Genomic DNA, 61,405 nt, shown 5'->3' with positions numbered 1-61,405 from the left:
AACAATGATAAAACCAATCATCAAGGTGTATCCTCCTTTCCGAACAACGGGAAAAGAAATTGATAAATTGATTGATTGTTGTTTTATAAAGTTCCGTGACAAATGTTTACTCGGAGAATGGACATGTGTAAAGTGTACAAAAAGACAGAACGTCCAGCGGCATATATTTTATGAATATTCATTCTGGACGCATAGAAAGAAAACAAGTACACCCTGTTAACAAAGATCGACCGGAAGGAAACCAATTTTCCCGATGAAGTTATGGTTTTTCGTCGAATAGGGTAAAAATAATGGAGGGTCAAGGATGGCCTGGTTTTTATACGACCAATTTTTGCGATCGTATATTGGTATCACGTCGTCGTTGTCGTCGGCGTCAGCTTCAGCGTCGTCCGAAGACATTTGGTTACCGGACAATAACTTAAGTTTAAGTGTATCGATCTCTATGAAATTCAACCAAAAGGTTTAATACCACAAAAGGAAGGTTGGGATTATTATTGGGGGTGATGGTCCCAACCGTTTAGGAATAAGGGGCCAAAAAGGGGCCAAAACAAGCATTTTTTTCTAGTTTCAGGACAATAACTTGTGTATAAGTATTTTGATTTCTCTGAAATTGTACCACAAGGTTCAATACCACAAGAAGAAGGTTGGGATTCATTTTGGGGGTAAATACCCAAATCGTGCAGGAATTAGGGGCCAAAAAGGGTCTAAAACAAGCATTTTTCTAGTTTTCAGACAATAACTTGTGTTTAAGTGTATGTATGTCTCTTAATTTGTACCACATTTAACATTTCTTCAAAATTATTTTTTTTTAAAAGGGGGGGGGGGGGGTATTTTTTTTTTAAGGGGGGCAATTCTTTTTCCTCCCCCTTTTGGGGGCGGTAAAATATTCAATTACAATCCAAATTCAGACCTGTATCAAACTTGAATATTGTGTCCATTTTTGCCCCAACTGTTCAGGGTTAGACCTCTGCGGTCGTATCCAGCTGCGCTCGGCGAAGCAGTTTATTCTAAAATATTTTGTTTTCCCTTCAGATATGACACGATGCAATTTTTGTCGAGCCTGCGACTTTTGTCGCAGAAAGCTCGACATAGGGACAGTGATCCGGCGGCGGCGGCGGCGTTAGCTAACTTCTTAAAAGCTTTATATTTTAGAAGGTGGAAGATCTGGATGCTTCATACTTTGTATGTGGATGCCTCATGTTACGAAGTTTCCGTCAGTCACATGTCCAATGTCCTTGACCTCATTTTCATGGTTCAGTAACTACTTGAAAAAAAGTTAAGATTTTTTGTAATGTTAAATTCTCTCTTATTATAAGTAATAGGATAACTATATTTGGTATGTGCGTACCTTGCAAGGTTCACATGCCCGTCAGACACACTTGACCTCGACCTCATTTCATGGATCAGTGAACAAGGTTAAGTTTTGGTGGTCAAGTCCATATCTCAGATACTATAAGCAATAGGTCTAGTATATTCGGTGTATGGCAGGACTGTAAGGTGTACATGTCTAACTGGCAGGTGTCATCTGACCTTGACCTCATTTTCATGGTTCAGTGGTTATAGTTAAGTTTTTGTGTTTTGGTCTGTTTTTCTTATACTGTATGCAATAGGTCTACTTTATTTAGTGTATGGAATGATTGTAAGGTGTACATGTCTAGCTGGCAGGTGTCATCTGACCTTGACCTCATTTTCATGGTTCAGTGGTCAAAGTTAAGTTTTTGAGTTTTGGTCTTTTTTTCTAATACTATATGCAATAGTTCAACTATATTTGGTGTATGGAAATATTTTATGATCTATATGTCAGTCACGCAGGTTTTATTTGACCTTGACCTCATTTTCAAGGTTCATTGCTCAGTGTTAAGTTTTTGTGTTTTGGTCTGTTTTTCTTAAACTATAAGCAATAGGTCAACTATATTTGTTGTATGGAAGAATTGTTAGCTGTAAATGCCTGCCTAGCATGGTTCATCTGACCTTGACCTCATTTTCATGGTTTATTGGTCAATGTCTAGTTTACTTGGTTAATGTTAAGTATATGTGACAGTTGTAATAAAGCTTTATATTTTGGACTATCAACACAATATCAATGATTAGTAAAGAAGGCGAGACATTTCAGCGTGTGCACTGTTGTTTAAGTTGTATGTGAAAACTGTTATTTCTAGGAAAATGATTATGCAGGCGTCACACTGTCCCGAAATTGACACCAGATGGTCATACGAATATGGAATTTTGAATTTCGTGCAGAGATGGTCCCGAGCTTGGTCATCGGCCAATATTCAGCCGAAGCAGGTACGATGCCTACAGGAGGTCACACTATTTCACCCGAACAACACACGAAGATGTGAATTTTCATTACGATGTTTATACGCAGGACACACGAAGGCAACACAATGGCTATACGATGCCGTATTGAGAGTACGATGCGTTCGAACTTGGTCGGGACCTCCCAATGGTATAAAACCTTCTGTTGACCGTGGGAAATTTAATTTAATTACCTAATTTTTTGGAACTTTATCCTTGCTTACAAGTTATTTTAATTTTTATATTAAAGTAATTTTTATTCAAAGTTTCAGAAATAAAATTTATTACTCCATACACATTTTGCTTAAAGTTACGTTATGTGTTCATCATCACAATGTTAATTTCTATGTATTGATTTTATTATCACTGCTTTGTAGGAATAGTTGTCCTGCCATGGCACCAAACAAACCTTTGAGGTAAAGTAGTGACCCAGGTCTATTCTAATTTGCCTCCCCTCCCTCTCATGATAAACATCCAGAAGTACTTTGTCATTTCTCCATGCCTCTGGGATGACATTCTGGTTCTGGTCCTCTAAGTCCATCAGGTTGTTGTCGGTGGTTGAATATCTCAGTCTGATGAGACTGTGAAGGCTAACACGAGTTGTGATGATTAATCTGCATGTCTCTGGCCTTTGGTTCATGTTCCTGAGCAAAACTCGGAACTTGTGCGCCAGAATACCAAAGGCATTCTCCACTTCACTATGGCTCTGGAGAGTCTATAGCTAAATATTCTCTGATAGAAAACTGGTTCACCAGGCGCTTGTTAATCACAAAAGCATTGTCCCTACTATGTAGTATGGTACAGGAACATCACCACCAGGTAGAGACTTCTCTTCAGGGAGATTGAATATATTGTTCGAACTTTCCAGGCCTTACTTCAGTTCTGAACCATTGTAGATACTGGTACGTTGATGGAACCATCAGAGCCGACATCAATCAATTGAAACCAGGGCAATGAGAACAATGGAGAAGAAGCCCTTGTAGTTTCTGTACACAGAGCCAGTATTCAAAGGACAGGACACTGCTACATGCTTGCCATCCAGATCACCACAACCGTGTGGAAATTTTCATTTCTTCTCAAGCTGCTTAGCAATGGCGGTCCATTCCTCAGTTGTAGTAGGACACTGGATAACCTCAACAGCAAACTCGGCTTTAGTGGCATCGCAGACATCATTGGTGATAAGGGAGATTGTGTTTAGAGCAACTCTGAAGTTGCAGGATAGGCTTGGATAATTGTCACCGCATGCCATGTGTCGTAGAGTGATGGACAGCTTAAGACGAGGAGGAAGAAACTTTCTGTGCCATCTATTCTGTTTTATGCCCTTCGTAGGGCCTCATCGTAGACGAAGGCAGTCTTGTGTAGTTGTAGAAGACCTTTTCATCTTTTGTCTTCAGCTCCTTTAGTAGAGTGCTATAGTAGCCATATCGTTCTATACAGCCATTTAGTGACCAGCATAGACCTCTGTTTGTCCCTGCACTAGAAAATAAAAAGCAAAACAAGACAAGGACATTATCGAATATTAAAAAGGCAAATAGCAAGATATGAAAAAGTAAAATAAAAGACATTTTTACCTGTAAAAGGAGTTGCTGGACATGTAAGAGTTGCTCATCATTTTCTCTGAGATGCACCAAAAGAAGCAATGCTGCTGCTTTCTTTTTTCTGATTGTCTCATCGTCAAAGTATGCCGTACTGCAGAATCTAAATTGTGATAAATTGTGATTGTAGCTTCGGGAGTTACACACGCCTCTGTTCTGTAGACTTGCCAAGGACTGCATGAGGAAGATGCTCTGAGGCTAGCCTTTTATATGTCTACGTTACCATAACACTTGTGAAACGCTTGAGGTACTCAAATTCGGCAGTCTTCGCCAACATCGTGGTCCCATCTCGATGTCATCGTACTATATAACGATGGCTACACGACGGCATTGCGAGGGCTTCACGTAGTCGTGTGGCCTTCTTTAGACAATCTGGCAGCTTCTTGTTTCCTTCGCATTGTCTTCGTGAGGCGAAAATGTCCGATGGCACCGATGGTTACACGAAGTGAAGACTGAGATCACACGATTTGACAAGATGCCCTCACGATGGCCTTACGAAGGGCAAAATAGACATACGAATTCAACACGAAAATGAACCGTCGCAAGGTCTTTCGGAAATTTTGTGGCATGCCAAAGATTTTGCCACCGCTCATAAAGTCCAATCTTGTCTCATGGCTCATGCTTCTTTAAACAAAACTCCGAAAGCAAGCGTAATGCGTTTTTTGTGCAAAAAAACTCAACTCCTCCGGAATTAATGCTTTTTTACTTTAATATGCCTGCATTTGAATTTTACAAGCCCAAAGAAGCAGTGCAAATGCAACTACTGAAATAAAGTTAAATGCACTAGTTAAAGCACCCATTATTTGCTTTTCCTATGACAAGCCGCAAAGGAGAGTAGCATAGGAAAGTTCAATAAAAAAAACACCATACATTACTTCGTGTCACTGTTACAACTGTAAAACTTGCTTTGAGATCAAAGAAAAACTTCTATTTATGTTACAAATCATATTTTAAAAAAGACAACCGAAAGGATGAAAGGACCAAAATAATATAAAAGACTGAATAAGAATATATGACTATCGATTCCTGTTGAAACAATTTGTTTGTTTGTTTCTGTGTTGCAAAAATATAGACGTTTAGGTAAAATCACAAATACAAAAAAAAACACGTCACGTTCAATGAAAGTATACTATTATGCTATATCGTAACTCTTTGTCATAGACAGAAATCGCAACGAAAGTTATTCAAGTCACGTTCAATTTTTTAAAAGAAATTGGATTGAAATATGAAAAAAATAAGCGAAACAGAGTCGTTAAGTCATTCTTCGATTTGTTCAATTCTTATCTAATCTTTTTATGCAAAAATCAATAGAACAAAACATAGAAATTAAAACCAAATAAATGTCTAATAATAAAATCTTCTTATAATTGAACTGGAAAAAGATAAATAAAATATTTATCGATAGTATCCTGAAAAGGTTTTGTCACACAAAGTTCTGCTTTACGCCGATAGAACATCAATAATCCTAGGCAACAAAAAATCAATGTCACTGATGTACATTGAATGTTTTACCATTTCTTTGCGATAGCAGTTTCCAAAATATAGTGATTTTGAATTTTCTTGTCAGTTGTGAACACTCAGCATTAATAACGTCCTTGCTGCGTTTGTAAAAGGTTCAAAACAAATCGATACTAGAAAGAATCTAGTCGACTTAGATCAATTAGGCTTGATTATTGGTATTTCGCTACAGAAACATATTGATCAGTTTCAGAGTTTACAATTTGAATACAGGATAGTTTACAGGCTTTCAAAATATCTTTTCCTGACAAGTGATTTAACAGTGCGGTCAGCTAATTAGGAAGAGATTACATATAAAACTTTGCATACGGACGGAACTCTTACAAAACAACCATACCATTATGCATTGATTTACCGTTTTTACAATGTGCCACATATTACTATAGTTTACTATGTGCAACATTTTATTTAACCTGTATTAACACAGTTTTTGCTGCTATGTTAAAGCTTTTTGAACATATTGTGTGGGATTTATTAGACTTGAAAGCAATTAAGATGAATCTTAGAAGATAAACAGGATCAATTCTACATTTAATAACCGAAGTTTGACTACTACTAGCATTGTCGCACCAGATATTGGAAAATTCATTGAGAGAGTTATGCGCATACCAATTATCTAACTTTGATTTAAACGGTTCAGGAAATAATCTGTGTAAGTGTAGAACTTTCGAATAAAAATATCTTCATTGGAAACAAAAGCGACATGGCACTGGAATTTGATTCGGATGAAAGTGACGCGGAGGAAAGATCACCGTCTAGAGAAAGTAGGAAGTACAAAGTTCATTCGTTAGATTCTGGGTATAATAAACAAAAACCAAAACGTGATCTTATAGATACACTTTTCACTTATGTAAATAGAGATTTATTGATATGTAAATTATTTTACTTCTTTTTCTTTGCGGCATTTGGATCACTCTTCCCACTGCTTGCAATTTACTTCAAGCAGTTGGCTATGAATCCAACTCAGAGTGGTCTTTTAATGGGATTCCGACCATTTATAGAATTTTGCAGTGCGCCATTTTGGGGAAGTCTTGCTGACAGGTATAGAAAAGCCAAAGAACTGCTCCTGTTTTCGTTGTTGTGTTGGATAGTATTCACTCTTGCTATAGCGTTTGTTAAACCACCGCATGACCATTGTTTGACCGGAAATGCCACTCATGAGATACCTCCCGGATATGTCCTTAGGTATAAACGCGCTCTTAATCAAGGTCCCAGTTACAAGGTTATACCTAGCTCAACTACAATTCAACCAGTTGACATAGTCGGAATTCTTCAAAGAAAGACAACTATTCATCCTCATATACATACAGTGGCTCATCATGTATACAAAGGCATACACAATGTACTTCAAAACAGCAATAAGACATCTGAAATGAAAGGTAGTACCCACCACCCGATTATTGTTCAGATCCATAAAGGAATGCACAAACTTCTAAACATGTCCACCACTAAGCCAACACAGAGTCTTGAGACAACAACGATAAATAGAAAATCTGATGATTCTATCAAACCTATGTTTAGTTCTATATATTACGACAGGAAAGACGTTCAGGACACATTTTTCACTTTACTTTTATTGATTGTCATTGGTGAATTCTTTAGTGCACCGGCCATTACGTTTGTAGATTCAGTAACACTTGAATATCTTGGCGAAGATATTGACAATTATGGCCGTCAACGTATGTTCGGCTCGCTAGGTTGGGGTCTAGCAATGTTTTTCGTTGGTCTTGCGTTAGATCATTCATCAACTTTTCCAGATCATCCTTGTGGTATTAAGCACATTGCTGAAAAGAATTATACAATTTGTTTTGCAGTCTTTTCTGTCTTGATGAGTTGTGCTTTGATAACTGCAACCCAGCTCCAATTCAGACACCATCAAGGCGGGAGAGACATACAGCTTATTGAAATTGTAGTTCGGGTAAAAGATAGGGTGATGGAGAAAATAACGGGCGAGAAACGTCCTCATTCTGGGCTTCTTTTCGACGATGCCGACAGTGATATAAACTACTTAGAATCAAAAGCTGCTGTTCAAAAGCAAGCATCGGAGCAACAGGAAGGCATTGACTGTCAGATTACTCTTGACAAGCGACCGGATATGGTCACTGATGCTGTATCCCAACCGACAGAAGACGCCGTTGAAGAACCATTTTTAGGAAAATGGATCGCTGTTATAAAGATGCTTGCAACATTCAAGTATATTTCAGTACTATTTGTGTCCTGGTTTATGGGATTTGGTATTGGTTTGATATTCACTTTCCTGTTTTGGCATTTACAAGACATTGGTGGTAGTCCTACATTGTTTGGTGTGGCCTCCATACTTAATCATGTTTCTGAATTGCTAGCATTCTTCTTTAGTCGTAAAATAATTTCTTCTTTTGGTAAGTATTTGTAAAATTAGATCAAAGAACACCATATAATCCCTCCAAATTACATGAAATATATGCATAACTTGACTTTAAAATTAGTCTAAGAAGCCTATCATGGTATTGTTCGTGGGTGTGATAATTTCTGTTTATTTCAAAACAAATAAGAGAATAGCAGAGAAAAATCGATTACAGTAAATTTCCTCGTCCTAAGCGACTTTTTTTTCGAATATCACATTATATTTGTCATCTTTTAAATATCTGATCAGAGTGGCAAATTGAGAAAAGCACTATTTTTTTTTATCTTGATCTAATCACAAACTTTTGTGTACGATAAAAACGCTGCTTAAAGTTCTCAATACCAACGACGAGTCTAACATGTCGTTAATTTAAGAGAAAGTTTCACTGTGAAAAAAAAACCCCAAAAACCCCGCATGCAATCCCCCAAAAACGACAAAAGACACTAAGTCTACAAATCATTAAACAGAAAACAGGATACTTAGCTGCACGATCCCGATAAAAAAAAACCGGGATTAACTCAAGTGCTTCTAAAAGGGACAGTAGATCCTGCTCCAATAATGAAACTGGCCGTGTTTCCTTTAAAAACACCGAATAATCATAATAATTGTCAGTTGATAACGCATTATACAATAGTGGATTGTTGAATCCAAACACGAATGAATCGGATGAGTAGTAATAATATTTAATACTGTCATAAAAGTATGCATGTCAGTGTTATGCTTGTATACAGAGCTCGTAAATCAAAACATGCTCCATGGTAACCAGTTGGTTCTTTTGAAAATTCTTAATTTTTGATGTTTACTTATCAAAGCATTATACATATATTCATTATATATACATTTGAGTATACTGATATTTGAATATTTTATTTTACGGTTCTATACACATTGATTTTATTTTCAATAAAAAAATAAACATTAGTGAACACAAATGGTCCGACATCCTGTCCAATGTATAGTTTCGCATTTCACAATGTCTTGATTTTTCTCAGACTGCTTATGGTGTCAATTTACTAAATCCTTTGGAGATGTATTGATTGATAATTGAATACAACCATACATTGTCTATTTATTTGTTGAAATTGACCGAGAACTGTTTCTTTGTCTTAGAAGAATTCGTGCAGCTTATCATGAAAGTTTATTTTATAATTCATCAATTCAAAAATCGGTATATCGATGCTTGCATACATCTAGTTTCAATCATATTTAGGACGATGATGACAGATCGTAATTGACAGATTATGTAAGCTTGACAAAACGACAAAAGTATGTAAGAGTATGTTTTTAAAAGTTTATTTAAGTTAAATTGCTCTCATGTATTTAGAATGAGTATTTGAAAACCTGAACCCCAGTGCTTGTGTTTAAATAGCAATATTGCATTTTTAGTAGATAAAAAGATAAAAATTAAGAAGGGACAGTGGGTAATGAAATTGCTCTGATTATAATCTGGTATCAAATGAACTTCACAAATAAGATAAAATGCTATTGCAATGTCATTTAGAGATACTAGTACATAACTAACTCTTAAACTAAAGCTGTATGCTAATTACTATAAAGATAAGGAAATTCAGTATGGTATGATTACCAATAAGACAACTATCCACATAAAGGGCGAAGATAAATCTCTTGTCATAGGTGATCGCAAAGGTAGACAATAGGTTTAAACATGAATTTGGACGGAGTTTATTGATGCGTAATTTCAAACTTCTCACTCACCAATTGAGTAAAATCCAAAAGAACGTTAATTGCTACATTTACTGATGGTCTGGATATAGGTTGTGTTCTTCAATTCTGTATTTTCAAGCCATTTTATCTATATATTATTTTATTCTTATAAATTTGCCCATTATTCTCTTTTCTATATATTTTAGCAACCCATTAAAATCTTTATTTTTTTTACTGTGACTTGACTATAGGTGTTGCTGTTTACCTTTTACCTATTGTTCTACAGATTGTAAAATTGACAATGCAATTAGGACATTTAAATTGACCAGTTGGTATTATTAGAGTTGATGAATAGATGATCATTCATGCAATTAGGGTCTACCGTGATGCTGTCATGGCTATTAGATAGGTAAAAGTGAAGGACAGCCTCAAGGTAGACTCTAAATGCATGAGTGATCATCTAATCATCAACTCTAACAATACCAACTGGTCAATTTAAATGTTCCAATTGTATTGTCAATTTTACAATCTAGTTAAACAATAGGTCAAGGTAAACAGCAACACCTATAGTCAAGTCACAGTCTGCCTATTTTTACTTTTCATTATATTTTGGCCAATTTTTCTGTAGTATTGGCCCATTATTCTATATTCTTAAGACCCTATCCGGATCTTCTTTATTGTTCTTTTACCCATTATTCTCTATTCTTTAGACCCTATCCGGATCTTCTTTATTGTTCTTTTGCCCATTATTCTCTATTCTTTAGACCCTATCCGGATCTTCTTTATTGTTCTTTTACCCATTATTCTCTATTCTTTAGACCCTATCCGGATCTTCATTATTGTTCTTTTGCCCATTATTCTCTATTCTTTAGACCCTATCCGGACCTTCTTTATTGTTCTTTTGCCCATTATTCTCTATTCTTTAGACCCTATCCGGACCTTCTTTATTGTTCTTTTACCCATTATTCTCTATTCTTTAGACCCTATCTGGATCTTCTTTATTGTTCTTTTGCCCATTATTCTCTATTCTTAAGACCCTATCCGGACCTGCTTTACTGTTCTTTTGCCCATTATTCTCTATTCTTTAGACCCTATCCGGACCTGCTTTACTGTTCTTTTGCCCATTATTCTCTATTCTTTAGACCCTATCCGGACCTGCTTTACTGTTCTTTTGCCCATTATTCTCTATTCTTTAGTCCCTATCCGGACCTTCTTTACTGTTTATTTGCCCATTATTCTCTTCTTTTTATTTCAGCACCCCATTAAAATAATTTTTTTTAGCCTATTTCATCTGTTCTTTATTTTTTTGAACATTTTTCTGTAGTATTTGCCCTTTATTCTCTATTCTGTAAACGTTATCCGGACCCTCTTTACTGTCCTCCGTGTTCCCGATCTTATGGCAACAGATCATTGCCATTTTAAATGTCGCTGAGAGAGAAGATTTCTTCAAATAGTCAGGCAAATCTGTACAGCTAATAAAAGAAACTTGTGTGGGATGATTTCAACGGAAATGGTCATTTCCAATTCATTTGTAGTTTGTGATATTTTTTACAAGTGTTAATCAACGCAAAAGTATAGATGATCAATTCTATTCAGTTTATCACTGTCATTTTAATGTAGAAGTTCTCTCTGTCTATAGATACTAAATTATGATGTGGGAGTCTCAAATGAAATTGAATCAATGTCGTACACTTTCTCTGTGAATCAATACAACGTAAAGAATGAAGGCAAGAAATCAATATAGAAACTGAAATAGTGTTTGCAAACACGAGTTTTATAAATGGATGGCTTCCCTCAAAGAACATAACTGTTGGATATATATGATTGATTAAGGATTGACTGATTAGTTAAAATATTTTATATAAAGTTAACACGGAAAAAAGTTAGTACTTTTACGTAACAACAAGGGTTTTCAAATTCCCGGAGTTCAGGATGTACACCTCTGAGGAGCCAAACATTTCTAGAATTAAACTTTTTTTCTTAACCTGATTTTTGGCATTATATGACTGTAAAAAATGATTGGTGAAGAAAAAATCATATGGTGGTGCACTTCTTTTTTTGCTACAGCCATTTGAAAGTACCCAATTTTGATGATTTTTCCCATTTTTCATCAATTTTTACCCATTTTTGGGCTATTATCATGAAAAAAATCACAGTTTCACAATTAAACTTTTTTTTCATACTTTCACTAAAGATGAAGTGGACGAATATCGTGTCAAATTTACCATTTTGGAAATTTGAGATTTTTCTCTTTTTTTAGAACAAAAAGCATATTATTTCAACTTCGTTGTTATAAATGATTGAAAAAATACATATCTAAGAAATTTGAATTGAAAAAAATGATATGGGATGTACATGTATCTGGTAAAATCATTTCTTGTACCCCTCACCCATTTTCTCAACATTTTGGCTAATGAGACTGACTTGATTGGTTATAAAATTTGAAAATTTTATTACTCAAAAACTACTTATTGTAGATACACAATTTTTCACAGAGGTAAGTTTGATCTTCTGCTTCAAGAAATGTCGAGCGAAGGGTAATTTTGAAATAACGTCATATCTCATTTTGAGATGACCTCTTTGCGGTGTTTGTTTAAGCCATGTCGATTTCTGTAAAAATCAGACAACAGCTTGGAATTAAAAAAGTAAAACATTAAAGTGTCAAGGTTAATTTTCCGGATAAAACGGAGAGTCTTGCTTTTCTTCCATTTGCTTAATCTCGTACAAATAAATGATATATTTGTCTATAATGTGCATACGCATAATATATTTGGTTTGTTCAGTTGGTCCGACCCTTTCGAGGACCCATTAAAATCTTAAGTACTCTATAGAATGTGTACCTTCTTTTCCTATTCTTTTGATTAAAATGTTTCCGTATAATTGATTACTAGTATGTCATATTTATACAGATGGAGGAGCGCGGATGTTTTGTTCAATTGAGTTTTTGCATTTCATATACCAAAATATACTTCAGAAACTAGGAGGTTTGCTTTAGTTAAAATAATTACTACGTCCTTTTTTTGTGAAGCAACACAGGTTGAACAGTGTTTTCTACTAACCTCGTGTGAATGTTTACCACGAATCGCTTTAAAAAACTTTGGTTGACATAACAGATGCCATTTTTCAGATTTTTCCATTTATTGTCATGAAAACAAGAAATGGGACTTAGCCTAGATACTCTCAATTTGTAAAGTCAAGAAGTCTACAGAGACATTGTGACAGTTAAAAAAAGTATTAGATATGTAAGATCAGCATAGAGCATTACTTACAGTATTTTAAAACAATCTTATCAATTGATTACGTCACTAAAACAAGGTCTCTCGGGACTGAAAATCAATGAACTTCCTTATTAAAGAGTTTATAAGTATTTGAGCAGCAAAATAGAATTATCGTGCTGAATATCAATATTATGTCGTCCATTTTACACGAAAGCAATTATGATTCCTTAAGTAACACTTAACTGGTGACGTTTTTACAAAGACGTGGGATCAATTTCCTTAGTTTTATTTCAATCTTTCAAGTCTGAATTCACTACAGTTCTAAATATCACATTTCATAGGTATACTTAAGATTGCTATCAACATTAAAACTGCAACTGTTTTTCTGTCTTAATCAAAACAAAAAGGACAATGGTATGCCATACATATTCATTGGCACTCATACCACATCTTCTTATTTCTATAAAACCAAAATTTGGAGGTACACATATCAGTATTCTTTATTTCAAAATGTTCTTCGATGCCAAATTTTACAATAACATTTGGAATAAAAATATGCAATGTTAGTGTTAAATTTTGCAGTTTGAAGGGTCGAAAAGTCAAAACTGTCAACGGAATTAAAAGCACCATCAAAAGCACGTAATTTAACTGGAACATCCAAAGAAATTTTTACACTAAAAAATAGTAAATTCCACTACTTGCTTATGCTTAATTTCAAAAGATAATGAAAGTTCTTTGATTGTAGTTAAGGCACTAGTTAAAGTACTGAAAAATAGTTGTAGAACACTTACTAGAGGCCGAGATGAAACGCTGTATAAGATATTGTCTTATCCTATCTGAGTGGCGTCAGCGACGAATATATGAGACGACTTTTTATTTTATTTTTTCTCTATAGTTATTCTAAAAAGTTTTGATAAAACGGGAATAGTTACCCTTTCAGAAGATGTTTTACAGTTATTGATTTGGAATGAATTAGAAATTGCTTCTATTTTTCTGTCAACAAATTGATAATTTCTACGGCAATATGCATCGCTGTTCTATCTTGTCTTTTTTTCTGATCTTTATTTTGCTTATAATGTCAATGTTCATAAAACGGAAGACTAGACATATTGATATCATCTCCTGCATCCTATGGGGCATATTAAATCAATCATATTATGGCGCCTGTTATAAGAGATAATCAAAAGAACGTCATATAATACTTTTCAATCACGCTATATAAAGTAGAATATTGAATAAGTTGAATGTTAACCGTGCTGCAAGAAAATCATAAATATGAATTTTTTGTGGGACTAAAATAGCAATGTCTGGCAAATATATTCACACACTTTTGTTAAAAAGGATATAATTTATTATTGCTGCGAACACTTCCGTTTTAATGAAAATATTATGGGGTTACTGGGTTCATTTTCTAACTAGGAATAAGTCATATATGTACTCAATATATAGAATGGAGAAAGAAAAAACATCACACTCACAAAACACATGAGTTCCTTTATGACGGTGTTTAGCTATAAAATTGTTTTTTTTCATTTTTCGTTCATTCATCAGAAACACTTTAATGTGATTTAGACATTTTAGATGTATTTTGGTTATTCAAATCTGTCTCATTAATGTATACTCCCATTTACTTTATTTCATACAGGAATTTTATGTAAATTTGTTATTCCATAATGTAAAAAAAAAAACGAAGTCAGCACTAGCTTTGTGAATCATGCCCGTATACCGAATTACTGGGCATTCCTATTTGTGAATCATGCCCATATACCGAATTACTGGGAATTCACATTTGTGAATCATGCCCATACACTAAATTACTGGGCATTCCGTGACATTAATGTTAAATCAACGATTTGCTATTTACTCTTTATAAGTATAAATGGGCAAACCATTATGTAGTTAGGTAAAAAGTAATTCGAATATATAATTTAAGAAATAAGACTAATCAAAAGCAAGAACATTTACTTTTAAATATGGCATTATTTGTAAAAAAGGAGAAATTGTATGGTCGGATTTTTGTTGAAATTGTCAATCGAATTATATCTAGTTCTTGGATGAAGTGTGATCTTCATAAAATATGACTATTGCCAACTATATATATAATATTTGGAAAAACAATTAATTATTGACAATTACATTAAATAGAATAGACAACACCTACGTAATAAGTAATAAGCGGTTGACATATACTATTCTTGTCGTTGTATTGGCTTTATTATACGCATATATATTATTTTTATATATTTCTACTAATGGCGCCTGTCGTGTTGCTGATAAAATGCAAAATATCTTTTAAAATAGTCATTCATATTCAGTTATTATTTAGGTAACTTCTTATTACATAATGTTATACTTTATAACAGCTCAGTTCTCCATTCGAGGGTTAAAATGTGTAAGCTTAAGTGATGTCCGTTTTGTTGTGTGCAATGAATAAATTCTCTTCCACGTGCAATACAAAATTCTGGTCGCTATCAAACATACCATCTTTTCCGGTTGGCAGTCTTAATTCCCCGCCCTTAATTCCAGTTTGCCTTCTTTGAAGACCTTACCTATTTGATTTATAAATACTTTGATCAGGTCCTGGATATGTATGAAATATTGCTACTGGTTGTGAAGCAAAAAGCAATCATCAAATCAATCAATCAAAATACGAAATATATTTCGAAATGCAAATAAGCTTGAATCGTGAGTCAATCTAGACTATGACAGAAGTAATGCACCACTGCCACCGAAATATGGTAGTTATTCATTGTCACTTTTCATATTTTTTTTTTATCTAAATGGCGAATTTTGGTGCTAAAAATCATTATGTATGTTCAAAAGTTGTTTAAGATTCTAGCATCGATCTTTATATCGATCACTTATATATCATGAAATACAAATAACTTTTATAATTACAACACGAAAATATTGAGAAACGTTGCATAATCGATTATAAACAAACAAAAGCGCTTACAAAAGGAATACAACTAAGGATGAAAATAGAAATCTTTGAGATAAAACCGATAAAAGTAATTACATGCTTTAACACTAGATTTGTGTCAGTTTAATTCTATAAAGATCAAAACTGTACAAGGACATATAGAGTAAGGTAAATGTACTTAAAACAAGATTTCTATCAGAAGTCCATTACTACTTATGCATTTTTGTATCAATATATAAAACAAATATTTGAATTTGTTACATCTAAATCTCAGTATGCTTTTTAGTCCATTTTACTAAACCGTTGCTTTGATCTCAGCCTATTATGTACGGTGTTTTCCCCCTTGAAATAATGCATCTCAAATCGGTCGCTGAAATCATTGTTGTGACACTTGCCATTTCACTATCCGCGGTTTGCTTTTTGATAACACATAGACATAAGCAAGTACATTTACTAATATTTTAGTATAACGATAATTAAGGAAAATGCATTTTCGATACAAATATTGAATACAGAAATTGAACTGATTGACAATCAAGTGGTTTCCGAATTTTCGTCGAATGGACACTCGCTTTTTATGTTATTAATCCAACAATATCAAGTTCTTGAATGTGCGTTATATTTATTGAACTCCGCTATTTCCAATAATAATATTTTAACAGATAATTGATTATTGGCAAATATATCTAGTTGAGTAGATAATCGCATAGCGTCAACGTGTTAAGTAATTAGCGATTGATATAGACTGTTATGGTCGTTATATTGAACATATATCAAAATATTGTCGGGCTATTATGTTAATACTAGATTTTCAATAATTATTCATTGTTAGTATATTATTTATTCATCTCTTTATGTTGTATATCAATTGGATATCTTGCTTATCAATTTCATATTTTGTATTCAAAAATACGTGTGTAGTATTTGTCTCTAAAAGTTAAGCATCCATCCACCAATTTATCAATCATTTTTTTTAATTTGAATATGATGCACATTTGTACTAGTCGAAATGTTTGGTTTCACCATCCATTTTTGCTAAACATATCGTCATATTTTAATTTGGGAAAAAAAATAGCTGGAAGGGGTGAAACATAATCGACTGCTTGGACCCTCTTCACTTTGGAATTAGAAAAAATAAGAAAACACCGAAAAAACACCCACAGAAAATTGAATACTGAGCAATGCAAACACTAATGAAACCGGAGTGAACTCAAATGGATTGGAAGACTAAGCAGTTCATGCTTAACTATTGGTACCTGTCGTATAACTCGTGACAAGGATAAATCTGGTAGACAGTCATATCAGTAATAAGTGACCTTACTTCTTAATATATATAATGACATTTACATATAACATTCATACTCAACACATTTCGGAACATGATATGACAGATAATTAGGAATATTATTGATTGATTGATTAATTGTTGGTGTCTAGCACCAATATCAGCACTATTGGCTATGTCGTGGTTGCAATTTTTGTTCTTGGAGGAAGCCAGAGTGCCCGGAGAGAACACATAAGCATATGGAGATGTGTTATGATTGCCAATGAAACAAAATATCCATAGAAGATAGAAGACCAATGCAAAGATACAAGTATCTTAGAAATATTAGATGGAGATATTTTTCTAAAGACCTGTATTTTTTGGTATGTGAATAGATCTATTTGAATACATTCACTAACGGACAAGAATTCTTTCACCCAGTCAACCCTCTTTGCAGAGCCCATCCATTAGATTCATTACTATTGTCTCTCCTCAAAATGCATGAAATATTTGGCACTCCACGTTAAGGAAATAACGACCAATCATTTTATCAAAATATAGAAGATGTTAAAAAAAACCTAAATTAATGCGACTAATCACATAGCCTATCACACAGTTCTTTGAAAATACTGTCAGCGAAGTTTGATAGTTATTCATTGTCATTCCTCTAATTAGATATAGGAAGATGTGTTATGAGTGCCAATGAGACAACTCTCCGTCCAAGTAACAATTTATAAAAGTAAACCATTATAGGTCAAAGTACGGCCTTCAACACGGAGCATTGGCTATATAAAAACGAGAAACACGTATGAACTACATAAACAGACGACAACTACTGTACATCAGATTCCTGACTTAGGACAGGTGCAAACACTTGCAGCGGGATTAAACGTTTTAATGGTACCAAACCTTCTCCCTTTTCTGAAACAGTAGTATAACATCACAACATAGAAAGACACACTATAAAATATCAATTGAAAGACTTAACTCAATCAAAAAACGTAAATTAACACACAATGAACGAATAAATTTGATCTGCGATACCTGAATGCAAATACATAGAAAATAAAAATTATAAGGGATAAATAATTAAGGTCAAAAGCAAATAAACAGGTTTAAACAAAGTTAAAGTATGATACCACTGTGAAATGTTAAACGATATTTAGAAAATCATCACTTTTGAAAAAACCTGCGTCATATTATACACAGGTTAATGAAAATAATTTTGTTGTCAAGTATACTTCTTCTTCTGTGTGTATAAAATCTTCCGTTTAAGTTGTTTTTAATATATATGTCGATTATATTACTGGTTCTAAAATCAATAAGACTATTGGGAAGCTAATTGAAGATTCTAATAAAGTTATAAGAATCTTATGTGAACCTTACATTGCTCCCTTATATCAACAACATGAAATTATAATATCTTTTATAATTAACTAGAAAATAATGGATTTTTTTTCTACAGATAATGTTGCATAATCGATTATTACCGAACAAAAGCAAATACAAAAGAAATACAACTAATGATGAAAATAGAAATCTTTGAGATAATACCAATAAAAATAATTAAACACATTAACATTGGCTCTTTGTTAGTTTAATGCTATAAAGATCAATATAAATGAATTATGTAACAGGTGTTGTAATCTCTTTAAGTCTCTGTAGGCTTGTGAGTTATTTAATCTGAGTCCATTGCTTTGACGTTGAATTTTCTTTACCGCGAGTTATTTGTCTAGAATCACTACTTCAGATATCGGTAACTGAAATTTACTCATTTTTAAAAGTTAGCCTGTTCATTAACCGTAGTAAAATTTTTGACAAACAAAGCTTCTTTAACTATATATCGGCTAATTTAGTTCACAGAAATGAGTAGTTTTAAACGTTACCTTTGACCATTGCAATGTTTATTTGCCTTCACTGAAATCGAACTCCCTCGGTGAGGTCTACAATGTATGGCTATTATTCAACACACAGACAAAACTTACTGGCTACCAATTAGTTAATATACAATTAAACTGTCGTTGAAATATACTTGTCTAAATTATCATTGTGTACCTGAGAAGGTTTCATTTTAATATCAGTCCTGATATCCGAAGATTTTCGTTTTAAAGTGGATATCTAAAATTATATTTGAGTCTTTCAAGCTTTACACTCCATTGTACATGTATGCTTATGTTCTATACAAGGTTATCAATTCGATTTTGTAAATGAAGTCTGCAATATTGTGTTAGAATATAGATTTCCCAAAAAGTCGTGTTCGTCGTATTATGTGCAGTGTAACAGCTTTGTAGTTGTGGTACGTGTCGTTTATCTCTACTACATCGATGTTGCACATAATTAATTTACAGTATCCATTATTCAGTTGTCTGTCATCCATACTGAGATGCAACAAACGCAGTGTGAACAATGATAGAGAATGTCTGCAGAAGGTGACAATCTGCATGCCAGGATGTTTTATCACTATTTGATGATGACTTTTCTATGTTTTTTTCAGGACATATTAGGGTGCTTTATGCCGGTTTGTTGGGAAATGTTGCAAGATTTATCTATATATCGTTACTTAAGAATCCATGGTGGGTGCTTCCTTTTGAACTAATACAGGGTAAGTAGTAACTATATAGTTCTGTATGATCATTACACTTACTCTACAGAGGACTATTATAAAATTCCTTTTTTCTTCTTCAAATGACTCAATTTTATTAAACTAGCGAAAGAAACACCACAAGCTTGAATATATGAAACGTCTGAGCCGATTATAACCTGGAAACTATCTCTGATCTATAACAAAGGAATCTCTTCATGAATGTTCAAAATCTTCAAACGTGTAGTTTGGCTAGCATAATGTCAATTTCAATTCTTTATTAACCAAATGTTTTACAACATATAGGTACATGTATAATCAATATATACTTAATATTGATTACAAAAATATACGATCATGACAAAAAAAACAGAAGTATTAAATACACAAAAAAAATAAATACATATAAATATAATTCCAAAAAGCAAATATATGTAACAAATGAATTACAAATCAACTTACTGAAAACAGTCATTTCTGAGCTTCAGTGCTCTAAATATATATTTTTCTAAGATGCACAAGTCTTTTACATTAGTAGTGCTTAATAATTGTAAAAGTTTATAAACAGATGGCTTACGCCAATAATATGGTTTTATCAAACATTCACACTAATTTGAATATAAAGGACATGATAAAATAAAATGCATTTCATCCTCAATATCATCAATACACAATGTACAGGTTCTAAGGTTTCTTTTTACATTAGAATACCTTCCTTTCTCTATAGCTAGATTATGTGATGACAATCTAAATTTAACAATACACTTTTTGTAAATTTCGGGTATTGGTTTACATAAATATGACTGCAAAGAAAAATTGGATATCATATATCTATACAAAAAACATTTTGATGACCTATCTAAAGTAGCATCAAACTCTTGTTTGACAATATCGCATAGTCTCTGTTTAATAACCATAATATGATCTTTACATAAAGAATTTTGTGAATACCACAGATCATTTAAACCAAGGTGGAACAATTCCTTTCGTATATTACAAACCCAGTTATTTTTGTCATTCGGATTCTTCAAACACATATCATATAAATAATTGTAACAACCAAGTAATATACAATTGTTATTATTCAATACCTTAATCCAATATTTAAATATACGCAATTTCCTGGTTACTAACATTGGAAATCTGCCAAGTTCATAATAAACCATGACATTCGGTGTACTTGTTTTAACATTCAAAATTCTTTTACAAAAATCAATATGTATTTTTTCTACGTCTTTAGCTTTATGGAAGCCCCATATTTCAGAACCATAACATAGAATACAACTCACATATGTATCAAATAATGACAATAACGTGGCATAATTAAATGAAAATTGTCTAATATTACTAAATAAACAGAACATAGCTTTTCTACCTTGTTCTGCAACTTTTTTTTGTGCAACAGCAAATTTTCCATTAAAATTAAGAACAACACCTAAATAAGTAAATTTGTTAACAATATCTATTTGTACATCATCATAGAACCATTTATCTTCTTCCTTTACTAAGCCACCATTTCTAAAAAATACAATTTTGGTTTTATCAATATTTACCGTTAATTTCCATTTCTTAGTATAAATATACAATGCATTTAACATCTCTTGCAAACCATCTTTGGTTTCCGAAAAAATGACCATGTCATCTGCATACATTAATAAAAATAAACTTAATTCTTTCAACTCTACAGCTTTACAATTATTGTAAATGTTGTGTAAATGGTGTATAAGTGTTTAAACATAATGAGGTACATTTCCGAAATCATTAGTAATTTCCGGTATCAGTCTTACAAAATTTCCTTGTCTTTAATTATAATGATGATATTTCCGAACATTTAGGTATATATAAGAGTTCGGTTTGTTTGAAATATTGTGCAGTGTAAACTTGTATAATCAACGCTTTTAACATGTTCTATATAAACATAAGAAGATGTGGTATGATTACCAATGAGACAACTCCCCACCAGAGACAAAATGACGTAGAACTTAGTAACTATTGCCATGGCCACCGTACGACCTATATTAATCGTTTTTATCCTGTGTTTTGAATGTTGAGTTCATGATAATTAAACCAAACGACTCCAGATTGTTGAATCTGTCATATTATTTTACTTACTCCTTGCCATTTTACCTCAACTACAGGAGGCAAATACGTGATGCGTAAATACACTGCAACAAAAAAATATTGCATGTTTAAACAATGATATAGGAAACATTTTTTTTGGTTTTGTTTTTGTTTTTGTGTTTTATACTTTTGCTTTGTTTTCTTTCTGAAAATTAATTGGCTTTATTTAGTCTTAGATGCATGATTTTTTTTATTGCAGTGTATTTACGCAAGTACAAGTACCCGTCCACGTCAACTCTATGTTTTTGTTAGATGTTTTTCTATTTGTATCTATCTGATGAGTTAAGCCTTTTCAACTGATTTTTATAGTTTGTTCTTATGTTGTACCGTAACACCACTGTCCCAGGTTAGGGGGAGGGTTGGGATACCGCTAACATGTTTAACCCTGCCACATTCTGTATGTATGTGCCTGTCGCAAGTCAGGGGCCTGTGATTCAGTGATTGTCGTTTGTTGATGTGTTACACATTTGTTTTTCGTTCATTTATTTGTACATAAATTAAGCCGTTAGTTTTCTCGTTTGAAGTGTTTTACATTTGTAATTTCGGGGCCTTTTATAGCTGACTATGCGGTATGGGCTTTGCTCATTGTTGAAGGCCGTACGGTGACCTATAGTTGTTAATTTCTGTGTCAATTGGTCTCTTGTGAAGAGTTGTCTCATTGGCAATCATACCACATCTTTTTTTTTATATTGTTTGTATTCATTTTTCACAGGAGTTACCCACGCGGCTGTGTGGGCTGCCTGTTGTTCATACATCACACATGCAATTCCTTCCGAGCTACGTTCTTCTGCCCAGGGAATATTACAAGGATTACATCATGGGTTAGGAAGAGGGTGTGGTGCTGTGTTTGGTGGTATCATGGTATATAGCTATGGTATGTATGAATCACTTATGTGCTTAATACAGATATAATTAAAATCGGACATGATCTTTCATTAATTTACTGTTTAAAAAGAATGTATCTAATGTATTAAAACCTCCTGAAATATATTTTTTAAACATCTTGTAAATGAATCAGACTATGAGAAAATATATTACTAGTACTAGTATAAAAAATAGAGAACATACCATGGGGGGATATCAAAAACAATATGCGAAAGAAAAACAAACGCCACGGCTAAAGAAAAAAAAAATGAAAAAAGTTCACTACAAAACAGATCACAGGTAACCAGATTAAACAATTAACTAAGTTAATTTATTTTCTATCTATAACATTTCGATCATATATACTGTCATAAATTACAATTTCAGGTACTGTAGTGACTTTCCGAGCTTATGGAATAACCTGTTTGATAATCTTGATTTTCTATGTTGGTCTTAATCGTTTCTTTGGAAACAGATCACATTTCTCTTATGGATCTAGCATGAAGCATGAACGTCTTGAAGAGGAGTCGCCTACATTACATTTAGCTCCACATGGTGTTCCCTCTGGAATGGCGCGAGATTTGTCTAGTAGTAGATTGAAAGACGAAGGTAAAATAGATAATTTGCCAATATTATATAAATATGGTCATTTTAAAGTTTTGTATATTTAAACAATTACATGAAATGACAGGCATCATCTTATATACAATGGGCTGTGATTTGAAAAATAGACATCAATTAGTTTTGCAGTAGTATCTCCACTTTATTGTTTCGGACGGGTATTGTAATGACAAATTAATTAATAAGTAAGATACCGTCTAGTTGAACGGATACAACGAATAATTAATGTATCAGGTTCCAAAAATGTTTTTGTAGTAGAACTTGAAAAAAATGATTGTTTTGTCAATAACGTGGTAACAGTGAAGTATGACTTTTCACCTGAAATCTACCACTAGATTACAAGCCACTGTTCTACAAAGGAATTTTCTTTTAACACTGCTGGAGTTGATGAGATTGAACATCCCTTTAGTATCTTCTGTCTCTCTTTTGCAGTTATAAATCTAAAGATACATATATGGTCAACAGAAGCACTGCTTCACCCGTCACTTTAAGAGTCATTATTCCATAATAAAACATGTAAACCAACCTTCGCCCTCTATAACTATTATGAAATATCCATTGAGTAAAATATGTGACAGTTTAAATATGAAATTTAGTCCATAAATAACAACAGAAGAACACGTACATTACGTGCTTTACCAACTTAGATAAGGGTAACGCCGTCCTTTAACTAAAACAGGTCGTTTTATAAAGCTACAAAATGTAGGTAATTTATTGTTGAAATATTGACTGTTTTGACTAAATATATCTATCGTATTGTTAGCATTGATCACTACATGTTAACGACATCGTCAGTCCGTCCTTCCGGTCTTCGTAGCGCTCTCACATGTACAATTCTTGCCATATTTTTATGAAACTTATATCATAGGTTTATATCAGCAATGTCTTAAACGATTTCGAAAACCAGTGCCGATCAATTATTTTTAAAAGCGGTTTGCCCCTTTGAAACATTAATTATATGGAAAATTGCATCGTTAGCGCTTTCATTTGTACAATTCTCGCCAGATTTTTATGGAACTTATATCATAGGTTGATATCAGCAATGTTTTGGAGGAGTTAAAAAATCAGTGCCGATCAATTATTTTGAAAAGAGTTCTGCCCCTTTGAAACATTAATTATATGGAAAATTGCATTGTTAGCGCTCTGTACCATTCTTGCCAGATTTTTATGAAACTCTTATCATAGGTTTATATCAGCAATGTCTTGGACAAGTTCAAAAATCAGTGCCGATCAATTAGTTTTAAAAGAGTTATGTCCCTTGGAAACAATAATTATATGGAAAATTGCATTGTTAGCGCTCTCATGTGTACAATTTTATCAAACTTATATCATAGATTTATATCAGCAATGTCTTTGACACTTTTGAAAATAAGTGCTGGTAAAATATTTTTAACGAGTTATGCCCCTTTTGAATATAAATTATAACAGAAATTGCATTGCATTTGCTCTGAAACCTTCATTTCTCTATACAAGTTTTAAAGAACAGAAAAAAGTGTTTATTTAGTTATTGCCCTTGTACCTCGGATACATAAAATATGTGCAACGCGGGGGACATCGAACTCTGTCCTTTTATTTATAATAGTATTTTTCTTATTTAAATGACAGGTTGAAATAATTGAAGCCATAGTTGACTGCCATGCATTGCGAAATTTGAATTTAGTAACATAAAACCTGAAAAAAGTATTTCAGCATTGTTATTGGAAGGACATGTACGAATCAGGATGACAGTTTTTCGAAACTGATCAATACAAGTGTTTCCCGAAAGTAGTCTAATTTTGGTTTAGAATTATTGATTTGAGTTTATTTAACGGAGTTACTACTACTTTCGCATACTTTGCTCTTTTGACAAAGATTTTTAAAAACGTTTTACGGTTATTTCCCATATTCCTAATATGCATAATTTGCAGTCGATGTTTTCTATTACAGGTAATCCTACATATGGATCTACATACGACGGTTAGTATATTATATATAACTGATACGCTTAGATATTACGCTTTATTCATATCATTTCTATTTTCAGAAAAAAATCGTGTACTATATACGATAATTCTTGGCGTAATTTACGCGTTTAATGGGTAAATTGGATCTTTCATTCTATAACTGACAAGGCAATTGCACCGCTTAATATATTTCAAGCATCTCTGTATTCTAATGTAAATTATTCAACCCTACCCACAGAAATATATAAATTTTATCATTTATCACATTTATCTATACAAGTTTGCGGGAAATCGTATGCTTCTTTATGATGTTTCACGAAAAAGTCCGAAAGAAGGAAGCTTAAGATGGAAAAAAGTTTTACGCTATGTTATTGAAGCTTTAGTACCCCCACTTCAGACAAAAATCGACCCTTCTACGAATGGACACCACTATTTGTTTTTTTAATTTCATTTAATTAAAGGGCGAAAATGATTCATTTCTTCAACATGTACTATATTAATACTTATGATGATATTAGAAGATGTAATGAGTATTTTGTGGATTGATGGATGATGATTGATTGGTTTACCGACCTTGCGAGACTCTCATGGTTAGTCAAGATCGTCACCCCCCCCCAACCAGTGGCGAAAATTTTGTGGTTAGTGAGTGTTAGAAACCTCTACAATAAGAAGTTATTTGCTTCTCAGTCATTTACTTAAACATACTATAGTATATTTACGTGACTCAGATATATATGTATATATTATATATTATATCTTTTGGAAAATGTTGTTTGTGCTGTATTTAGACCCCTCTACCAAGAAATTTGTTTGCATGCACACATATAAAAATTGCGGTTTTTATCCAACGCAATCATAGGTTTGAACGTTGTTTTCAATTTAGACTTATTTATATTTTTCATTTTGGCTTGTATTATATTTGCCTTCGGGTTTATATGATCCGTTCATCCTATTTCGACTCTTCAAAATTCAAGAGTCTATCCTAAATTGAGGTAAATTATATGGCCTTCCAAATACCGTTTCGATTCCTAACATCGAAATCCGGATATGGTGTACAAATTTTTGCACCTCATGTTTGCGGTATACCATCTTTTTCGCAAGTTTATTGTTTTCTTTTTGGTATTAAATTAATAATAAAGATCCAATTTGTTATATCTTGTGATCCGTTTATTTGGCAATCACCAATGGCAGTCAGCAGGGTTTTAGAACATCCGTTGTTCGACCTGTTTGTCAAATGCATTTTGTTTAAATATACTTTTTTACTTTTTTGGTCTTTTGGAAAATGTTGTTTGTGCTGTATTTAGACCCCTCTACCAAGAAATTTGTTTTGCATGCACACATATGAAAATTGCGGTTTTTATCCAACGCAATCATTGGTTTAAACGTTGTTTTCAATTTAGACTTATATATATATTATATATACATAATTACTCTAAATATCAGCACAACAATGTTAAATCTGCAAATTAGCGGAAGCAAAGTTTTGTTCTTCCCTCGCCGGGATTCGAACTCATGCTATTGGGATATCGTGACAACGCCGCCTGTACTGTGTCCAGCGCTCTAGACCACTCTGCCACCTAGACTGAACTAAAACATTCAGCTTTCGGTGGTCTAGTGTTACCTTTCCTCGTCAGTAGAATCTAGAGTTGTAACACCGTACTTGATATGTTAGGCATGACAATGAAATTGATTGCAGATTAGCTAAATTATCTGTCGTAAAGGATCGTAAGATACATATATATATATATGGTCAGAGCGGAGAATTTCTCAACGAGTTGTTATCATCACCACCATACTTTTCATCTCAGAAATATCTGACATAATTGATTCCGGGTTAATATTGTATATGAAGACTCGCTACCCATCAATAACGTCTGTATTCATTTTATGACTTTATCTTAGACAAACTTTATAGAAATAATCACAAGGAAATCCTCTAAAAGATACCGCATATCATGTTGACGACGACCCGTAAATTTCATATATTCCTTTAAAGATCAGGAAAATAACTTTTTTGTCTTTTCAAGTTTGAACTATGCGTCTGTATAAACCTGTACATAAGACGAATTTCTGCTGCGGCGTATTTCCAACAATCTTGAGTCTTGCAGGAGCTAAGGGCCTCGCAAAGTCCTCCAATGTTTCTATCCCTTGTTCCGACGTGAACCTTATCATAAATTGAATTCGATGATAATTATTCGCACATTTTGTCCTTACTGATAGTACAAGGTCATTTTTTTCTTTTTTTCATGAACTACGCAAATGTGGTTGTCTTTGAGTATTTCAAATCGCATGCAATGTTTTCTACATGATGAGTGGTTATCATTAACTGCGAGTCTTTCCTCAATTATTTACGTTTCATTTACAGTAACTATCCATGTTCCTAGTAGAATTGAACTTGTTATCATTGGTTATGCGGATATAAATGATTAATCGATTAAACATCAATTATTTACCAGGTAATAAGGATTGCATTATTTAGAATGTTATTAATTAAGTTATTTGTTTTGATAGATGGAGAAAACGTAAATACTGACGTGAGTATAGTAATAATGTCATTTAAAGGTTAATGTTGATGATAAAAAAGGGCATTTCACCAGACTGCCGCGTAGGGATATATTGCACTACTTAATTAACATATATAGGTCATATGTTCTTTAGCAAATGATGACTGAATTAACACTTTAAAGTTTGATTCGAAGTGCTTTTCTGCATTTACCTTTACCTGCAGGAACGTACGAACTCTAAAATTTGAACAACATTTACAAGTGAACATCGACAACAGAAGTATTGACTCCGAGGGAAAAGCTTTAAAATAAATAAGTGAACAAAATTCTTCCCCACTTAATATTTAAAACTTAATACAGCCTTGTCATATTACGATCGACATTGGACAAGAAACTAAACAGATGAAACTTACACTAGGAAATACTAAGAAAGACAAACTCGGCACTAAAAATGCAGGACAGAAAAAAACAAAAAGAATTCTATATTTTTTATTTGAAACTAACTAACTAATTACTGCATAGAAAAGCATCGAAATGGAGCATAAACGTGCTAACAAGGAAATTCTATGCACAACAAAACAATAAAAAAAAAATGACTTAAAAGCTTTGGTAGAACTATTAAACGACACGTTAAGTCATTTTTCCAACCATTATACATTGTTACTTTAGTTCATGTGCATGTTTTACTGAAGGTGTTTATTGCAGTGTCAGTGCCACCAAATGTAAATAATCAAAATCACACTTGAAAATGGCATGCTTGACAATGAAAATAATCAATCCTCGTTATCTTGCAACAGTTGAGTACCAGCAGGACGGATTTCATATTAATCAACTTTTGAAAATTTTGCTTTTTCTATCAAAATTGTATCATTCTTTTACCACGCATATACTGCCTTTTGTCAAACTCTAAATTTTCTGGAGCTTAAAATCCAAACGGACGTAATGAATGTTGATTAACTTTTGAAAATTTGCTTCCCTTTTCATACTATAAGTACATATTATCCAATAAACACAAGTATTTTCAAACCCCAAATATTTGTTTGTAATTGGTAAATAAAATATTTAAAACACTAACTGAATTAACTTCAATGTTTATAGCTCTACGAAACTGGTACAAATAGGATTTATATGGATGGTCCTCCAGGATTAGATACACAAATATACCAACAACAACCATATAATACGAATGATCATATGTATGGTCCTTAACAAAGACTTCCATCATAGAATATCCAATGTAGAACATTAGTCAAGAGTTATTTTCTGTTAAATATATATAACTAATTATGAAAAGGGAGTTATATGTATATTGTTACATGTAAGTATACCGGTAAAAACATAATTCTTTTTGTGTAACTGTCAAAAATAAGCACCGGTAAAAATTGGACGAAGACCTAAAATTCATTTATGACTACTCAAAACAGATTTTAGGATGAATGTTAGTTAAATTATCTATTTAAAAGCAGGTGTTTAATTTGTTAAACAATTGTATTTGTTTTATTATTTTTATTTCAAAGTCATTACCGACACAAGTAAAGTTATTTGTGGTTAATAGTAAAAGAAAGACAACACATAGCTCATGCCAAAGATTGCGCCTACTAATAATTTGATACATAATCTTACTTAAGCAGTAAACTGTTTGAGTCTAAAAGTTTCTACTATTATTTAACTTGAGTTATGGAATAAGTTGTTATGAACTAATCTCTACTTTATATACTTATTTATACTATATTCAACTTGTTAATAAGAATATAATACCTCCTATATCGTCCTCATTAAACAAAAAAACGAGAATTAAACTAATTTCAGGAGAAGTAAAGTATAAATGCAATCGATGGAAGCCATTGCCAATCAATTAAATGCCTATTTTGTATTTTACAATGGCTGTAAACAAGCTTGTATGAATATCTTTTTGCCAGAGAGCAAATGCCAGACATCTTGGATTTGTATAAATCTTATATTCGGCTGTGAACCATAGGCGCTTACTTACATGGCAAAACGTGATATCGATTAAGATTCTCTTCCAGTGTGGCATTAACGTTGTGTAACGAAGGAAGCCCGTCGCAACAGGTTAGGCGACTTGCAAAATATTGGAGTAAAGAATACAATGTTTTAAAAGGAGGAAAATAAGGCTGTGTATTCTTTTCAACTTAAGAATGAATGTACTAACATGATTTTTGTAAATTCGTATGTTGATGTATGTCATCCATTAACACAACATTTAGGATCAATTAGTTATATCAGCTAGAAGTAACAAATGTAAACGTGCATTACAATTTTAAATGTTTAGAAAAAAGTAGAATATCAAATGTAGAAAATATTATACTGTTCCAAAAACAGTGACAAATTTGAATGTGTGTTTCTTATTTCTGCTTTTACTTGTGAGGTAAAACATTTATTCGAATGCATTACTGTTCCATACCTACTGGGGGACCTTTTTTGTAACCTTCAGAAAAACCAAAGTTCACTCCATACTTGAACGGAGTTCTTAACATTAACGGTACCAATTTTTCTGCACCCCATTTTGACAAATAATGTCTCGGCCGTGATGTTCGAGGCTAAAATATTTAAAATCCAAAAACCTAAAACAAAGTTGAAGAGTTGTTGCTTATTTTATATATATCGTTTTTGAATTGTTTTATGGCTGTTGTTTGTCTTTTCGTGCTTTTATCTGTTTGCTATGACCTTGTCTGTCTCACATAAACGAATGAATTTTTTATTATCTTTTGAAAAAAAATATTGTGCTACAAGACAAAAAGTGTTTCTACACGTTTTGTTAACCCAGAAGACACAGAACACGATTTGTACGGCAAACTCCAAAGTTTTTGGAGATGGTTGTACATAAAAATGCCACAGATTTTGCATATCTGATAGTATCTTGTTTTCCCGCCTTTTGTTATCAAAGTTGTGTCTCTCTAAAATGTCTATTAATGTGTGAAATGCGCGGTAAGATATTGTGTTTTTAGATTCCTATGATCCGTAAACATCAATAAAAAATAAAATAGCAAAAATACCGAACTCTAAGGAAAATTCAAAACGGAAAGTTCCTTATCAAATGGCAAGATCAAAAGCTTAAACACATCAAACGAATAGAAAACAACTGTCATATTCCTGACTTGGAAAAGGCAACTCCTTATGTAGAAAATTGTGGATTAAACCTGGTTTTATAGCTAGCTAAACCTCTCACTTGTATGAGAGTCGCATAGAATTCCATTACATTGACAACAATGTGTGAACAAAACAAACAGACATAATAGGTAAATATGTCAAAAATACGGGTACAGCAGTCAACATTGTGTTATAATCTTAATCACTATAAAAACAAACAAATATGTCAATAAAGAAAAACAAAATGGCATATAGACAAAGATAAAATATTTTGCAGCAGGAATATAAACATACCATTATTTGTCATTTTTTTTTTACGATATTTTTTTTGCAAATATAAAGATTAATCTATGTCGAAGATAATCACAGATATATTTAATTGTAACCACAATCTCGTCCTCTTTTCTTCGAATGTAACATCACCGAATGAGACATCACTTTATTTGTATTAACCGTGAACAACTTGACGGGTGTCACCAGTGAAGCAGGATCTGCTTACCCTTCCTAAGCACCTGAGATAACTCACAGTTTTGATGGAGTTTGTGCTGCTACGTCTTTAAATTTTGATGTAGTGTTTGTCTTTAAGTCGCCTTTTTGTGCCATGGATTTGTCAGTTTTACTTCGACTAGGAGTTTTAATGGCCATTTGGTACCTTTCACCTTTTTGTAAAAGTCTGATTCCACGTGCAGGTATTTAATAAAATAAGGTATTTCACATCACGCTTGTTTCCTAAGATAAAATGTGTAGGAACTGTTCTTTAATTCTTTTAGCCATAAATTAGCTTAATAGCCATAATGATAAATGTTAAAAGTTGTTGTTCAGTCCTTGTGTCTGTTATTTTTAAGCGTTTGAAGGACACAAACATGATCCGTTTGATTTTTATCTTTTTCTGCGCTAAAATACTGTTCATATTTGTTTTGAGCCTGTTAAAGTTCATGCCTTCTAGTAATTTTTTTGGACGTTACTGTTAGTATAAAAAATAAAATGTGAAGTACAGCCGTCGATATTAGATTGTAGGACGTGATGATTTCATTTCGACACAGCAAAAAAAAAAAAAATAACAAAAAGATAATAAGAACGAGGTGTAACAACTGTTGCAGTTTCTGAAAGCTGCGGTTGCTAGTTCAAAACCAATTTCAACTATTAAATAAATCTTGTTTTCAAAATCAGTACACATCAAACGGATTCAATGTACATATTCAAGTTGTAACACATCATTGGCTTTCATGTATTTGGGTTTGAGCATTATTAACGAAGGTAAATCAAGAAAAGCGGATCAGTCGACCAAATTAAAAAAAAGTGTTATTCTCATCATTAAAAACCAAATCAATGTTAATAACTTCCGATGATGAAGGCAAGCATTATTCAAAGTTCATACTAAAGGGTTACATTTATTAGCCTTTCAAAACAAGTTTATTCAAAGTGTCAATAAGTTAACATTGATCGTATCTAAATTTGCGGCTTCCATAAACAACATCACCGTGTACATAAGGATGGAGTTTCGTTTGTTATAAGGTTTTTACAGGTATAGTCAAACTTCCTTTAAGTTAGCAAATCTTTGAATCTATGACAGAATTTAGTAAATGTTTTAATTTGAACATCGGTAAACTACTTTAGCCTTACTGAATGATTGAACAGTCGTACATACATAACGTTCAGTAAAATCTAACATGTCACTATAGACCACGACATAACAAATAAATTGGAAAATATTCAGAAATATTTACAAACAGTAATGAACTTTTTATAGAAAAAGGACAAGACGTTCTTTGACATAACCCTGGTTCATCAACTTTCTTCTCAGACACTGGTGACGTCTTATAAAGTCTGAGTAGAGCTGCATACTCTTGAATACCGAATGAGTTGGGAAATGTATATCCCCATATGCAGGTGAAGTTGGTATATTGCTACTAAGGTGGGGGAAATTGATAATTTCAAAATCAAAATCGTCCTGTTTGTCATAGATTCTGGTACTGAGATGACCGCTTATGTCAAATTCGAGGTATAAGTCTAAAAATGAGGCGTAGGAAGCCGTGTCTGTTGTTTGTTTAATTTCTAGTTCTGAAGGATATATTAATGGAACCCAATCAGAAATTAACCGAGCACAATCCATATATATCTGAACAATACTGGGCGCAAATAGTTCTAAATACTTCCAAATTCGCTCGGTATGGCGTGGTCTATAGCGACGTTTCAGATTTCAATGAACAACTAGTAAATTATTAAGTCACGGATTTCGTTACCAAATTACTTAAATTAAGTCAAAAGTAGTTTATGATATTCTCTTGCCATACATAATGAGATAAGGTCTACAGGGGATATACCTTTAATAAATTATGAAATTATTCTTCTGCACTGGTGTTACGTAACTAGTTGAGGTAAAATTGTATTTTCTTTGTTTCTCTGTATTGATTGCTTTGTATTTTGAGCATATCTGATAAACAAATTTATAAACACATCTCCTACCGTTTCAAACTTTTTCCGTTGTGGAGCCTTAGAAAAGTGAAAAATGTTCTAAGCAACAATATTCAACAAACATTACAATGAATAAAAAAAATTCAAAAGTCAACTTCGCATAAATGACACCAAAGTTATCATGTTAACCGTTATGTGCTTCTTGATACACATTTAATTTAATATTATCTGCGACATTCAAACTAACATCGTAACGATTTTTGTAAATAAAATTAGGAAGGTGTACGTTGTACACTCTGAAGAAATTAAATTGTTAAATAACAGCAAGTGTATAAATATTATTTTCCCTGCAACAGACCTTTCTACTATACACATATATGTGTACAGATAACAATAAGCATTAAACGTATACAAGTCGTTTATAGTCTCTTGGTATATTGAGTCTGTTGCGAGCGTAGGGTTGTGTTTAAATTACTGTTTACATCCCAGTTCAATTGGGGTTCTCATTAGGGTCCGCGTTTAAGTCATGTCAATTTCATTTAAAAACTAATTCAACGATTTAGATGAAAAACAAACTATACGTTTAAGCTCAATGTAAAATTGCAAGATAAAAACAATATTCGTACAGTGTAGGAAAATATAAAATTTATTTGTACTCGTTCGAAACAGGAGAAAAGCTCTGTGAGTCTCGCTTTTCACTCTGTTTGTAAAGCTCGTCAAATACATTTTATATTTTCCTACACTGTACGAATATTGTATGTAAGTGTCATTAGCACACTGTGTAACGAATTCATCTTACCAACTAAAACAGCAGACGATACCAAGAGGACATTCGAAGCTCATAAGTCGAAGAGAACTGACAAGGATATGGCAAAACACGAAAGACGATGAGACGACATCAAAATCCACCAAACACTACATGCAAACCAAAGACTGGGCAGCATGAACCTCTGGGACAGCACGATATAATAAAAGGCTTAAAAAATAATTGGTAAGGGCCTTACTCGTCAGATCGACACGAAGTACAAACATCAACTAGCAAAAAGACTTTTGTGAAAGCTTGTTCAAAGCTAATTACAACCAATATGGTAGTTACGCTTTCCCAAAATAAAGTATTAGTCAGTACACATTCAAAATTTTTAGTAGTTTAAAGACGTCATTAACAGTCTTATGAAATAATTACCCATTTGATTGTGAGGACAAACTCATTTAGTTATTCAAAATTATCAGTTTGCAGCAGAAATTCCCCTTAAAAAGTTTCTGCTCTGATAAAATTGATTTTCTCTGCCAGATATATACCATAATGTAAGTACCACAGCTCATTTTTACTGACCAATATATCAAATAAAAAGTGCACTGTCCATTATAAATTGGCTACTACAGGCTTGTTTAAACTCCCATTGATCGTTTGATAAGTGTATTGCATAAAAATCTGATCAGGAATATATGTAAAAAGGCTACTGGTTAAAACTGATTGCAACGGAATATTGCATCCTTATTTAAAAGGTGATATTCTGAAATAATATCAAATTAATACTGCAATAAGATGTTTGCTTTTAGCGGAACTAATTTAGATTTTGTTGATGATAAATTCAAACATGACTAAATATTCATTCCCTTAAAGTTATGAACACTTGCAGTCCTACATCCTGTCGATACTTATAGTTTGCCATTACACATGTTTAACCTCGCCACATTCTGTATGTGCCTGTCGAAAGTCGGGAGCCTGTAATGCAGTTGTTGTCGTTGGTACCTGTCTATTGTATTCGATTTTCGTTGTTGTTTTTTACATAAATCAGGCCATTGATTTTTTCGTTTGAATTGTTTCCATTTTGTCAGTAAGAGGCCATTCATAACTTATAATATGTGTTGCTTATTACTGAAGGCCCTACGGCGATCTATGGATATTTTCCTCATCGGCATTCATACCACATCTTATTTGTATGCTGTAACATTTTAAATTCAGAACAGAAATAATGAATTGCAATAGTCGGTTCAAAGCTTAACTTTGCCGTCTTGTTCTGAATGATACCCGTTTAAAATGCGAATGTCTCAAACAAGAGACACATGATGAAATAACCCTAATATGATGTCAAAAGCTGAAGATGAAAACAAGTTAACATCCAAAAAGAATATTTCTGGCAACCGAAAGTTGTGGGTATTATTCAAGAAGGTTCTCATTTCATTTAGAGGAAGCTTCTACATTCAACAATAGGATTTCAAAATACTCCATCTTCTTTCATAAGCGTTTCGGTAAACCGTTTTTTGTTGGAGATGTTAAAAGCAAATTTGGATAATAGTAAATGGAAAAAACCACGAATTATTTTATAGAACAATAGAGTTTTCGAAATTGAAATTCTATCCCTTACGAATTACCATGTGCACTCATTACCCATCATTACTTTAAAGAAAAGCTTACTCCACGTAGTAACCATATATATATATATATTATATTGACGCAAAACCAGAGAACATTTATCAGATGTAACGGACTACCTCCTATTGCTCAATGAAACTGTTGGTACCAAATATATGTAAACATGTTAGTTTTTTCTTTTACCTGCCTATGACCTAAATTTTATTGAACAATAATTTTACTTACAAATTTTTTAACCTTTATAGGTTAAACTTAAGTTAATATAGACAATGTTATTGTCTATAGGAATTCCCTTTACGGCTAAAACTGTGCTTCTTTTAATGGAAAGTTCGTATGCACTACTATGTTTTTCAAAGGTCAAAATATAGGGCTGTGTGGAATATTTTCAACATTTATATGCCTCGAACTTCTAGGAGTTTAAACTTATGCTAAAATTCTATACTACCACTCCCTTTACTTTGGATTTTCCTCAGTATTCAATTTGACTGCTATCCATGTGTAATTATACTGGTAAAATTTCCAAGTTGTGTCTCTATGAGATGACACATAGAGATCATATCTGGAAACCAGTAGGTAAACAAAACAAAATATCTATGAAAATTATATATCTCCCCAAAAGAGGCGTGGTTTGAGAAACAGCTGTATACACAAAGTGCAACCTATGATGCAACATTTTATTCTGTATTCAATTTAACATTTTAAGGTGCATTGTCTAATTGTCTTAAGGCGTATTCCTATTGAGCTAAACTGTGTGTGGTGTTGGTGTCCTCAACATGTAAACTACACTCTATACTCCGTTCCCATTGATAAAAATCAATGTTGACATGTAATTTAAATCAGATTGTTACTATATGTAGTCGATGATTAATAAAGGCCTATTGCGTGTTAAGTTTCCATAAAACTAGTCATTCAGAACCTTAATTTTATTAGGAATAGTTACGGTAGCAACTTATGAATAAAGTCAATCATAATACTATTATGAATTAAGCCATTTACTGATTTATTTATCCTACACTCAAAATATTTATTTGATATAAAATACCGTCAAAATATACAAGAAGCCTTATTAACCCCAATTTAGACTCACTCATCACTTTAACACGTCTTCCGTAATTGAGTGGACGCACTAAGAAGCTGGGACATTGATAAATGCATGGCAGCATGACCATGTGAAGGTTCAGTTTATTAGTATGTGCACGACAAAAACAATATTGGAGTACAGAAAAGTTAAGAATATTGTAATCCTGAGCTGCTAAAAATAGCCTGAACAGTTTATCTTTTTTCGCCTATTGTTACGATGCCATAGGCTGTTGTTTTTACTGTGCTTATGCTGATGGTTTGGTCTATCACAATACCTATTGCTCAAAAAGTTTACCAAATTGCAGTTTGAACTCATCTCCACAACCTGAACAAGTGGTAAAATAGTTTAGCTAATTGCTTCTGTGAGAGGTTGTTAGTATGAGGTGATTGAAGAGATACGAATATTATGCTTACCTTCCAACTTCAGGTATCTAATGTCTGTGTTTTGAAATTGAAATAAAATAATCATCTACTATAATATAATGCACTACTTTAGAAAGGTCCAACTTTGACATGAAAACTTTTATCCTAATGACATTTTATAAATAATTAGCTCTTACAATTATTTAGTTAGTCAATAATGTATTGCTTTGTTTTTTTAACAGGAAGTGATTGTGTAATTGTAATTTTGATATTTTTTTCTATAACAATACCTGATCTGCAGGCATTAAAGGAAAATTATTTTTATTCAGTCATTGTAAAAATGATTTAATCAAAGATACCAGACTGACGATTGTCCACGCAGACGCAAGTTTTTTTCTACAGAAGACTCATCAATAAAGCTCGAATAAAAAAAAATTGAAATGCCAAATTTAGTACAAAGTTGAAGAGCATTGCGGAAACAAATTCCAAAAGGTTTTGTCAAATAAGTAATCTAATTCTCGGGGATAGAAAATCCTTAGTTAATTTTGAACAATTCAATTTTATAATTTTGACCATATAAATGATATTTCATGTCAAAACAGAATTGCTGACTACTGGGCTGGTGATACCCTCTTAATTTACAGAGGAATCTGTATAATTTACACAACTTTGAATGTGTCCCATAATATGTTTTCAACAGTTTTTTCAAAACTGTAATCATCTTAAAAATAGATTTCAGTGTTCTTTTAAGAACAGAGGATAATAGTTTGATAATCATGGAAAAAACGTGTAGAACAAATTACTTATAAAATGTCAATATGAAAAGTTGATAGTTGACAGAACAAAAGTTTGCTTATCATAATGTAAATTATTTCCCTTTATTATTAACAGATTAGTAATTGCTTTAAAAAAATATCCAAATAACAATTATGCAATAACTTCCTGTTAGAAAACAAAGCTATAAATTATTGACCAACAAAACAATGTTTTGAACTAATTATTTATAAAAATTTATTCAGGATAGAAGTTTTCATGTCAAAGTTAGACCTTTTTTCACCAGTGCCTCATATTATACTTAATCATTTTATTGTTTGCAATTCATGACATAGACAAAAAAATAACAGAAGTTGAATAGTAAGTATAACATTTTTCACTGCACTCACTTCACACTAACAACCTATCACTGTAGCACTTACTTGAAATATTTTACCAGTTGATCAGTTTGTGGAGATGAATTCAAACTTCTATTTGGTAAACTATTTGAGCAATTGGTATAGTAAAAGGCCAAAGCCTACTGAATAAGCACAGTGATACATTATAGTGACACCCTTAGAAATCTATAAGTACTCCAAATCAGAAGAAGGGTTATCATGTTTTCATTAGGCACCGACCATTCATCTTTTTTTATTTAGGGGATGCTGTTTTTTTCTTATGACAAAATATGCGTCCCCTACCTCTCGATGAAAGAAGATTGAATATAGTCGGTGCATAACTGCTTTAGAATTTGAAAAGAAATGTTATGTTCAATTCTATATATTGTACATTAAAATGACTTCTACTTTAGTCGGTGTAAATATGAGAACAAATCTAATTTTTAACCTTTGCTGTTTAGTCCATTTTTGGTTATATTTAGTTGGCGTGGCTCGGTATTTATACATCCCGCCATTGTATTATTGTGCTATAGTCATTGTTTGTATTCTTATCATTCATTTTCGCTTATGTGCTTTGTTTATTATAGAGTGCTGCCATTATGTTTTACTTTGTTGACATAGTTGTTAGTTTTATAGTGAATAAGATTAAAACAAAATGTTGACTACTGTACCCCAATTTTAGACATTTTTACCTATCATATCTGATTGTTTTGCTCACACTTTGTTTTGAGACTAACAAAGGCCAGAGGCTCCTGACTTGGGACAGGCGCAAAAATGCGGCGGGGTTAAATATGTTTTGTGAGATCTTAACCCTCCCCCCTATACCTCTAGCCAATGTAGAATAATCAAACACACAGTAATACGCACAATAAAACTCAGTTTAAAAGAAATCCGAGTCCGATGTTATAATAGGTCACAGAAGAAACTAAGCAAAATGACAATGATACATAAATTAACAAAGGACTACTAGCAGTTACTGACAGACCCCAATTAAACTGATCGAAAGATTATGTCTTCATCATATGAAAATCAAGCACAATCCCTCCCGTTAGGGGTTTAGTATAATACCATCATAAAATATACGAGAAGAACATAACCCGTGTCATGCCAACAACTGGTTTTAGAAAAAATGTGTTTATGTCCGATTCAGAGACCCCATTAAAGAATCAATATTAATTCCAAAAAAATGCCATCTTTAATGACCTGACAACAGTATCGTAACTATATCCCTTTTGAATTTGTCTGTTTAAAGGTTTGGTTAGCTTTTGAGGTGAATGACGATATTTTTGTGCTTTGTATAGAATATTACCATGAAAGATTGGATGTGAAGTACCTGAACGTATAAGATGTCTGCACGTTAATTTATATTTACGAATGGTGTCCTTGTACCGATGATAAAATTAAGTAAAAGTTTTGACAAGTTTGTGATATCGAAAACCCTGGTGTAATAATTTTTCAGTAATACAGAGATTTTTTTCGTTAAAATAAAAAACGTTGTTACATACACCAACGAATCGAACAAGTTCAGAAATGTAAACACCATGAGATGGTCGACAAGGGAACGTCACCATCTAAAAATGGATGATTATCAATAGGAAATGAAAAATCATCTCTTTTATTGTAAATTTTCGTATTGAGCTTCACGTTAAAGATATAGAAATCACGATCCAGGAATAGGCAGTGTTCATTGTTAGTATTAGCTTTATTTAAAGTCAGTTCAGCAGGATAAATCTCTTTAGTGTACATACTGAAGTCGTCATTATTGAGAACCAACATATCATCCAAATATCTAAAAGTGTATCAGATGTTGTTTCGATGGGTCTTTGCTGATTTTAGTTATAACAATACAGAAACAGGTCCGCAATAAGTGGCGCAGTGGTGCAGTAGTTTTCCATTCGTTTTGAATTTTCCTTGGAGTTCGGTATTTTTGTTAATTACTTTTTTCTGATATGAAAACAGTGTTCATTGCATGAATTAATTGTAAACGCAACGTTTAGTGTAAACATGTTATTACTAACACATATTTGTGGTTTTTCCTTCAAATTAATAAGCTGTAAGGAGTTATAACATTAACATGAAGAAATCGACTGATGTCAACTTTTCCTTTTTATAATTGATTGATCGATTGATGTTGGTTTAGCGCCGTGTCAACACAGTAGGGCTATGTAAAGTCGTAAACAATTAGCTTATTTGAGTTGAAGCCTGGGATTACATAAAAGATAACTGATCAACTGAAAAATTAATAAAAGAATAATCAATTAAAGCATACTACAGAGAGTGAAGTATATTACACATAAGAGAAATTACATTAAGAATAAATAAGCCATAACGAATCTGCCTTACTTATAATATTGTAAAAATCGGATTTACAGCAGATAAGTAATCCAATGTATCATAACAAAACAAAACAACAAATATGATTCCATGTTACCTTCGCATACTTACATGTCTCGAAAAATAAAAGAATTTTAAACAAAGATCATTTTCTGATGAGTTAATTTCTAGCAGGAAACCATAGTTCCGCCAGGAAGAAAGAAGTAAGCATATTATCAATTTAAGATTACCTCGATGAAAGATATGTGACTTACCGAATTAGACTATTTACCGGATTTGTAATAACATAAGCAACACGACGGGTGCCACATGTGGAGCAGGATCTGCTTACCCTTCCGGAGCACCTGAGATCACCCCCAGTTTTTGGTGGGGTTCGTGTTGCTTAGTCTTTAGTTTTCTATGTTGTGTCATCTGTACTATTATTTGTCTGTTTGTCTCTTTATTTTTGGCCATGGCGTTGTCAGTTTGTTTTCGATCTATGAGTTTGACTGTCCCTCTGGTATCCTTCGTCCCTCTTATATGGACATCAAAATGTTAACATCCTGAATAAAGAACTGCAACTTGAAAGGACTTAGTAATCAATTAAAATGAGAGGGAAACCACCAAAAACAAATCATTTTTTTCCGCATAGTTCGTTGATTGGTCTCTTTTTCCCCAATGCAAAATTCAATTGATTAGCATACAGGAACAAAATAGAAATTCATAACTTTATGAAAAAAATCCACCAAAGACTAAAGGAAAAGAATGTAAACACCAACTGTAACATGTTACAATAGAGTGCAAAGTTAGCCGCACAGAATTAAGCTGTTAAATTTTCTGACCAAGACAAAGCCATGTGTTTGAATTGAAGCTGGCTGCTTCCACCCCTTCTTTTCCCGTTAAAAACATAGTGTTCTTATAACAAGATAAACACTTTAAAAAATCAAGGAAATTTGAGAAATCAAATACATACACTTTGAACAGCATTATAATGAAAGAAAGCAGAACCTAAAAAGAACAGCAAAAACGACTAATATGAAAATAAGAAGATGTGGTATGATTGTCAATGAGACATCTCTCCACCAGAGACCAAAATTACACAGAAATTAACAACTATAGGTGACCGTACGGCCTTCAACAATGCGCAAAACCCATACCGCAAACTTATAAATATATTTAACTGATTGATTGATTGATGTTTGGTAAGATCCGTATCAACTCAATAGGGCAATGTCAAGTGGCAAACAATTTTTTTTATTTGAGTTGAGGCCTGGAATTAAGTAAAAGAATAACTGATCGACTGAAAATTAACATGAGAATAATGAATTAAATCATGGTACAGAGAGTGAAGTATAGTAACTTAAACAGAATTATAACTGGACTACGGCGTAATTCCTCAAGACATAAACTTTATAATGAATTAGGATTAGAAACTCTGGAAAATAGACGAAATAAACATAAGCTTATACTGTTTTATAAAATATCAAATGGGATGACACCTGCACACTCATATGAGTTAGTCCAGCCATATTTTCTCAGGCAAACCCCTTATACCATGAGGAATGAAAATAATACTTTTCACCCCACTTGATAGAACTAGCTCTTCCTTTAATAGTTTCAATCCTTCTACTAGAAGACTTTGGAATAGTCTTCCTCTAAGTATTTAAAAATCCCCAAGCTTATGTATATTTAGAGGTAGACTAGAGAAATTTCAATGGGACTGATGAAATATTTAAACCTTTCAATTATGGGATAAGGAAATATAACATTAGTCATTGGCAACTTAGAAGTAATGCTTTTTTTTCATTTCTTTCCTTCATTTTTTCAATCATTATTTGATTTATTCCACTAAGTAAGCTTAGTGTTTCTTGCAAACCTTATATATATATATATATATATATATATATATATATATATATATATATATATATTTCTAATGATTTATAAAGGATATTTACATGTCTCAAGGTACTATGATGACTAATTGCCTACACACTTAAATATAATATACATTTAATAATTAACACTGTGATTATGTAGAAATAAGAAGATGTGGTATGAGTGCCAATGAGACAACTCTCCATCCAAGTCATAATGTGTAAAAAGTAAACAATTATAGGTCACAGTACGGCCTTCAACACGGAGCCTTGGTTCACACCGAACAGCAAGCTATATTGGGCCCCACAATGACTAGTGTAAAACAATTCGAACAGGAAAACCAACGGTCTAATCTATATAAAAAACGAGAAACGAGAAACACTTAAGAACCACATCAACAAACGACAACCACTGAAACAGGTTCCTGACTTAGGACAAGTGCAACAAATGCAGCAGGTTTAAACGTTTTACCGTCACCCTAACCTAAAATAGTAGTGTAACATTACAACATAGAAAGACACACTATAAAATACCAATTGAAATGGCTTAACTCAATCAAAAAGACATATTAACAAAAACAAGTAAACATACACTGAACGAATAAATTTGATCTATGACATAATATAAATACAATATTAAATAAAAAAGGGGGGATGTAAAACAATGTCAAAAAGACAACTATAACCTTGGACAAAATGGCGTTAAATAAAATAACGTACACAGGTAAATTTAAATATCATAATTTTGTTGTTAGGAGTACGGAGATATTTTTCACAAAATAAATAAATTTGTTGTGCATAGTACGAGAACAGAAGTGAAAATTTATCGTCTTACTAAATACTTGTCAAAGGTGGTACATGTTAAAAATAGTGAGAGGAGATAAAACATACAATATTAAATAAAAAAGGGGGGATTTATTTGTTTGTGTGTGCTCATAAGTAGCATGCATTTTCTACTATATTATATCATTCTAAATACAGTTGTTGATATTTGATTTATACCTTGTACATGTAATATCGAGAGAGTTTTGATAGGCTGTGTCTGTTGCTCAATCCTTTTGATATCTTAATGAAAAAAGTATGTTTAAAATCAAAATCAAGGTATAGTACACATAAGAGAAGTTACATTAAGAAAAAAATAAGTCATAAAGAAACTGCATTACTTATAATATTGTAAAAATCGGATTTATGGCAGATACAGTAATCTAATGTATCATAACAAAGCAAAACAACTAATATAATTCTATGTATACTTACACGTCTCTAAAATTAAAAGAATTCTAAACAAATATCATTTTCTAGCAGGAAACCATAGTTCCAGAGGGAAAAAGAAGAAAGCATTAATATTTTATTAATGAAAGATTGTCTCAATGGAAGATATAGAAATCTTAAAAGTAATGCAACTTAAAAAAATAATTGCAACTTGAAAGGACTTAGTAATCTATCAAAAAAGAGGAAAACACAAAAAGAAAATATTCATTCCATACGGTTCGCTGATTGGTCACTTTTTCTTAATGCAAAATGAGAATAATTAGCATACAGCAATAAAATAACTTCATAACTGTATAATAGAAGTTATTGGATATGGGTTCATAAAAAGGCAACACAAGTTTACTAATTTTAAAAGCTATCTAAAAAATAAACCGACACGATGACATTCTATGTAATTTTTCTGTACATTTTGGTGATAATTTTTAGTAGACGATCTTCGCTTCTTTTTTTGGATGTACGTTCACAGCGTGCAACAACAAAACAACAGTACCAAAACATGGTACAAATGACGGATTCATTGAAAAGATTTACTTCAGACTCATTGATTTGTTGCCTAAATGCATGTCTTGATTCCGATGAATGTGTAACATTTTTCCACAATGAGAAAACTAAAGAATGCGTAATGCATTCAAAAACTTTTATACATTCTCAACCTAACGCTGCTGAAGAAGGCTGGAAGTTTTATGTGAACCGCGATGGTGAGTAGTTTTCATATGTTATGTAATGCACGTAGTAGGCCACCTAAATAAAGTAGACAACCTTTGTTTGGATTAGAGATTCTTTGATGCCGATTTAAAGTTTGGTGTTCTACTTGTCTTTTTCTCCAATGTTAATCAGACATAACAGTTTAAAAGGCGTTTTAATACCCCGCCCCATTTAAGAACACAACCATTTTTTCTATAAACTAAGTGGTGTTTGTTTTTTAGAGTAAAACATATGTTTGTTTTGTTGCTTTAATTGATGTTTTTAATTTTGAAGTTACTGGTAGATGTCCTTATCCGTACCTATATTACAGACGCCTGGATTTCTGTTACAGTACTAGTATAAATACAATAGATAGAATAAATTTCAATAACATAAGGAGCATTTGTAGTGAAACAGGAGGACGACTTGCAGCAGTAGAGTCATACATGAAGGAACAATACCTACTTCATCTACTTGGTAAGCTTGTCTCGTGCACTAGTATTAATGTAAACTACGGTGTGGCTTTTTGGCCCTGACATTGGACCTAACATTTTATACTTGAACTATACCGTTATTATTTACATTTTGAACCAGGTAGTTGTTAACAGGGCATTTACGGAAATATAAATATAATGTTATTTTTGACTATCATAACATCATTGTGGCGATATACCCAATTTTATCAAAAAAATGCAATTTTATGGGCATTGACCACAAGAATACTCAAAAAATCTTTAATTTTTTTGATAGGCAAAGAAGATAAACACAAAATATACGGCATATCTTTACACTCTTCATTTCTTGGCTTTATTTGTTGAAAGCCACATTTAGAACCTTATTTACCTTCCTTTTATTGAAATTACTTATTACGCATGAAGAGTAAGTATTTCAAACAAATAAATCAATTTGTTTTTTAAGTATGGTTTCCACATTTACTACTATAAATATATGAAATAATTGAAATGAATACAATTAATTTTAGATCAAAACTGGTACAAAATCGTACTTACCACTTTGACTTGCTTACATCTTTTTTAGTTAGATACGATCAATTATTATAACAACTCATTAATTCTTGTTATTTTCTGATCTTTGTAATACCAACACCGGGAAATGGTCATTTTTAATTTTAAACCATCTAAGTCCTTTGTCAATGTCTGTTATATCAGTTGTACTGTGTTGGTCTGTTATGGTGTATCTGGTGAAATTGGACATTGATGTCCGTTAAAATTAAATGAGAATAAATATATATATTTGTCGATTGCCATTTCTCTTTTTGTCTTCTTCTTTCTGACAGCTTTTTCTTTCTAACGTTGTTTTACAATACGCTTTGCCAGTGTTTCTTTTTTTTTTCTACAACTGTTTTTATCCTGTTTACTTTTTATGTTGGTTTTCGTCATACATTCTCCTGACTATTACTTACTTCGTTCTTCTTTCCCCTATCACTACCATACTATATTTCTTTAAATGACAACATTTGGTTTAATTTATAAATTCTAATATTCCGTTCTTCAAACGCTTTGAGTACACACCCGTGGTACAATATGAATATATTGATATGTCAACGTCATGGATTGTTTGGGCTGTTCCAATCTTACTCCCACGTTCTTTGTTTTTTATGAATGAGTTTCCGAGGTCAGACAGTGTAACTGACTCACTGAACGATGACGTAACAATATAAACATTCTACGGGAAAATGCACGAATTTGAAACTGAAAGTCGTCAAAACATGTAAACATAAACAAACGATGATAAGAATTTGTTGAAAGCCCATTTAAAAAAAAAAGTAAGATAATCCTCCAAACCTGTCTTAGTATGTTATTGTAAATTTAATCATGTCACTTCTTCAGTTTTCTTCGTATTTAACGTCAATATTAATAGTGTGTTCAATTACGGGAAGACCAAACATTTCCCTCCACATAGAGCGTTTCGAAACAAAAGAATTGCTGTCTTTGTCCTATTAGAATAAAAATAATTCATGGGGGCTTGAATTTATATTGCTTTTACCACGGGTTGGCCCTTTATCCTGATATTTTGTCCCTCGCTATCGCTCGAGGTAAAATATTTAGCATAAAGGGTCAACCCGTGGTAAAATCACAATAAATTCAAGCCCCCATGAATTATTTCTTAACCAAATATAATATTGAAAAATTCGGAAAACCATTTTCGAATAAAATTTTATTATTCAGGTAAACATGAACATTATATTGAATATGATATTCCATATCTTATAAATAATACATTCGAGTTAATAAATAAAATTGTGTACTCTTAAAAAGTTGTTAGCAGCTAATGTCTCTAATAAAAATATACAGCCATAAAGAAAAGAAATATTTCCAAATTAAGGGGGCAGGCCTTGGTAACCCTAAAATTTTCCTCTCGTTGAATGTTTGTTATATGTACACAATTAAAAGGAAAATGGTCCATGCATCATCCGCCAAAGTCATGTTGAAATTAACCGTTACATTATATGTTTAGGGTACACTGAATATGACCAGTTATGGGATACCCTAAAAACGATCGAAAACACTAGTATAAACATACATTATTTTGTGTTTTTGCACATGTTTACATTAGGAATATCCATGACGGTTAAAATGCTGAGTAGAAACTTATTTTATATTAAAATCATTGAATAAGTCGGAAATTTGAGCCAGCTCAGATAACGTATTTATTTCTCAAATTTTGTCAGAAAAAAGAAGATTTATCGTTTAATTCCTGCAAAAAATTGCTGAAACAATTACTGTTTATAAACCTTGAAAATCACAAATTTTATTGAATTTGTTCGTATGAAATTTACAAAATTTTCAAAATCTACAATTTAGCTTACAGACATAAGAAAAAAAAATGTTTTTGACAAATTTTTGGTTTCTACAAAACCTTCTGCAGTTTCTCTTTGCATTCTGTTTGTGTAAAAAAATATAATTCCTTAATATAATGCTTGGTGAAGTCAAACTTGTCCCATTTGATTAGATGCTCCTGTATCATTCTCATTAACAAATGTATACAACATAAATACTTGATCACTATTTCAATACATTTGTAAGAGTTGTCTCCAATTACCCAGGTCTACCTTCTTAATGAATGGGAAAAATATCCTATATTTTAGAAGAAAGTTTATTGTCAGCTGCGCTGACTACTGGGTGGACCATGTTCAAGAGAACTAAATTTCAACTGGAAAGAACTGTTTATAATTTTTTGTAGATTTTGAAAAAATATAGTCGAACTGTTGTTTTTCAAATTTGTTTGAAACAACTTCTTAGACTTTTTATTCATTTTTTTTTCTCTCTTGTATTTAAATTTCTTTTGGATAATTTAAATCTATTATAAATATAAAATTTCTGTTTTAGCTGATCGACCGCATATCAGGATACCAATTGATGGTTTCAGAACTGGAGCCAATACCTGGACGTTGGAGGATGGGAGCAAGCTTACATATTTCAACTGGGGTCCCGGTGACCCTCAGCGTGGGAATCAGTATTGCTTAGAACTATACACAGATGAAAAAATATTTGACTGTCCATGTTCATTTTCAGATCCTGGGGTATTTGTCTGTGAGAAATAGGTTTAATCTTTTGATGAGTCAAGTTGTAACACATTTGAAGCTGCTTTTTCACATGACAGTATCTTGTAAAGACGTTATAAAAAATTTTCTACCACATAAACTTGAAATTGTATCTTTGTGTAAGCGCTATATTGAAATAAGTTAGATGTGGCCCCCAATTCTAACTTCGATTTCTAAGTAGAATTTAGTGGCCATTATCACTATGTTTTATTGCTTAAATAATGACAAGATAAGAAAAATGTCCTCTTTTTTTTAAATTTACGAATAAGCGTTCTTTTTCACCATTAATAAACTCATCATAGATACCAACTTTATAAAATTGTGTACACTAGACGCGCGTTTCGTCTAAAATAGACGCATAAGTGACGCTAGAATAAAGAATTGTTAAAAAGGTCAAATAAAGTACGAAGTTGAAAGCATTGATTCTCTACCCATTTAGATAAAAAAAAAATAGTCTACTTTCCGTTTGTTTATAGGACCGGAAACATATAGAGGATGCGTCGACAAAAAGATCCTTTCACAAAATAGGAAATGTGATATGATTGCCAATAAAACTATCCATTAAATACCACAGGAATAAAGTATAATCATTACCGGTCACCTTACCGCTTTCGTTAGAGAGATTAACCGACCAGAGTTGTACTACAACAACAAACGATTCAATTATCACAGACAGCAACCAACGACAACTACTGGATAACAGGATCCAAAATTATTGGATTTTCTCTATGTTTTTTTATAACTAATGCAGTTGAAATTCATTCTTAGAAGATTTTGTCTACTTTAAACAAATTTAGTGTCCTACATGGGATGAAAAAAAAAACACGAAAACGTCCAATTTAGAAGAAAATTCGACAACAAAACTTATACTTCACTTTCTCACACGTTTTTAAAATTATCAATTTGAAACACTTTTAATCTTGAAATAATGGTCCTAATATTTGGGACCAAATGGGGACCTCATTTCACCTGAAGCTACAAAATGTTTGATCAATGGCGATTAAACAGATATTGTTAGGGTAATGGAGCATGTAGATTCATAGATGTAGTTAAAACAAAAATTTAGACCATATAAGTAGAAAAGAATTGTTGTTACAATACTAAAAGACTGTTTTTTAGAGAACAAATAAAAGGACTGTCCCGTGTATATAATGGCTGTTTGTAAAAACCTTCACCTTTGCGATGTAAATCATACTTTTTAAATGTACTTGTGTAAACAGGAAGATACAAAATGCTCTATTTGGTTGCCAATTTAACAATCGGATAGGGCCTACTGAATCCAAAAATAACTTGTTGTTAGATATTTTTATCAAACTGAAATGAAATGATATGAAATAAACACCGGAATGTCTTTTTTGAATGCCAATGGAACTAACTGATTTCTTTCTGAATCTCAGAGTATATGGTTCCTAGAACTATGCCTGAAGATAAGAATACTTCCGGCATGCATGACTTTGACGTTTGATTTTTACTATCTAATTAAGGGCACATGTCAAAGATCCCCGGTATTAAGACACTATCTTTAGATTTTATAAAGATCACTTGTTAATGAGTGCAAAGGTTAACCTCTTAAGTCCCTACGGTTACAATTTGTAGGTTCCAATTATTTGCCATTTACACTTTTCCCTCGTATGGTGTTTACATATCTCAGTTGGTACGTTATGCTCGTGCATGTTCACACTATACGGACTTTATATACAGGAGTGTGCTCCTTACGCAGAAGCTGCTCCGACAAAGTTATGAGGAGGAAAGATTAGAAATGACACTCCGTAAATTTTATTGACACCATCACGGATTGGTTGATCCATACGATGTGTCTGTGTCTAAACTAACTAAGGACATGTTTTCCACGTCTTAGATTATGGTTTACCATTTACATCGTCTAGTCTTTTAAGTACCGTACGTGACCTATTCCCGAATATGACTGTTTTACTGAGTGTTAAATCACATTGCTATAAGACGTGTCACGGTATTTGTTTATCCAGCGTTCATGTATTTGGTTACGAAGTTTTATTTGTAATTCTGATCGGATATTGTTTTGTGTCTTATCGTTTGTAGTTGTGTTTCTATCTTTTATTTTCTTTTCGTATGTAAAAGTAAAGATAATTAATCACCCAGTTCATTTGTATGATTTTAGTTTAAAGCAACTATGTGAACAGGATTTATTTGTTTTACACAGTTTAATTTGGAAGAAAGGCCGACATAGTAAGTTGCACTATTACTAACACAATTCTATATTAATATTCTTGTAATTGTTATAAAATACATTAAATAACATAATTAGAAACCTAGTCTTGATTTATATCCAATTTTTAGAAATTCACTTGTGACGTTACTTTTTGTGGCGTTGAGCCATTCGTGTTACAGACACACACTTCGTAATTCTATTAAGCTGTGTACTGTCCTAAATTATTTTAGTTCTTCGTTGTTATTCTGTGGTTAACACGTCGAAATGTACTATTGTATAATTTATTTATGTATTTCTCTGTCTTTGGTGTTTTTGCATTCATTTGTACTCTGTTCCCGTCATGTAATGTTGTCATTTTAGCGATATATTTAACATTGCCATAAAGCGCGGAGGTTTGGCTAGCGACAAAACCAGGTTCAACCCAGCATTTTTTCTTCAGTCCTGTCAGGAATATGGCAGTTGTTATTTAAAAGTTCGTTTCTATGAATGTTGCATTGTTGTTTGTTTTTTGTTGCACTTCTGTGTTCTGTTATTTTGTTGTTTTCCTCTTATAGTTGATGTGTTTCCCTCGGTTTTAGTTTGTAACCCGGATTTGTTTTCTCTCAATCGATTTATGAATTTTGAACAGCGGTATACTACTGTTGCCTTTATTTCTCCTATTGTCAATTCGGATTATTTCCCTGAAGGTGGGATTGTAGGCTTTCGGTTAACAGAAAACAAGGTTTATGAAGGTATACACAACACTTTCCACCATTTACGTTTCTTCATCTTCGGTTTCCGAGTTCATTCAACAGCACGTTCTAAGTCGGAAAAGTCAAAATAATCTTGACGTTTGACCTTGACCTTGATGAATTTCATATGTCAAGAAGTCAAATGATAAATATACTTTGTCATTACGACTTAACGTTTCTAAGTTATGGGCACATTTCTGGAACCTTCGATGGAGATTATCGACTCGGAATAGTTTCTTTCCTCCTGATTCTTGATAACAAAGATCCTTTTGATATGACAAACAACAACAAATATAAGAAATACTGCAAGGTCTTCCCCGTTGGTTGCGGGAAAGAAAGGAATAAAGAGCCAATATGATATTCACGTACTTCAACGTTGTTGAAACAACTTTACATATACATGTATCCATAAAATAGAAATGATACGCCCGGTATCAATTAGTTAGGCAATGCATATAGTTTAACTTCTGATATAGTTTGTACTTTTGTTTGGAATATCGTTTTGTTCACTGTTTTAATAAATACTCATAACTTGCCAACAGCTACCACAATTGCAAAAATTGAGTTATTTTGAAGTATTTATAGATTTAGAATTTGACGTATTGTATAGACAGTTGTTGGAGACCACATATTGAGTGGTTTCTTAAGATGTCTGTTGTTGTTGTCTTTAGTTGGGTTGCTATCTAGATCTCATTGACATATACCAAACATCTTGTTTTATTCATATTCATTACTCCACTTTCAGAATTTGAACCCTTGGTTGAAACATATTATAATTGCATAAACGGTACCAATTTAAATGAATTTTATTACACCAGATAAGCATTTCAATAATTCGTGTCTCCTTAGTGATGCTCCATAACAATGCATATCATACAAGAATAAAAAAATTAACGTGTGTACCTTTTACATGATTATTCCTCGTTCCAAAACCGATTGACAGATTTATTCCAACCGTTTTTCGTGAAAAAAGAATGGCAAACCTAGATACACATCTATCGTTTAAAGAAAAGTGAAAATCAAACATTGATAATTCAAATACTATGATTTTTACAAAATATTCTCTGATTCTGACATCAAGATGCTAGATTTTTTTTACTGAAAGCATATATTTTTCAGGCGAACGTGTTTTTCAACACACAGAGGATATTTTGAAGGGAAGCAGCTATACTAGATGCTTGCCAAATTCATATATCCGCTATTTAGATGATGTCCCCTCATTTAACAATGCAAAGGTTGTTGGATTTGTATGGTATGGTCTCTTTCAGCTTATTTTCGACTGAATAGATTTATTGATAAATATGAGAAGCAGGAATACAGATACGCGAACAATATTGCAACCAGGCGAAGCATATAACAAATATATACACTTAGACGTCAACAAACAGTCATCAACAGTGGACAGGTTGTCAAGTTATGAATCATCCATCGTTGAAACAGTTGTGAATAAATCAATCAAAAACTATCAAAGATTTTCATCAATTACCAAATTCTACATTAACAAAAACATTAAGATATTGTAAAAGATTACCATTCACGAGTTCCTTAAATGGGACAGGCAAATAAACCTGTTTTTTTTCAAATGAAGATGGAAACATGCTTTAAATTTGATTATTTTTGTTACTGATATGAACAAAAAAATCGTTTACTTTATTAATTATGTAACATGATTACAATTTGATTAAATAAGTCACAATTTCATTTTAGAAACTCTTTATTTATGACACTTTGAACGGTCGTACCTAATGCAACGTTCATTGTATTGTATTTAAATACACGGGCCATAGGTGTATATAGTAACTATATACGCATATGTTCCAAATACTCATATAGTCCGGAACATAAACATGGAGAAACAGCAGATTAAAACATACATCCAAGACTTTTATTACTTTAACTATGATTTAATAATTTTTTTCATTATTGAATATGACTTACAGAGAAAATCTATTCCTATATTTCCATGTGGAAAATAAGAATAGAGGGACAGCACGTATAAACTACTGTTAATGTGAAATCGTATGAATAGGAAAAAGAACACATCAATTAAGTGACAAGAAGTAGAACTTAGAAGAATAAAAAAAAATAATCTTAACACTTGGTAAAGAAAAAATATGTTTATTCCTCAAACGTCGGGTGTTTCACTTACGGACGAAAAATCGACAAATTTATCTATTCATGGGTCGTATATTCCAGTGTCTTTTCTTTTAGACATAGTCTCAGTTATACCTTTTTCTAATGAAGCCAATGTTTTTAAATATGTGCTTGTGTTTTTTTGCCTTTATATTTTACAGTTATTTGTTATAGTTTTCTCATTGACAATCACACCACAAATCCTTATTTTTATTCTGATATGTATATTTTTATTTTGTTAAACAATTATCAGGAATAATGATGTGAGCCATTATCCAGCTCTTGAAATTGCAAAAATAGATAAATTCTACGTACCAACTTCACCCGCGTATGAAGTATTCATTTCTCAACTTATACGATATTCAAGAGCTTGCGGCTGCAACTCAGACTTTATAAAACGCCACTCGGTGTCTAAGCAAAAAACAATGAGCCAGGCCAGTTTTGTCAAAGAAGATTTCGTCCTTTTTCTCAAAAAGTTCTCCAGAAAATACCAAAACCAAACAATAAATATTCAATGTCTACTTTACAAATAATACAAGATGGTCTTGAGTTATAGATTCTAGGTTCTAAAGTTGTGTATCTTGTTATATTGTATTTACTTTACAGTTTTCCCTTTATTTGTCTTCGTGCTATTATCTTTCTTTTGACCATATGACATCTGACGTGACTCGGTATTTATACATCCCGCTGTCAGGTTTTTAACTTTGGGTGTTTCTGGTGCAGATGGGTCCTGATGTACTCTTCGGTCGCAAGATGGTTTTTAACAGTGTTGTTTCCATTTTGTTTACCCTTTTATTTATATTTTATCTAACTTGTACTTTATCGATAAAGTGTATACTTTATACGATAGGTACTATCAACGACAAAAACATTTTTATCGGCGTCTTTGTCAATTTACTATCAAATACAAACACTTTGTTGTTGGCGTTTTGTCAAATTTACTATTAACTTCAACCTTTATTGTTGGCGTCTTTGTTTAATTATTCATATGTTTGTTGAATTTTTTAGTCAGTTGTGTTGTATGACGGTCTGTGATGTATGTTTACACAGTTTTTTGGCTGCTGGATCCCAATTATTGTCACATTAGACTAGTATTATGTCTGCTTGGGTTGCTCACCCAATTTTGTCAATATAACGGAAGTGTAAACAACTGTCATACAAGTGAGAGGTTTGGCTAGCTATAAAAGCAGGTTTAATCCACCATTTTCTTCGGAAAATTCCTGTACCAAGTCAGGAATATTACATTTTTTTTCCACTCATTCCGTTGGTAAATAGCGTTTGATTTTGTCAGTTTTTATGGACTTAGCCCTTTTTTAATTTACCTTGGAGTTCGGTATTTTGTTATACTTTTTTCCCATTCAAAATTATATTAACTTTATAAATAAATGATCAGTATGGCATAATCTGGTCACTTGGGTGTCAGTTTCAGTTTCTTCGTAAACCCATCGATGTTGATATAATAGTTGATCTAAAATGGCCATTTTAAACATATTTATTGGCAAACTTTGAAATGACACACTCTTATCGAAAGATATTTTTAAGGCACAGGAAAGTTTTGACGAGGTATGTTGCACCATAAGTCATTCAAACAATGTGTAACAGGAATTTTTTTTTTTTTTTTTTTTAAATGTATAAAAAGTACTTTGTATGTATTGATCAATCACATCTATCACTAATATGGAATTTCATTGGAAAACTGCATTATGGTGTGCGGAAAAACAGACTTTTCAAATCATTATATTGACAGTTTTGGTACCTCAATGACAATTGCAACATCATTTACAACATTGCCGTTATAATAATTTTTCTTTATGATTTCCTTACACATAGATGTCTACGGCAAACAGCAACCTTATTTGTGTCCTTCGACCAACTTATTTGGACATGTCGATATATTTGCCATATTAAACTCAGTTTGGAACTCTAGGAAGTCGGATTCACATTAATCTGTTATTTTCTCATCTTTGAAGATCATAATTCCAGTCAACTCGCCCCAATGTCAAATCGCCTCAAGTTTGAAAAGAACTCGCGCAACTGATAATTTCAATGCAGTCCCATTCAGACTTGCCAACTTGCTCCAACAATAATAGAGATTACAATCCTAGTTAAAAAAAATGGCCCATCGATACTATGACATAGAAAATACGTTTTGCAGACTTTTACACACTTGCCTAAACTTTGAAAATAACTAGGCAACTTGTAATATGAAAAACATTATACTATTATAGATTTTCCATACACTCGCCGACAATATCTTAAAATCACGCCCACTTTAGAAACAAGTTGCTTACTTTAAAAGCAAGTTGCTTTCTTTAAAAAAAGGAAAGCAATACGTGAACCCGAGACCGCTGATCATGACTGGTCACCAAAAAATGTTCATGATTTTGAATACGGTAATGATGATGGTAAACATCTTTATTATGGAAAATATGTAATTGTGTGTGGATTCTTGCTTGCACAAGTCAATTTGAAGCACCGTTGAATTTTAGTTGTAAATAGAAAAGTGCATTTGAATGTACCTTTTAAGGTTGAAAATTGACATCATTTTTTCTTCGTGTTTAATATACAAAGTTCTAATCCTAATTCCAATTCCAAGTTTCTGCAAATCGGATGTCTAAAGCAAATTGCACAGAGCAATCGGATTATAAATTTCAGCACTCAGTTTGCTTTATAATCTGAATGCCTCTACTTAATCTTTCATATCTTTATATTTTATATCCTGGATGCTTTCAATTATTCTTATACTCATTATTGAAGCTGTCTGTTCTAATGGTAGAGGTGGTATAGAGAAATTTAAAAGTACAATTCCATGTGGCAAGCAACTTATAAGAATTAAGGTTTCGTATTTTGTTCTTGAGAGTAACACACCAGTTTTCAGTTGCCCCCTAAACAATAATGTATACTAGTTCATCGAAATTGACGCCACACTAAACTCCGAAACATACAAATGAACTAAAATTTAAAAAACACACAAGACTAACAAGGCTAGAGGTTCCTGACTTGGGACAGGACTAAAAATGCAGCGGGGTTAAACATGGTTAAACAGATACCAGGATTAGAATTTTGCACGCCAGACCCGCGTTTCGACTATAAAAGACTCATCAGTGAAGCTCGAATCAAAAAAGTTTAAAAAGGCCAAATAAAGTTCGAAGTTGAAGAGCATTGAGGACCCAAAATTCCGAAAGTTTTGCCAAATACAGCAAAGTAATTTATACCTGGGGTAGAAAATCCTTAGTTTTTAGAAAATATCAAAGTTTATATAACGTGACAGTAACTCAAAAAAGAAAAAGAAAAGAGAAACAGTTAGAGGTCTGAATACCTTAATCATGACCATGATTTAAAGTTTTATGTCAAGCCTATTACTGGCGTGTCCTGAATTTAGATAATAAATGAGAAAGTTCACATTCCGCGAGTGAAATTAATGCATGCACGTGGTTTTCTTGATCAAGAAATAGTAAATGGAAAGCATGCGCACTCATATTCTGGATTAGAATACATGTATGCGTTTGCGTCATCGTGTATATTTATTCTAGGCTCAAGACTAATGTTAGTTGAATTCGGATGTCAAACTACCTACCACAACTGGTTTGTCATTGTCATTTAATCCGGACTTTGTGTGAACGGAACAGATATTGTTGTCAAATCGGATTTACAAAGATTGCAAAGATTTAGTCCCTCCCCGTGAACGACTCTTCCACTCGCGAGGTAATGTTGCCACCGTAGAGCAGTGGAATATAACGTCTGACTTATTCGGTTAAAGTTTTCTCTCAGATGCACAATAGCACGTTGTATTAATTACTACATTCACAACCCTCAGGGGGTTCACGCAAAAAAAAAAAAACTGCAATGTCTCCCCAACTGTAAACAATGTTTTGCAGACTCTTAACTTCTCACTTTTCTGGACCGTCCGTTTGACACACTGTGTAGTGAAAAACAGTTTAATTGTGATTAACAAAAATAGTTGGTAACAAATTCGATTACAAATTATTTGTATTTCTAAACAGGAAACCAGTTAAAGTTACTGAAAGATGGATCAAAACTTCAATCTTCAAAATATTGGCAAACATTTATCAGACTAAAATGAAGGAGAACCCAAGGTCAACCAAAACAAAAATTCTATTGGAATTCGAGCTTTTCTTTGTCTTTCAATTACAAGGAAAGCACCGACTATTCATCTTTTGTGACGGGGTGTTTTATCGGGGCAAACAGTTGTTTTCAACTTTAATAAAAAAAAAACATTTTTTTTTCAATAACGTACATGAACAACAATGATTTTGTTTAATCTATGTTGGTTTACATTTTACTTATATTCTATAGAAACTCTATTTCTTTCACTTCTTGTCTGAAACTTAATATTTTTAAGACATTTAGAATTTAGAATTTAACAAAACAATTGGAATTTTCAATTTTGTCTTACAAAATTGTCTTACACGGCATTGTATAGCGCTATTTTAGATTTTTATATTATGGACTCAGTTGACATCTTTCAAAATTCTTTAAAATATATTATCAATGCTCTTTGACATTCAAATGCCTTCAAATTTTGACCTGATTAGCGAACCCATGAACAGGAGATTTGCCCTTAATCTTTATATTTAAAATTCTTTTATAGTTTTGAATTTGTTGTGAAAATATAAATCCGAATCTCGTGATGATAGACTTTTTTTTTTAACTTTTCACATTTTGTGCGCAACTAACTTCCCGAATCTTTAAAGATATGAGGGGTAAAAACTTTAAAAAAAATTCAAAACATCATTGTGCCAATCAACATAGGAAACGAACATTTTCTAAAAACTATATAAAAAAATCAGAATCCAATAATGCACCACAACATACCTAAATATAAAGCAAAATTATACTAAAACAAGGAACCCGACATTGTTTGTTTGATTGTTGGTTGCTTTACGCCGCATTAGCACAACAAGGCTATATCGCGGCGAGGTAACAACATATGTAATCTACAATATGACAACACGACTTCAAACTAAAGGTTAATAACTGATTGGTCCTACCAAAAACAGAACTAATGCTCTTCTATCATAATTATTGAACTATTCATGGTTGATGGTAAAAGGTTCAGTATTATAGTTCGGGACGTTGAAACCCGGATCATAGACATGATACACAGTATTCAGTTTAATTCATGCATTACGCGCGGTGTCTTCCCGATTGTCCCACTTTTTGAAATTACAGGTAAAAAAGTAATGAATTTAGGGAACGACATAAAATTCATCATGTTTGGTTGGGTCCAAACTTTTAAGAAGCCTAATGCATAAGATAATTTAGTATCAAAATTAAATTTGTCTAAATCAAACACACAATACCGTCTTGGAAATTTTTGCGTGATTAAATTTTTAATTAGCGTATCACCAAACAATTATTCAATATAGAAAATTCGTATCTATTGAAACTGTATCATTAAAATCATATATCAAATATCGAAACGCTTGTGTACCTCCAGCTTCAGTCTTTGTTATAATTTTATTTGGGTAAAATATTTATACAATAAACGTTTTTTCCCTAAATATGGGTAGTTGCAAAGCATCTGCCGACTAAGAAATATAATAACTCATCCAATAGAATTTGTTCCCGTGCTTGGATACTTGTTTGAAATTACAACCGATCAAACAAACCGATTACAACATCGTCAATGTAGGACAAGTTGTACATACAATATAATTTTTAACTGTGAAATCTGTGTCATTAAAGATTTTGACAGTAAACAAAAGAAATTCAAATCTGCCTAGAATATACAACGATCTGTAACTTAATATTTTCCGCATATAATCATAAATATTTTTTCTCATGTTTCCTTTTTAAACGTTTGAACCTTATCGTGTCACGAGTGTATTTGCAATTGTCTTTCCAGCTATTTCGTTGTAGTTGCATTATTTTTTTCTTCAAGTTTAAATCAAAACTTGGAAACCGAAACAACAAAACATGGACTCATGCTAACTTCTGTTTTGGTGTCAACAGGAAATTTTAAAGGCAACAAGTCTTTCAAAGGGAATTTTCTCAGAGTTGTGTTTGTTCATGAATCCATCTTTTTTGGTTACATCTATATTAGTCACAAAAATACAGTTTGCATGGATTAACCATGAAAATATGAAGACGTTTTCTAATAATTTTTGTTGGGACCAGGAGCAAGTTTTCCAATTATGTGTAAAACATGACAAAAGATGTGTTTATAAACTTATGCTGTTAAAATAAAACTACTCATGAACTCTAGTTATGAGAAGTAAGAAAGATATGAAAATCATTTCTGTATTGCGATTGGAAGTTCCAAGTTCATCATTGGCAAACATCAACATCTGCAACATCATCATATATTAGAATCCTAATTTGACAGTTCTAATACATCGATGAAAATACATAAACACGTTATGATAAATGAAAGAACAAGTGAAAATGTATTATATCTGCTTGTTTTCCTTCTTAAAATCTGCAGTTTTTCGTCGTGCACTATATTAGTCGAATTTTGTCCTTCTTCAATTTTTCCCGGATTTTCCTTTAGAAATTTCTTTCGTTTATGGCTGTTTTGTTCGTTTACTACCAACAAAGTGGCCAATATTCCAGAAATAATTTGCAGCAAGACAGATAAACCAATAATGCTTAAACCTGCGATTTGATTCCACTGTGTAATGTCATAGTTTTTCACTGTATTTTTTGCCAAGACAACCTGTGACATCATGAGAGCAAAATTAAATAAACCGTTGTTTATACTCTTATTTTTGCTGTACCCAATAGTCATGGTTGGTGTCGAAAGTAAACCTATGAAAAAACATAAACATTTGTTACACAAAGGAACATAGACATGGGAGTATTACTGTTTGTATTTAAGGATGTCTGGCATTTTTCACTATATTCTACGAAATCAATTTAAAAAAAAATGGAGAAAACAATATTTCATAATTAGGCATATATTAAAAGAAACTTACATATAATATCAACATAAGAAAAAAGGGACATTTCACCAGTGAGCAACAGTTAAATTTTCGATTCCTTAAACTTACTTTTGAAAGGTTATAGCGACAACAATGAGAATGAAACTTGATCTTCATTTCGTGTCGATAATAAATTAGTTTGCAATTGTTTTAGATATTACTTCAAAGATGATTCGAGTCTTCATTCAAATATTTGATATAAGAGCAAAGACTTTTCGGCTCGGAGTCAGAATATTGTGTCCAGGTAGAGTGACATGTCTTCCTTCGGACTGTTACCCTGTGAATAAGCACGTTAAATCAAGCTCAGCGTGTCTGTCTAGTACAAACTAGAACCAAGCTCATCGTGTTTGTCTAGTACAAACTAGAGTTTATATTGAAATCACATTATCGTGTTCTAGTCCTAAACATGTATTCAATTTGTCACTGGACGTTAACCAGCCATCTACCCATCATCTTAGAAAATCAGGAAAACACGAATCAGCAAGAAAACACTTATCAATGAAATATATGTGATCATCTAATCTAAATATTTCTGACAAAGTATAATCAACACAAAGATTGCATGATCTTCGAGGTGGCAAAAAAATAGAAAACCAGAAATGTAATGTACATCGTAACTATATATACAATATGACTACTGTATTATAAGAATATACGAATAACTTGTGAAATGAATAAAAAAATGAATTACTGATCTCAAGAAATCATAACATTTGTAAATTATCATAAAATAATAAAATATTACAGTATTTTTTTTATTATTTGTTTTTGTTGGCTTATAACTGTAGCTTCTTTTATAAGAACCGGCAACACAACAGTTTAATATTTCTTTCATATAAACTCAACTGCCATCTTATCCCTACTCTTTACCAGAGTAAACTGTTTTCCCGGAATAAACATTTAGGTTAAAAATTCACGGGAAATCTTTTTTAAACGAGTAGTGTCAATAATTTTTGACGCAGCGTTAGCATTTCATTAGCGTTGATATGATTATTTAAGATCCTTTACCAACTTTAAGTGGAACGTGATTGGATTTGAAATAAGACATTAAATAGAACAAGCAGTCCGTAACATTCTCGTTTTGATTTGGTTAATTAAAATGATGACTATATTGAAAATAGTAAATTAATATAAATTATTATAGATTACCTTGATTTTATATTTTTTCGGGTGATATTCTATAGAGCTGTAAACTGAGCATGTGTTGAAATAGAATACGTAAGCTACTTAATGTACGGTAATATTAGGAATACTTACCGAAACTAATTGGCTTCAAAGAATTATATGTTTCCCTGAATATCGTCAAGATGAATATCTGATAAACCGGACGTTAACTACAAGTTTTATTATGTTTTGTTTGTTTTTGTTACAAACCATATAAGTTGGGTTATGCGACAATAAAGTTTGAATTGAATTGAATTCATTGTCAATAGTCTAAAAGTCGAACTATTCTCTCGAAGCTTTTCGATAAAAGCCTGAGAAAAATAAAGAAGGTAAAACATTAAATTTAGAAAATTGAAAACAACACGTTTAATAATTTCATGCGTCCGAAGCGCTTTTCTAGAATTACCTTCATCAGGAACGCTCAAAGCCAAACATTTGAAATCAGAGGGAGTTAAAATTGAGAATGGAAATGGGGAATGTGTCAAAGAGACAACAACCCGACCATAGAGCAGACAATAGCCGAAGGCCACCAATGGGTCTTC

General features: G+C 32.5%; 1 protein-coding gene across 1 annotated transcript; it reads left to right on the top strand.

Annotated features, from left to right (window-relative positions):
- The first annotated feature begins 5,599 nt into the window (after window positions 1-5,599).
- Window positions 5,600-29,851, top strand: LOC127729910 (major facilitator superfamily domain-containing protein 6-like). The gene is made up of 7 exons (XM_052237844.1): window positions 5,600-7,789; window positions 19,359-19,466; window positions 22,279-22,440; window positions 22,818-23,039; window positions 24,978-25,007; window positions 27,506-27,528; window positions 28,597-29,851. The coding sequence occupies exons 1-7, from the start codon at window positions 6,115-6,117 to the stop codon at window positions 28,705-28,707; spliced, it is 2,331 nt and encodes a 776-aa protein (XP_052093804.1). The 5' UTR covers window positions 5,600-6,114; the 3' UTR covers window positions 28,708-29,851.
- Window positions 29,852-61,405: the final 31,554 nt, after the last annotated feature.

This window comes from Mytilus californianus, unplaced genomic scaffold, assembly GCF_021869535.1.
Source record: "Mytilus californianus isolate M0D057914Y unplaced genomic scaffold, xbMytCali1.0.p SCAF_2, whole genome shotgun sequence".
Classification (NCBI taxonomy): domain Eukaryota; kingdom Metazoa; phylum Mollusca; class Bivalvia; order Mytilida; family Mytilidae; genus Mytilus; species Mytilus californianus.
Note: the sequence above shows the minus strand (reverse complement) of the source record. Positions and strands in the feature narration are given on the sequence as shown.

What these genes read in the sequence shown, in the direction of transcription:
- LOC127729910 (XM_052237844.1), top strand. Translation starts at nt 6,115, where the DNA reads ATGGCACTGGAATTTGATTCGGATGAAAGTGACGCGGAGGAAAGATCA. An exon ending in TAAAATAATTTCTTCTTTTG is followed by an intron (nt 7,790 to 19,358) that starts GTAAGTATTTGT and finishes TGTTTTTTTCAG; the next exon opens with GACATATTAGGGTGCTTTAT. An exon ending in GAGAAAACGTAAATACTGAC is followed by an intron (nt 27,529 to 28,596) that starts GTGAGTATAGTA and finishes CAATGTTTATAG; the next exon opens with CTCTACGAAACTGGTACAAA.